Source organism: Nicotiana tomentosiformis, chromosome 3, assembly GCF_000390325.3.
Source record: "Nicotiana tomentosiformis chromosome 3, ASM39032v3, whole genome shotgun sequence".
Lineage (NCBI taxonomy): Eukaryota > Viridiplantae > Streptophyta > Magnoliopsida > Solanales > Solanaceae > Nicotiana > Nicotiana tomentosiformis.
Genome location: NC_090814.1, coordinates 148,063,775 through 148,133,802, shown reverse-complemented (window position 1 = coordinate 148,133,802; position 70,028 = coordinate 148,063,775). Strand labels below are relative to the sequence as shown.

At 36.5% G+C, this 70,028-nt stretch overlaps 6 protein-coding genes across 7 annotated transcripts; 4 read left to right on the top strand and 2 right to left on the bottom strand.

Moving 5' to 3' along the window:
• The first annotated feature begins 13,677 nt into the window (after positions 1-13,677).
• LOC104096075 (WD-40 repeat-containing protein MSI4-like) lies at positions 13,678-23,473 on the top strand. The gene is made up of 15 exons (XM_070197804.1): positions 13,678-13,945; positions 14,599-14,662; positions 14,965-15,051; positions 15,138-15,200; positions 16,102-16,167; positions 16,304-16,378; positions 16,458-16,533; positions 17,330-17,525; positions 17,923-18,004; positions 18,962-19,035; positions 19,235-19,346; positions 19,463-19,537; positions 20,949-21,028; positions 22,548-22,647; positions 23,158-23,473. Exons 1-15 carry the CDS (start codon positions 13,809-13,811, stop codon positions 23,248-23,250), a joined length of 1,380 nt encoding a protein of 459 aa, XP_070053905.1. The 5' UTR covers positions 13,678-13,808; the 3' UTR covers positions 23,251-23,473.
• A 1,280-nt stretch (positions 23,474-24,753) lies between these two features.
• LOC138907256 (transmembrane 9 superfamily member 7-like) lies at positions 24,754-29,136 on the top strand. Of its 2 annotated transcripts, none has more exons than XM_070197802.1 (8): positions 24,754-24,969; positions 26,176-26,340; positions 26,468-26,577; positions 26,779-26,887; positions 26,974-27,086; positions 27,226-27,376; positions 27,474-28,300; positions 29,033-29,136. In XM_070197802.1, exons 1-8 carry the CDS (start codon positions 24,856-24,858, stop codon positions 29,052-29,054), a joined length of 1,611 nt encoding a protein of 536 aa, XP_070053903.1. In that variant the 5' UTR covers positions 24,754-24,855; the 3' UTR covers positions 29,055-29,136. The 2 variants fall into 2 exon arrangements, with proteins under 2 accessions (XP_070053903.1, XP_070053902.1); XM_070197801.1 differs by having other exon boundaries at positions 28,933-29,136.
• LOC104113601 (WD-40 repeat-containing protein MSI4-like) lies at positions 29,128-38,792 on the top strand. Its single transcript, XM_070197803.1, has 15 exons — positions 29,128-29,264; positions 29,918-29,981; positions 30,284-30,370; positions 30,457-30,519; positions 31,421-31,486; positions 31,623-31,697; positions 31,777-31,852; positions 32,649-32,844; positions 33,242-33,323; positions 34,281-34,354; positions 34,554-34,665; positions 34,782-34,856; positions 36,268-36,347; positions 37,867-37,966; positions 38,477-38,792. Exons 1-15 carry the CDS (start codon positions 29,128-29,130, stop codon positions 38,567-38,569), a joined length of 1,380 nt encoding a protein of 459 aa, XP_070053904.1. The 3' UTR covers positions 38,570-38,792.
• A 1,281-nt stretch (positions 38,793-40,073) lies between these two features.
• LOC104113606 (transmembrane 9 superfamily member 7) lies at positions 40,074-44,213 on the top strand. The gene is made up of 7 exons (XM_009623821.4): positions 40,074-40,288; positions 41,495-41,659; positions 41,787-41,896; positions 42,098-42,206; positions 42,293-42,405; positions 42,545-42,695; positions 42,793-44,213. Exons 1-7 carry the CDS (start codon positions 40,175-40,177, stop codon positions 43,948-43,950), a joined length of 1,920 nt encoding a protein of 639 aa, XP_009622116.1. The 5' UTR covers positions 40,074-40,174; the 3' UTR covers positions 43,951-44,213.
• A 1,093-nt stretch (positions 44,214-45,306) lies between these two features.
• LOC104113614 (uncharacterized) lies at positions 45,307-49,913 on the bottom strand. The gene is made up of 7 exons (XM_009623837.4): positions 49,137-49,913; positions 46,718-46,770; positions 46,405-46,492; positions 46,205-46,303; positions 45,808-45,935; positions 45,505-45,584; positions 45,307-45,384 (listed from the first exon to the last, which is right to left on the bottom strand). The coding sequence occupies exons 1-6, from the start codon at positions 49,788-49,790 to the stop codon at positions 45,548-45,550; spliced, it is 1,059 nt and encodes a 352-aa protein (XP_009622132.1). The 5' UTR covers positions 49,791-49,913; the 3' UTR covers positions 45,307-45,384; positions 45,505-45,547.
• Positions 49,914-51,050: 1,137 nt separating this feature from the next.
• On the bottom strand, positions 51,051-57,388 carry LOC104113625 (beta-galactosidase). Its single transcript, XM_009623848.4, has 19 exons — positions 56,902-57,388; positions 56,619-56,714; positions 56,404-56,516; positions 56,238-56,304; positions 56,058-56,150; positions 55,801-55,944; positions 55,384-55,472; positions 55,175-55,280; positions 54,989-55,076; positions 54,241-54,359; positions 53,990-54,154; positions 53,731-53,903; positions 53,506-53,615; positions 53,156-53,265; positions 52,838-52,948; positions 52,644-52,754; positions 52,267-52,472; positions 51,831-52,167; positions 51,051-51,727 (listed from the first exon to the last, which is right to left on the bottom strand). Exons 1-19 carry the CDS (start codon positions 57,073-57,075, stop codon positions 51,617-51,619), a joined length of 2,523 nt encoding a protein of 840 aa, XP_009622143.1. The 5' UTR covers positions 57,076-57,388; the 3' UTR covers positions 51,051-51,616.
• Positions 57,389-70,028: the final 12,640 nt, after the last annotated feature.

Genomic DNA, 70,028 nt, shown 5'->3' with positions numbered 1-70,028 from the left:
AGGAAAAAAGTCATTAACTTTATTTGGGACCACATAATATGCCGATTCGGCATACCAACCGAGATCGTATGCGACAATGGGAAACAGTATGTCCGCAGCAAGGTAAATAAGTTTTTTTGAAGATCACAAGATTAAGAAAATACTATCAGTACCTTACCACCCGAGTGGAAACGGACAAGTAGAATCTACGAACAAGACCATTCTCCGAAACCTGAAAAAGAGGTTGATCGATGCCAAAGGGAAATGGAAGTAAATCATGCCTGAAGTCCTGTGGGGCCACCCTGTTCTAACTCGTCTATGGTGTAGAAGCCTTAAGACTGGTCGAAGTGGGAGAACCAAGCCTCAGGTTCTAATATGCAACCGAAGAGTCGAATGGCGAGGCCATGATCACGAGCCTTAACCGGGGACTATCGAGCCTAAGGGCTACCCCTACTCGGGGACTATTATCCGAAAAATGTTCCGTTGAACTAGGCTACTAAATCCCGATAGCACCAAACCTATTAGACGGTGCCCAAAAACAAAAGGCTACGGCCACCTAAAAAATGGCTCGAAGACGTCTGAAGCTTGTAATAAAAATAAAGGCCTTTATAAAAATTCAAAACCTTCTAAAAGGCTACCCTCGGCAAAAGAATTATCTAAAATCACTTAATCATCTTGAAAAAACTTCCGGTCGCACCGAGTTTTTAAAGCCTCGAGCAAACAAAGTTACATTGAAGTCAAGCTCATTTCGAACTTCTAAAAAAATGGACGCCCTATAACTACACTGGATTCTATGTTAAGGCATTAGGAACATTGCAAGAAAAGAAATTATTAAAAGATGCTAAAAAAGTAAAGGCTCATAATTGCCCGAAAGGGAAAATTTTATATATATTCCGGAATATACTTACAAAGGCCCAATAAAAACGGCCTCAAAATAAATAAAAATGTACATAAGATAAAAACCTAAAAAGTATTGAGGCGTCTACGCCTGATCTTCACCAGGGCCCGACTCTTCGCTAGAGTCGTTGGAGCTTTCGGATCCCTCCGCACCCTCGGAACCCTCAGAGCCTTCGGTACTTTCAGGCTCATAAAGCTTCTTCGCCCCGGCTTCAGTTTTTTTGGCTTCTTCGATTTTATCATGCATGTCAAAGCCTCGGGCGTGGATCTCTTCGAGGGTCTCTCTTCGGGACAACCGTTTTATGTATTCAGCCTTTGCCTTCAGGCAGACTTCAGCTGCCTCCACATCGACCTTGTATTGGGCCACCATTCCTTCGGCATTGACGGGGGTAGTAGCCAACTTGGACTTCACTGTCTCGTATTCTCTACTGAGGGTGTCCCTCTCTACGACATCCAAACTAATCTATGCTCGGAGATCATCATTTAGTTGGGACCATTTGTCAGCTTTCTCCTTCGCCACCCGGAGTTGGACCTCTACCGATGCCAGCTTCGCCTTGGCGATTTCCTTCTCCGAAGACAGCATGCCCATTTTGCTTTTCCACCCATCGACCATAGCTTGAACCTCGTTCATCTCGGCTCGAAGTTGGTCAATCAGGTCTATCTTCTGTTGGACCTGTGAGGTTGTGTTGTTAGTCACCACGACTAGCTCCTCGTTTTTAGCTTATAAGACCTTTACCTTTTCAACCAGGTCGGCATGTTCCCGCCTCAGGGTCGAAGCTTCCTTCTGAGCCCTGTCCAGTTCTACCTGAAGGTCCTTGATGGCCCCATCTTATTGCTCACTAAGAAGCTCGTACATGTCCTTCTTTCAAGCATGCTCCCTGAACTCGAACTCGAGCTGGTTATTCTCGGAGCGGTACTGGAGGAACCTCTCGTGGTGAAGAACCAAGGCATGCAAAACAACAAAAATAGTCAGAGACATCAAAATTTAAGTAGAATTTAAGAGGGAGTATTGATGCCTTACCCTAGTTCAACACCTGTTGCGCCTCATTGAAGAGACACGATGCGCCCACCTCATTCATCTTTGCATGATCCTTCACGGTCACTAGGCATCAGAGGTAGTTGGCTATGCCTACGGGAGCGGATATAACCCAAGCATCCTCTAGGACAGTAAGAATAACCGATCTTTTGGGACCAAGGTCTGCACTTGGAGAGGGAAACTGATTAACCAGTTTTGGGCTCGAACTCGACCCGCCAGCTTCTGAAGAAACGTCCTTACTCGGAATCACTAAGTCGCCCAACCCTGAAAAGTCTTCCAAAATAGACGTGTCCACGCCATCGAAGAAGGAATGGAGAGGATCATCCGCGACGTGAACTCCTTCACTTGAATTTTCCTTTCCTGGTTGGGCCTCTTTAAGCATGGACTCGGTGTATGAAGGTGTCTCAACAATGTCTATTACACTGGTCGCCTCTTCGGAATGAAGGCAGCTTCTTGGGAGGTCTTAGCCCCGGTCTCCATCTCGGCCTCCCGATTCAGAGGGAGATCGACCTCATGTCTCTCTTCCTTATCCGTCGCCTGCTCTCCGGCAGGGGTCGATCCGTGGGCAATAAAGATATCATCTTCTTCGGGCTCATCCCTGAGCCGGTAAAGCAAATCGGAGTTCGGGACCCGGTATTCTTCTTGGGCTTGCAGGTCCGAGTGGCCGACCTCTTTTTTTATCTCCACCTCGTACCCCTCCGAGCCCGAGGACTTTGTTTTCCTCTTCTTCTTTTCCTCCAATACGGCCCCAGGTTGTCCCATTGTAGAGGGATAAATGGATAGGGACTCATCTTTGCCCCCTTTCAACGGCCTAAGTTATGTGGTCTTAGGAAAACATGCAAAGGAACGAGAAAGGGTTAGCATTATGTATGTTCCAGGTGTAATATTAACCATTCTAAGAAAAGCCTTACCATATGAACGGGCCTCCCACCGGCCCTTCGAAAGCTTGCGCCACGAGCGCTCAAAATACGACATATGCTTGCAGATGCCTTCGATCCACTCCTTGAGTTATGGAACCACATTGGGAACCCGAGCAGCAATTGTACGATCACAAAAATCGACGGTGAGAAAGGGAACAAAGAAAACTCGACACTTAGGAATAAGGACACACACGAGATGCATTCCACTTCTTGGGGAATGGCAGAAACTCGGGAGGGATTAAATCTTCGGTCTTCACTCGAACGAAGCACCCCTGCCAACTTCGATCGATCTTCATCGATGCTTGAAAAAGGGGCTTTGCTGGCTCGGCGAGTGAGCTTTATTAGTCCTCCTCAGAAAATTCGGGGACTGTATATGCGGAGCAAGTGGTCGAGGGTGAACCGACAAGACTCAGTGTTATTCGAAAAGTAATGGAGGAGGATCACGATCCCCAAAGAGACGGGTGAATTTACCCAAGGCACACATCGTATCTCTTGCAAAAGTCCAAAACAACCGGGTTTAACAGGCTCAGTGTGAAGGGATAAGTATAAATACTTAAATACCCCTTCACATGAGTGGTGATGTCATCCTCAGGCCCGGGGACTACCACATCCTTACCTTCCCAGTTATAGTTCTCTCGGACAATAGGAAGGGTATCTTCGGTGACAGAGCATATATACCTCGATGCCCATTCACCTCGGTCGTGTTTGGACAAGGCCTTCTCGACTTTGAAGTCGTCTAAGGTCGAGCATCCCCCGAGAATGAAGCTCTTTATGGGGGTTTCTGGAGCCAATTCAGTGGCAACCACCTCAGGAGCAACCTCCTCGGGAGCAGACGTTTTGAGAACAACCACTTCAGGAGCGGCTTCCTCGGTACTTGTGGCGGGGTGAGAAGATGAAGAGGCAGTCTGTTGAGGAACTGATTTAGAAGTTTTAGCCATTACCATCTGAGAAAGTTATGAAAATTTATAGAAAAGGTAAGAAGGTTTGAAGGAACAAATTTGAAGGTTTAAGAGAAGAGTATGAAGATTTGAAGGTAGGATGAAGATATTGGTAAGAACATAAGAACAAATATGAAGATTTGAAGATAAAAGATGAAGATATGAAGGTTTGAAAGAGTTAGTAACAGCTAGAAAATCCGAAGGTGGAAGCTTAGATCGGAAAGTGGAAAAAGAGCAAAGGGTAGAAACTTTTGTAAGGGAAGTACGCGACGTTTCGCATTCAGGGGCAACCAGCCGATGGTTGACACGTGTCCGAAGCCAGAACGACATAACTAATGGGACGTTTCAGCTTATTTGTCATTTCGGTTGTAATGTACGAAGGAAGGAACTTGGGAACATCTATCGTTTCCTATCATTTCGGCAAACCTATCCTCTGAGAAACGAGAGGACTATGTGTATACGGGTAAAATTGGGGTAACCTACACCCTAATTTTTTGGTGGGTCAAACGAAGCAAAAGAGTGATTATATAGGGTCGGAATCAAAGCCGGGACGCCTCGTACTAAGGCACGAATGGAGTGGTCGCCACTGGGCTTGATAGGATATTACTTCTCTAATCCCGGAACGAGCTATGAGACCTCGAAAAATACGATAACGGTTACACACGACCAACAGAGGGTCGCGATATCCGCACCCATCGAATATCACAGCGCAAATCTCGGCCCGTATCGGCAGCGGATCAATGATTAACAAAAAAAGAAGATTTTTTACCTTCTTATAATTGTACTAGGGGTAAAACTCTCATACTATATAAATAGGGATAATTTTTATTTAATGAACACATTGTAACACGCATATCAAGGCAATAAAATTTATTTTCTCCATCTTCTAGCTATTGAAAAGTTTTTATTTTAATCATAGTTCTTCATAAGCATTCGGCTTTGAATCGAGGGTCCGGTCGAGGGCGAAATCATTGTTAAGCTAAAATTTGAGTCTGGATTCAAAGTCACAACTGGTTTGGTTATTTACCTCATCTTTTATTCGTTTATCTAACATTCTTGATTACTTGTGTTGAATCAATCCACATATCCTTAAAACCGCGTACAAATTTACTTGTTATCTATTTTAAGGCTAAACAATTGTAACATCAAAAATTTCACCAAACATAAGAAATAAATTTACAATTTTGTAAAAACTGCACCAAACTCTAAAAATAGACCAAATATTATATTAAAAAAAACTACACCGCCAAATATAAGTACATGTTAAATCATTTTTTCAAGTTCCTGTTGTATCTGTGTTTATTAAATGTTTTATAAAGACAGAAAATGCTCACTTTTAACAAATTTAATTAAATCTGTTTAAAGATATATCTAAGGAACAATTTTAAACCTACCCCAAAGGAATACTTTTTTCATTTTCTCCTTATGGATACGTCCCGCATGGATACCACGTCATTAAGAAATCAACTTTTTCAAAGTCATACCAAAACATTCCCTCAAATTTTTAAAGATTTGAGTTATAAGAGTATTATATTCCCTCAATGACTTGTTAATCGGTAGTTGTGAGTTGTGATCTCCCTTTGATTTTAAATGGTCCGATAGCGATTAACTCAATTAGTCCCTCAAATTTTCTTTCTCCTTATTGCCAATTTGTTACTCCACGACTTTTATACCCAGCCAGTTCATATTTGCCAAAAGCAAAATTGGATGCCAATTGTTCTCTTTATGAATCGAACTAACTAAGAGCCTGTTTGGTCAAGTTTTTGATAGGCCAAACGTCTTTTTACTGTTAGAAAAAGTATTTTTTTAGAAATTTGATGTGTTTGACTAAAATGGAAAAGTACTTTAGAGCAATAGCAGAAGTAATTTTTTTATTTTTGGAAAAAAACTACAAATTCTAGCTTCTTCCAAAAAATTGAAACTGAAGCAAAAGCAAAAAATTAAATGTTTTAAGACAAAAGTATTCTTAATATAAATTTATATTTTTCAAATTATCCTTCAATAATATTATTTTTTTCATTTCCTTTTTTGTTTCTACCATTCCTTCTTTTTTTTCTCTAATAGCATTTTATTCTTTTTCTCCTATTTTTCTTTGAAATAGTCTCTCTACTATAAATAAATCTATTCTTTTATATAGGATTAATGGAGCAGTTTTTAAATTTATATTGAATGATTATATTTTAATATATTTAAATCATCATATAAACAGTAAGTAATACCAGATACCTAATATTATTACTTTGGATAATTATTATATTAATAAAATATTTCATATATATATTTACTTTATATTTTATATTCCAATTAAATAAAAAGAAAAATTAATTGATTTTTTTATAATAAATATATATATTTATTTCTCTCTTTCATATAATATACTACTTGTAAACTAAATATGTATAGTCTTTTTCGTAATTTGATACCAAAAGTACTTTTTTTTTAAATTATCCAAACACAATTTGCTTATTAAAGTACTTTTCAAATGAACTGGCCAAACAAAAATTATAATTTTCCAAAAGTATTTTTTCTAAAATGTATTTTTGAGCAAAAGTCTTTTTCAAAATAAGTAATTTTTGGCAACTTGATCAAACATGCTCCAGGAAAAATATAAAAATCGTGACGTGCATGAGTGAAGCAGCGCAATTAGTTTAGATTGTTAACAGTTAGCTTGGTAACAACAATTACTAGAAGTACTCAGTTATTTAGTGGCTACATCTACTGAAATTAATTCTGTTAAGGCTGCTAGTACGTGTAATTTTTACTTCCACTAGCAACGAATGAGTACAACTTTGAATGCTTGTACTCCTTGACCATTTTTCTTTGTGACTTCGTGTAATGAACTTCTCAAACAATACACTTACAAATAGGAATTGTCAATTGATCTTTCATTAACGAAACTCAGTATATAGAATTAGAGAATAATGAGATAGACATTAACATAACAAGGATAGTAACAAAAAGAAAGTAGGGGGAGAGACACAGATATATAGAGAAATAGACGTGGGAGAGAGATAAGGTTTCTACAATATTCGGTCTACCTACATAATGCACGTACTTTGCTATTTAACTATTTTCCTCAACCAGGGTCCCAACTTAGACTAATAGTCTTTGGGAATGCCTTGTTGTTCTCTTGCTTCTAGACTGGCCCAATACTTGTATTCTCAGTTGGCCCAACACCTATCTCAAGCCTAGTTTCATTTTTTATCATAACATTACCCCCTCCTCAATAAGAACCTCGTCCTCAAGGTTCGAGTCAAGAACAGTGTCAGTAGTGTGCTCACCAACAATTGTCTCAATAACCAAGTTTTCTCTCTGGCCAAAAAAATATATGTCACACAATATAATTGTTGCATCAACAAGCATATAAACATTAATTAGGCATTGTCCTTCGTTGAGGCATCCGAAGAAAACACAAAAAATTTCCCAACACAATGACAGTAGGTGCAGCTATCTTAACTTCAATCCATGTTACCTCAAACCTTCCATGCATTACGTTCTCAAGTACGGTAGTAGAAGTTAATGCAAGTTCTAGGTTTATAAGACCAATTTGATACCACAACCATCTCAGTTGTAGTGTCCTTATGTCCACAATGTCCAGCAAAACTTTAGCATGTGGTCCTGGATCATAGGGGAAAAGGTCGATAATAGAGTACGTTACATAGGTACCAAATGGTATGTCTTTGTGTTCCTCATAACCGTTGCCATCAAAGATGTATGTGAATAAGCTTGAATGGAGTACTGCACATGCTATCAACGACTTGCAACCTTGTTTTGTTTGGCTCCTAGTGGACATAGTCAGCATTAGTAAATTGAGCACACTTATAACCTGCTCGGGATGCATCAGACGTTTCACGTTGAGTAATACATGATTTATCATATTGTTGGCGTAACCGTGGATGTTGTCTAAAGTAGTATCAAGACCATTAGATTCGCCCTTTGATGGCTTGCTTGATGTAATTACCATAACAATAATTTTAGTGTCATTCGGAGCAGTCATTGCACAGTAAACAGTGACCTCAAGTGCATCATTATTCTTAAGCATCCTGAAATCAAGCATTTTTTTTGCTTCACCTCCCGCATCGGCTGGCTGAAAAACCAAAAGTGTAGTCCCCTGCAATTCATCATATTGTTCCTGAAGAGCCGTCGCAGCATCGATAAGCATAGCAACATGGGTGTCATTTCCACAAGCATGCCTAAATGAGAATTATAGAGACTCTCCTAGTAGTTGGTATGATGTACAAAAAAGACTTTGAAAAATATCACTGCTTTCAACACCCGATTGAACTCGGCCTACACAGTCACGGTGATATAATCGTGCAACTAAACACCCGTTTCATTGCGCATTTCACTCAAAGAGTTTACGGGCATCTGATGCAACTAAAAGACTAATATGATGATATGTGCAACTTGAATCATTCGTAAATCCATGTCCAGGGTCGACACAATTGCAAGAATTCCTCAAGGTTGAAGTTGTGAACTTATCAGGCTTTAAGTCGCCTGAAGTAGTATAAAATACATAATATTTTATGACACTAAGGGATGTGGTAAGTAAATTAGAGCCAGGACCAAATTGAAACACTAATCTGAATTAAGCAGGTAGTAATAAGTTTAGCGTGATCATGTCCACTTAAATAATAAAATATACCTTTGTTGAGACGTTGGCCTGACTGTAAGCAGAAGGCACAATTGGCCGTGCTAGTGGATTATCAAATATGACGTGGTTATTATAATCATACTTGACTACGGAAACTGTTTGAAATATTTTGTCAAACACATGGGTTTCAGGTTTGGCTGAATGATTCTTCAGTGAATCATTTTTTATGTCAACCTTCCTATCGGGTATTTCAGCCAACACCTTGCAAGCATAGCTTTTTGAACTTTCCTCCTTGTCAATTTCAGTTTCCACCATCTCAATAAGTGCGTCAGAATTATCCGCAAGGCTGGAGCGTCCATTATCCAAATTAGAACCAATCTCTGTTGCTGATATCTCCTTTTATTCAAGCTTATTTTTTAAAGACACAACCACATTCTGATGTGCAGAAGCTTCGGTGATCGTCGTGGAAGAGGCAGATAACTTGTTCTCGATTTTTTGGCAAAAAACATCCTTGAACTATGGCTCAAATTTAAGGTACATCCTTGTGTTACTAAAGTAAACAAAAAATATCCCTTAACTAATCTAGAAGTTGCAACAACCATTCTTCCGTTAAGTTCTTGTCAATAACTAACAATATCAACTAAAACATATGTCAAGCACGTGACTTTTCCCAAAATTTTCCTATTCTATCCCTCCCTTTATATTCAACCTTCAACGAAGCAAGGCTTTGAAAAATTGAAGTATTTAATTTGTTCATTCTAAACTCCAACTCTTTCATAGTTTTACGTCATTAAAACTGAAATAGCTATTATTTTGACATAATTTGCCTTCCTAAACTCTAGTTACGTTTCATGAAAAAAGTAAAATTAAAGCCAAGTCCATAGTCTTTCTCTTCTTTTTTATTCCAACAGTGTTTTAATTGGTTAATGTAGTTGACTAGTGGGATTAGTTTAGTTTTTGTTCTCTACATATTCTTCATCTTGAAAGAGATTATTGTCTTTGCTGAGAAAATCTAGAAAATAACTATACAATAATTAGGATCTGCTAAGTCAGGGATGCCACTTACCTATTTTGGTAAAATGCTTTATGCATGTTCTGTGTGAATTTCAAGTCACATTATTCAGTGAACTAAATTTAGCATATATTAGTTCGTTTATGTAATATACTTCTGGTTGTATGATTTGACTCAAAAAAACATTCATCTTATCGTAATCTTTGAATTCTAAACATACCCATAAAGTTGAAGTACTGCAGAAAGTAATATAAAATTTACTGAGTTATTTTCATGATAAATCAGCACCAACATGTGGTGATTAAAAGCTCTGGGTATTGCTTTTGACTAGGAGATTGAGGGGGAAGTCACATGTTTTAATTTGGTTTAGGAGAATAACCTGCTTTAATATCTTCTTCGTCCGACACTGCTCTATATTATTTTTTACCAAGTTCAAAATGAAAGAAAGTTTAGTTTTGAAGTTTTAGTTTCATGAAGGTGGAAGATGGTCGGGCTGAGGGTAACAATTGGGAGATTGAGGGTTGAAGTCAGGTGTGTTGGTTTATGTTGTTAGTTTCTTGACGGAAACTAAACGGAAGAATGGTTGTTGCAACTTCTGAAATAGTTAAGGGATATTTTTTGTTCAATCTAGTAACATAAGGATGTATCTTAGGTTTGGTCCATAGTTGAGGGATGTTTTTAGCCAAAAACTCGCTTGTTCTCAATATTACCGAGAATTCTCAGCATACGATTGTTATTGTCCATAATCGCTATCATTAGTCCCTGGATGACGTCGAGGTGATAATTGATAATAGTAGAAGAGTAGAGAGCCATGGAGTCCAAATCAATGAAAGCACCAATATAATGAACTTCCCAAACAACACACTTACAAATAAGAATTGTGAATTGATCTTTCATTAATGGAAACTCAGTACATAAAATTAGAGAATAAAAAAATAGACATTAACATAACAAGGATAGTAACAGAAAGAGAGTATGGGGAGAGACAGAGCCACAGAGAGAAATAGATGTGGAGGAGAGAGACTAGAGAGAGAGGAAGTTTCTACAATATCCAGCCTTCCTACATAATGCACGTACTCTGCTATTGAACTAATTCCCTCAATCAGGGTCCCAAACATAGACTAATAGTCTTTGGGGATGCCTTGTTGTTCTCTTGCTTTCCCAGACTGGCCCAATACTTGCATTCTTAGTTGGTCCAACATCTATCTCAAGCCAACTTCATTTTCTATCATAACATTTCAATTTTACGGGGTTATCTTCCTTAATTTTCTGTAATTTTTATTTTTAAACTATAACCTTTTTTTAACTCAAATGAAATGCCACGCTGTCCTAATTAAATCAAAATTAATCAGATTTACCTTACGCATAAGTGTATGATTTATTTTTGCCCTTATACTATGTGTATAATTTATTTTTGCAATTATATTATGCTACATGTGTTAATTAAATCAGAATGGCTCATATTTACCCCTACACATAAGGGTATGATTCAATTTTGGCCTTATATTACGTGTAAATCTGATCCATTTTAATTGGTTTAATTAGGACAGATGACATATCATTCGGGCTATAAATACTAATAAAAAATTAATTAAAAATTAAAAATAAGATTCGTAAGACTAAAAAGACAATTTTGAGCCACTTTGATAACTACAGGGATATATCCGAACCAAGTTTTAACATAGGGTAAAGTCATTCCATTTCGTATTATTCATGAACACTTTGACTCTTGCCGTTGTTTGCTATGAGAGTTATTAGGATTACCTACGGTGTCAAATACTATTTATTGTGAGAGTCAAAGTAGATATTCATAGAGATTTGCCACAAAGGATTATTTCCATTTTCATCCCATTCTAGCTTAATCAAGCTATAACATGATAAGTTGATATTAAATCCACGTTCATATCGGACCACAACCATATGTATGAAACTCAAAGATTAAAGGGACTATAAGACATTGTCAAGAAAATCGAGTCTTAGTTACAATCATTTGTAACTGAGATGAACAAGGCATTCTATAAGAATGACGCATTGTTCAAATTATTCATTTCCAACTATCTAGTCATTTATAACAATTATGTACAATATTGAAATCGTTGAAAAACGTTTCGCTCGGTTGGCCTTCCTACTTGCGATGGGATGGATGTGACTTCCCTCAGTTTGTATGGGTGGCATAGCCCGTTGCATAAGTCCCCCCCTAAAAGTGTTGAATAGAGAGATAGGATATTCTAAAGATAGTTGTTGAGGAAGCATCTGATTTCTAACTACGAGTCCATTTTCAAGCTAACTGAATGCCTATCAGTTGTTAGTTTTATTCAAGAGAGTAGCAAGTGTTGGCTTTGAGCTCAGAGCTCCTTAAGCTTGCGTTCGCTTCGGGCTTGCGTTCAACCTTGGTTTCGGGGTTGTCTCCTAGGCCCAGCTAACAATAAACTACAACACTAGATCTCTATCGGATAATGCCCTAAAAGAAAGACTGGTGATTCGTCAATGCCAAGGTTGAGGCTCCTTTACAAGCTAAAGAGAAGAACAAGAGGAATCCTTGCTTCATAACATAGGAACACGAGCTACAAGAGCGAGTTACTAAACCATTCGAGATGTAGAAAATGGATCCTCGCTCTCGACACCCTCCCCCTTGGGCATAACACCTTGCGAACACCTCAGTACATATCACCAAACAAGATATGCTAGCATTGAAATCAGAAAAAAATATTGATTGATTGAAGCATGCTTCGATTAGCTTCTAGCTCAGAGAGAGGCTAATCATAAAAAATAAGTAAGAAAAGGCTGAAAGAGGACTGGGGAGCCTCTCGAAGTCTCTGATCTTACATATAGTTAGACTGCAATTCTTTCGCTTGTGAAGAAGCTTAGCTAGGCCAACATGATCACGAACGAAGACAGAGAATTGCGTAGATAGGAGGACGAAATGAACCACTTGTCCTGATCGTAACGATTGAAGAAAGATGTTTTGACTTTGTCTCCCGGGATCCATGTCCATTTAGAGCTTTTTTCCACGTTGACTTGCTTTGTCTTGCTTACCGGCTTGGAACTTTTCTCCAAAAAAAGGGACCGACTCTAAGGATGCATTTATTTAAGTAAGCAAACTAACATGAGGAAATATCACAGCTTGTATAGGAGCCGAAAGAGCTCAACTGTAATGTTCAATACGTTCACGAATAATATTACTAATTTCGTCAGCTCGAATGTGTATCTCCAAATATTTTGGAGATAAATACCAATTAGAAAGTCTGAGACGACCCAGAAAGCACTTGATCATATCATGATCTGATTTGTAAGCCTACTTGGGTCTTGTGTATTTACTTGTAAGAACAAAATTCTTTATTTTGTAATGGATAGTTGCAACTTCATAAAAAAGAATGTAATAGAAGTACCTCCATAGGGACTCCATCTCAACATCAATTCAAATTTGATGGCTATTTTACTTGAACATTTTCATTAACGCCTTCCGCTTGTAGACAAACAGAAAGCAGAAAGAGAGCCCGAGATGCTGATCCGCAGCGAGGCAGGCCCATCTCAAAAGGTTATGTCCATTTTGATATTCATGGTTCGGTTTGGATCAGTTTTCCCCTAAAAAGAAACTAAACCAAGTAAGTCAGTTTTTCAAATACTGGAACCAAACCAAACCAATTAAGCCGATTTTTTATTGATTCGATTTTTGTTGATTTTTTTGCTTTTTCGGTTATTTATCAGGTTTTTTCTTAAATATGAGACATACACTACCAAACACATATTCTGGCGGCTGCATTTTCAATGTAACATCTATCATTTACCAAGATATATTGATGATAATTGAATCAAATAGTGATGAGTAATTTAATTACTCAATTAAAATTGGATTATTTTAAACATGAAATAAATTCTTATACTTAGCAAAAGAAAAATACCAATCAAACTAGAATATAAAAGCAAAGAATTAGATTATTATAATAGCAAAGAACTATACTAAAAATACAAACGACTAATATGTACTATAAAATTTTAGAAACTTTATATAAAAAATTAAAAATACACATATATATATGTGTAATAATAAATTTAAATAGCTACTTCTATAGTTGGTTTGATTCGTTTTTTTTTTCCGATTATTTTTTGATAAAACCACAACCAAACCAAATTTGATTAGTTTTAAAAATTCAAAACCAAAATCAAATAAAACTAAGATGTATCAGTTTTTTTGGTCGGTTTGGTTTGATTTTGGTTTTCCTTTTTTTTTTTTTAGGAAAACCTATAATTTTTTCCCTCAATGACTCAAGTAGCGGAGCTATATATAAGTGGAATCCCCAAAAGGTATTCGACTGTTCCGCGTGTTGTACTTTCAGGCAAATAGGAAAAAAGCCTTAAAGCGCAGCAGCAGAGGCTTGAACAGTAAATAGGGAGCAGAGGCGGGAAAACGTGAGTAGAGCAAGACACAGAGATGAAGGAAGAGAGAGCGGCGAAAGGCGGAGAACAGCGGTCGGTGGACGAACGTTACACACAGTGGAAGTCACTGGTTCCTGTTCTCTACGATTGGCTTGCTAACCACAACCTCGTTTGGCCTTCCCTCTCCTGTCGGTTCGTATTTACGCACATTCCCACTCTTCTCTCTTTCTAGGGTTTCGTTACACCGTTTTTGTTAACCCGTACTCCCTTTTGTCTATGCATTATGCGTTTTGAACTGCCCATTGTTGGTTGACGCATTTGTTAATACTCTTGCTCTGTAGGTTTCTTAAAATTCTTTGCTCTGTGCAGGTGTGTGTGGGTTGGGGTAGGGGGTAGTGCTTCAGGAAGCTACTTCATGAATAATTCAATGTTTAAACTTTTCATGTAAGGCTGTAACCTAGAATTCCAAGTGAAAATCATTATTAAGGGTCTATAAATGACTTTACTAAATCATCTAAGTAGTCTTCTCTTAGTTCGAGGACAAGAGAGGATGTGGGTAGACGGAGAGGTGAAGTATACCTATGTTCTTGTGCAATGTTTGACGGTTGAAGTCTTCTCTTGGTTCATCTGTTGTTGGAATGCAGGTTGTCTGGCATATTTGATTGCTGATTCTTGCCGTTAGGTTTATATATTATTTCTCTCTTTGTTGATGTGTCCGTTTTGATCTCTCTTTAGAGATTCAATAGTTTTACTGAGATTGCAGCTTCTTCATGTAGATGGAATTGCTTCTTTGGTTGCTTATCTGTAGATACTAATAACTGAAAATTACCGCTTCTCTCTTTCAGGTGGGGTCCCCAGTTTGAGCAAGCAACTTACAAGAACCGCCAGCGCCTCTACCTTTCTGAGCAGGCAAGTTTATCATTTCACTTCATTTAATTAACTTGTCATTTATATGTTACATTTTAATGATGAAAATATGTTAGATTAGCCTTGATAAATATTCTTATAAATAAGGTTAGTAAGTAGCGAACAGGAAGCGTCAAGAATACTTATTTGTTCGGTTGTTGCTTTAGAATCCTTAGTTGGTGTGGTAGTTATTGTTATTATCCTTTCAGTTCAATCATCTCATTATTTTCTTACATCACTGCTAAATGTCATCTCTATTCTCATCATAATCTTTATTTGGATCCTATTCTTCCTCTTCCCCGCAGACTGATGGTAGCGTTCCAAATACGCTTGTCATAGCTAATTGTGAAGTTGTAAAACCTAGGGTTGCAGCAGCACAACACATATCTCAGGTGTTCTCCATGTGCATAGATACATGCCCTTCCTATTTCTTCCTCCACCTCTTCACTTTTTATGATCTTGGTTGTCTATCTTTCAGTTCAACGAAGAAGCACGTTCGCCTTTTGTAAAGAAGTACAAAACTATTATTCATCCGGGTGAGGTACATCTTTCTTTGGCCTATCTTATTATAAGATTCAAACATGAAATTTTCTCTTTCTGGTTTATTTCATTATTAGATTATACTGTTAAGATTTTGTGTTACACTAGAATACAGGCAGTGCACTTGAGGACTTCTGCTGTTCAGTTAGTATAATTTCCTGAATGGTTATTTTCCGCTGGTAGCTTGTCTCATCACTAATGCAGCTGAGTGTTTAATGCATTTTGTTTTGTCATCTAGAATTATTACCAAAATATTTGAAATTAGGTGCTTTATATGGAAATTTCTCACATGGTTTTATACTTAATTCCTGTTTTAGATTCTGGATTAATGTTGACTGTTAATTACTCACTCTTGCATAGATATCTTATGAGGAAAAATTGGTGAAACATATTGTAGCAAGCCAAAAAATAATTAAATTAGAAACATACAGCATAAACCAAACCAGGTGTTGTTTCCCAACACAGATAATCTGGCGTCATAAATTTTGAAGTGGACTTAGAAGAGTTTCAATTCAAAAGGATTATTAGTGCCTATAGGCCCCAAATTCTGGTTACATCATTTTAAACTTCTGATAGTACATTTTTCCCCCTCATTTAGAGGGAAAAATTATTTTCCATATAGAATGTTTCCAATGTATTTGTGCAACTTTTTTGTTCTTAGTGATTCTTTTGGTGTCAATGGAACTTTCTCAAGATAAAATGAATTGATCATTGTATCTTGCTGAATCCTTACAATTATACTACTTGTTCTCCTTTCTTATACTCACTATAAGAATGGTAAATACTTGACTCTTGTTGCTTAAGAACATCAATTACAGAAGCACTCATAACATGGAATTATGTACTTGAAATACTATAATCTGCTTTAACAAATCTGGTAGCATTCTATAATATGATTTCAGGTGAATCGAATAAGGGAACTGCCTCAGGATAGCAAGATTGTGGCCACACACACTGACAGTCCTGATGTAAGCATCTGCTTCTGCATATTTCATTTTCCTTTTGTAGCCCTATTCATACAAGTTGGTTTCCACCCTTATGGCTGCTGTTTCTTTTTAGTAACCTTTGAAAACTTTAAGTTGACCTTGGAAATTTTGGAATCAGGTTCTTATTTGGGATGTTGAGTCTCAGCCTAACCGTCATGCTACCTTGGGCGTAAATAATTCTCGACCGGACTTGGTGGGTTTTTTAACGACAGGTTCAGTTTTCCAACTTTGTATCTTATAAGTAGTAACTGATAGTCTATATCTACCTGCAGATATTGACTGGACATCAAGACAATGCTGAATTTGCGCTCGCTATGTGCCCTTCTGAGCCTTTCGTGCTCTCTGGAGGTTGACCGACCAGTCATTGAATGTTCTCTTCTTTCAAGGATTTTGTGATTGCTTCTATTCCAATTAGCAGCTCATGGTTAACTGCATGTTTATTAACGGATAATGTGCCGTTTTATAATTGGTAACCAGTTGGTGGTCTTCAGATATTTTCTATTCTTTTTAGCTTATTTCCTAAGTGACATGTTCTGGTCGTTGGTGGCAGATGGTGATAAAGCCACCGAGTCATATGGTTTTTGCAACTTATTCCTTAGATAGCAATTTTCAGCTACCAAGGTAGTCCACATTATTCGTTATGAAACAATTCCTTCTTTTTGACGCCTGAGTTGATTTAGTGGTGTATTCCTTCTGGCTAGGTAAAGTGAGACCAGTATAATGCACACTTTCAACCCCATAATTTCGTTTCAAAGAGTAACAATGTATGACACTACCTAGTTGGCACAAAATCTAATCAGGGTAGTTGTTGATAAGTTAGTTTGATGAAGAACATCATATTATGGTTTAAAGTTGAATTATAACTTTGTATGTTCTGAAAGATTTAAGAGTTTTATGGTATATTATTCTTTCTAGAAGTGTGTCGCATGAATTGTGTTGGAGGGACTATAATACTTTTCCTTAATGGAGATCTATAGTTAACTTAGGGGGAAACTTTTGGACCACATCAGAGTTCAGCCTCTTACTGTCATTGATGCCTGCAGTCAATTAATATTACCTCCTTTAGTTCTTACCTCAGATATTTTTTTAACTTTTCGAGCTTGTGTATTATAAAGCTCATGCACTCATGGGTTAATTGTTGCAGGGAAGGACAAATCGGTTGTTCTGTGGAGCATTCATGACCATGTGTCAACATTAGCAGCAGACCAGGGAGCTACAAAGTCTCCTGGATCTGGAGCAAGTAACTCGAAACCTTCTGCAGAAGGCCCTACTGTTCAAGCTCGAGGTATTTTCCAAGGACATGATGATACCGTAGAAGATGTTCAGTTTTGCCCTTCCAGGTAGCTCATGTTTATCACATCTCACATATTGTATAAGATGTTGAGTTTAGCCCTTCAGTGTTTCATTAGGTGTTGTGAGACTTGATGTTGTTTGGGGTTAACACTGTCAAAACGTTTGTGTAATGTGACCTTGATTGAAGATGAGATAATACTTGTTTGAGCTGTCATGTCACATATCAAACTTCTTTTCTTCTGTATTATGTCTTATGAGTTTCAAAGTTAAGCCGTTCTATTCCTTTTTCCTCTTTTTCCCCCTGGATGAAGTAGCTTTCTGACCACTTTTCAAATAAAAGATAAAGAGAAAAAAGAACAGGGAGGAAAGAAAAAAAAAGTTATTTGTTCACCTCTTATCCTGGCTTCACGTATCCTTACTGGATTCCTTTTTTTAAAAATAAAGTGCACAGGAGTTTTGCAGTGTTGGAGATGATTCCTGCCTAATACTGTGGGATGCAAGAACTGGTTCTTCTCCTGCTGTCAAGGTTGTAATCATTGTTTTTGCTCAAGCACTTAGTAACTTATCTTGTTTTCTACATTTTCTCTTTGTGGATAAGTGGAGAACTTCTCTTGATTTGTGCTTATATTAAAAAATGACTTCTCCTTATTTCTAGTGAAATCATACTAAAGATCTCTGGCCTCTGTGCTTGTGTGTGGGGAGGTCAGGAGGGGGTTTCTGTCATATTGCCTGTTCTTCATATTGTAGTTTGTTATATCAGATAGGTAGGCAGTAAATATTTTAGTTTGCAACACATATAAAATTGAAATATTAGAGGTGGGGAGACAATGAGCCAGATATGGTTGTACAGATAAGGCATTTGTGATTGACCTTCCGGTGTCTTTTCGTCAACTGGATCCTATCTATCTATGTTGAAATGCTTTAGTAATCTGTTGTCTTTGCAGTTATTTTTGGTTGCTTCTGGTCATTGTTCCTTCAATATTTTTTTGTGGCACATTATATGAGAAAAACTTGTTTTCTGAAACGTGTTCTTGAGTTTGGTTAAGCTTGAGTAGTAAATCTTGGCGAAATGTGGTAGCGAGTAGCAGTAGGATTTAGGAAAAATGGTGATGGATAATTGTTATAAGGTGGTGATAATTCTTAGATATTGGTAAGTGCAAGTGAGTTTGACTAGTTAGAGGTTGCTGTAGAAAATGACTTATGGCCTTAATGGATGTAACACATTTTTTCTTTGGCCCTATTTAAAGCTGATTAATCATTTCAAATAGGATTCCACCAAGTAAACCTCAGTTCTGTACGGCATTTATATTACTTATTATTATTAGTCTTTCCATTAACATATCTGTTCTTTATGCATTCCTTGAAATGTCTCCTTTCTTTTTCTAATCATTATTATTACTATAATCGTTACTATATTATTTCTGTTTCTTTGGTCATAGTCATGTCTCTGATTGGACTTTGGATCTGATAATTTTCCCTGCAGGTAGAGAAGGCTCATAACGCTGATCTTCATTGTGTTGATTGGAATCCTCACGATGTAAATTATATTTTGACTGGGTAATGATTGCAAATGTTCGTCCTGTTGAATTATGATGTTTAAGTAGGTTGATCCTGAGACAATACATTAATCTTTCTGCAATATTTATGTGGTGTCGATCCTTGTATTTCCCCTTTATGTGAATGTATGGTTCCATGATTCCATGAATTTTTTTCAATTTCTGTGGAAGCCTTAAGATTATAGCTATGCCTCCTTCAGGTCGGCAGACAACACTGTTCGCATGTTTGATCGACGAAACCTCACTTCTGGGGGAGTGGGATCGCCTATACATATCTTTGAGGGCCATACTGCTGCTGTGCTTTGTGTACAGGTCTGAGAGTAACTGACATGCTTGCTTGCTTTTGCTGTCCACCCTTATTTATGTTGATAAGGTAACCTATTTGCATGAGACCTGCACTGGCGTTTGATAAAAAATTTCTATTCCAGTGGTCCCCAGATAAATCATCAGTCTTTGGAAGTTCTGCAGAAGATGGTATCCTGAACATCTGGGATCATGAAAAGGTTAGAGATCCTTTCCTCTCTTGTGTTTCTTTTGGGTGTGTTGGGGGGTGGGGTGGGGGGGTCAAAGAGATGAAAAGGTGGGACTTTGCCGAAAGGCAGATAAATGTATCTTTTCCTCTATTTTTTTCTTCAAAATTTTGGCAGCTCAAAGAAATATCTTATGAGGGGAAAAGCTAAAGATTGTTAGTTCTTTTTGTGTTTCAATTTAATTGCTTATCTTCTTGTATTTTTTTCCTTTTCCTCATGAACCATATGCTAAGGAAGTTCTTCTAGTTAATGACACAGATCAAGTTGATTTTGTCTTTGAAAATCACTTCTGTGACTTGCATAAAGTAATAAAAATATATTATCCAATGATTCAAATAAGTAGAGATAGTATGCATAAAACCAAATAGGGTCTAAATTTGGCAATCAAGTTAGAAATGACTGCGATTTTTTGGGTACCATTTAAGCTCCTTTTTGTTTCCCTAGTAAGGCATCATTTCTACAAAGTAGTGGTTAGACTGACTGTGTTGTATGGGTAGAGTGCTGGCCAGTCAAGAACTCCCATGTCCAGAAGATGAAAGTAACTGAAATGAGGATGTTGAGAATTGAGATGGATGTGTGGGCATGCTAGGTAAGATAAAATTAGGAATGAAGCTATTCGGGACAAGGTGAGAGCGGCCCTCGTGGAGGATAAGATGGTTCGGGCATGTTAAAGGGAGAAGCACATATGTCCCAGTCAGGAGGTGTGAGAGGTTGGCCATGGAATAAGAGGAAGAGTATAGGTAGGCCAAATAAATCTTGGGGAGAAGTGATCAGGCGGGATATGGTGCAACTTGAGCTAACCGAGGACATGACCCTTGATATGAGGGTGGAGGTTGAGAATTAGGGTGAAAGGTTAGTAGGTAGTCGAGCGTTTCCCTTTGTGTTCCTTAGTTCAATAGTATTAGTGTTAGTATTGTATCATTTTATCCTTAGATTGCTATTATTACATATCCTGTATTGTTATTACTTGCTATCGGTACTTCTTTTATCTTTTCTTTTGCTATCTTGGTTTCAATTTTCTAAATATCTTGTATTGTTGTTATTTGCTATCAGTGCTTCTTTCATCTTTTCTCTATCGGAAACAACCTCTCTGCCCTTACATGGTAGGGGTAAGGCCGGATACATCCACCCTCCCCAGACCCCACTTGTGGGAATACACTGGGTTGTTGTAGTAAGGCATCATTATTTGTTAGGTTAACAATAGTAGTAAGCCTTTTCTTTTTGGAATTATCCATTGATTGACATTGTTAACAAGGTTATAGCTTATGATTTTCTTCATTCAGGTGGCAACATTGTTATGATTTAAGGATTTTGTTTCTATTTAACATTTAAAAGAAATTATACTTCATTGTTAGTAGTTTCAATGAAAATTATTTTCTCGCAGATTGGTAAGATGGAGGACTCTGCTGGTAGAAAAGCTTCAACATCTCCTCCTGGCTTATTTTTTCGTCACGCTGGACATAGGTATAAGTTTGCAGTTTGATTATTTTATATTAAATTTTGTTTGCATGGTTCTAGTTCTCTTTCCTTCTATGTCCATGAGAAATTGAACAAAAGGCTGCTGAATTAGCCTGTTTCTTGCGTGTACCAATTGAAGTATTTTGAGAAATTGAGATATCAGTATCAGGAAACAATATTCTGAATTTCTTCATTCGAAGTGAATTCTTAGCTTTTTTCTAGATTCTTTCTAGATTCAAAGACTAACCACAAAATCATAAAGAAACTTTTATAGTTATAAAATATTTATTTTTGAATTTTCCATTTTTTTTTCGAGTTCCTTAATAATGGGCTAAAAAAAGGAAGGGCGTTTTCGGGGAGAACCAAAGTGAAGTTCAGCTTCCATTCCCCAAACTGTTAAAAAACAAAAATCATCTTTTTGTTTTTTCTTTTTCATTAGCTCTCCACGGGAGTACAATTTAGATATATGCCAAGGTTTCAGACAAAAAGGAAATAATATTTCGATGTGAATGCCCTCTCCTGCTTGCTCTTGGCCTTGGTTGCTTAGAGACATTCCTTTAGTTCGTCTTAGAGAATGGAATTCCTAATTCCGTTTTCGTCTGCTTTTCTCGAGAATGTGAGACTGCTCACCTCAGTAATCGTGTTGTCCGCTCTTTTCATTGATTGTACAGCTTTCTCTAAACAAGGAATTTCTAGGGAGTCCTCCCATTCGGCTGAAGGAGCAATGGCTTTTGGTTTTGAACTCGCTATACCAATAGTTCTGTGGTATTTACAAATCTTTTTTGTCGATAACCTCAGACCAATCAATCGAATATTGATTAATACGTAATCGATCGAACACTACTTGAAAACGGCTCCTATTAATCAAGGAGATACCTCCCTGACCCTATTCAGTTGCCAAAGATGACCCCTTGTCTTGAGCTATGTATAGGTTTTTGTATCATAAAAACCTTTGTTTTCTATTATAAAGAGACTGAAATCCTCTTCTATTTCTCTGCTGTGTTTTACGTAATCACTATTTGTTGTTTCTACCTCTAGTTTATACTAAAAAAGAGCTTGTTGAATCTTGGGGATGTGCTTTTGTTGGCAAATCTCTTTAAGAGACATCTCCGTTACTCACCTCAAGCTTCACCGATTAGTATGATTCTCCAACATAGGCTTTTTCATATAAATTGTAGATCTCACCATGTCCACGTGAAATTGCACTAGGCCGATGGTGGCTGGTCACTAGACTGTTTTTTGTTTGCTGTTGATGTAGAAACCAGAGCGACAGTATAGCTTCTCTCTCTAACTATCCAACTCTGAAGGTAAATAATAAAAATCTAATGGTGGATATAATTAAGAGCAGAGTCAATTCTCCTTTCTCTCTTTCGTTAGGGAAGTTCAGAGGGTTATCACTTTTATTTATGCCTGCTTATTAAAAATGAAAGAAAATCACGTATATTTATGCCTTTGAAGTTAAGCAGAGAGCATCTGAATTTCACTTATGCCATGTATCGGGTTCTGACTTTGTGGATGAAAATAGGGATAAGGTGGTTGACTTCCACTGGAATGCAGCAGATCCATGGACCATTGTTAGTGTCTCAGATGATGGTGAAAGTACTGGCGGAGGCGGTACATTACAGGTAACAGCCAAACTTGTTTATTATAATCATACTGAATCGACCAACAGATACATTAAAAAATGCTCAGTATCTGATTAACCTAAAATCTGAACTACACTGTTCCAGTTTCACCTAGGCTTCAATAGTTCTATGCTGTGTTTATTAAATTGTAAATGATGATTGGTCGTACAGTAGGTTCAGCCAAGCTTGACTTAAGCCTGAATCCTGATAAGGTTGAATGGTGCCTGCTTTTCTCTGTGAAAAGTTGTTATGATTTTTGATAGTCTTTCGCCTAAAGGTCCTTCACGATCGCTACCAAAAGGCCATGATTTACCCAATGTTTATTTTGCCCTTTAATGCCAAGCCCTAAATATATCCAAGAACCGGCAGCTATGATTTACCCTATGTTTATTTTGCCTTTTAATGCAAAGCCCTAAATATATCCAAGACACATGAAAAAACATAATGTGCAATAGTGCATTATCATCTTTCGTTGACATTTTTTAAGTCTCATGGTTCAACCTTTTGCAGATATGGCGAATGATTGATCTCATTTACAGACCCGAAGATGAGGTTCTCAATGAACTAGAGAAGTTCAAGTCTCACCTGCTCACTTGTTCTTAGTATCTTCACGTAGGCGAAGGCGCTGCTGTTGCAACCATGTTAACGAAAAAAACTAACACCAACCTATGAATTTGCTGAGTCGCTCAAATGGCTAGGTTTTGTTAATTATGTATTGAATCCTTAATTATATCTGCTCATTGACTTAAAGATTATGACACACCTCCTTTGTATGGAAAGCTGAGTGACTTCTTCTGGTAATGTTGATAAGACACCCATTCCAAAACTGGAATACTCCACTCTGGTGTTTGGTTTTTGAGAAAAAGAATTTCCATGGTCTTTCTTTCTAAAGTTCCAATCCAAACGCTAAGAGAAGTGTGAAATTTCAATGGCTAAAAAGAAAGTTGAGAACTAATTACCGCGACTCAGAAATAAAGTTGAATCTATAATGTAAGTGTTATAACTTAATTCATCTCTCTAATCCTTTTGTTAGATTTTCCAAAAGAGAACATAAGCTTTGGTAATATCAACTTGTAAAATTGCGTGTTATTTCAGAGATTAAATTTTATGTTTCATACATCTTAAGTTTTTACTGAATAAATTCTTTTAACCATTACCATATTGTTTTTTTGAAGAGTGAGGGCAAGTTACCCGCACTTGATAAGACATTTCCATTTTACGTTCTAGTTATCAGCTTAACAAAATGTCTAAGATAGTTGATTAATCAGGCTAGCTTGGTTGGGTTGAAATTCAATGTACATGTTTCCTTGTTTTGGAAACTCGGGTTCGAAATTATCATCAATATCTTGCAGGATTGAATAATGCAAATGTTATATATTGGTTCTTGGTACTCAAAATTTCACATAAAAATAATAAATGACGCATCTTATTTATTCATTTTTTTCTGACTTTGAGGGTGTATTGGTAAACTAACACAATTGATTTTGGTCAAACAATTATAAGGGACAAACCCCTTGTAAAATAAGTTAATACTCTCCCAGCTTTGTCTCATATGACAATATCTGTTAGAATATATAGTTTAAGATGTTAATTTGACTTGTATATTTTATTTGTTTAAAATATTACAAATATGGTTGAAAAACGTTAGCTCAACAAAACATCATATATTAAAATTAAAATTTAAGATTTGAGTAGTTAAAATTGTTTTTGAATTACTGAGAATTATGATACTTTAGTTATATATACTAGTATACTACTCCATTCGTTCACTTTTACTTGTTCAATATTTTAAAAATAGATTTTCACTTTTACTTGTCACTTTTAGCATATCAAAAAAAGACGATTTCTTTTTTTCTGTTATACCCATGATATTAATTACTCATTTTAAATTATTTTCTCAAATTTATTAAAAATATGTATCAATTAATATGAGTATTATTGTAAATTATGTACTTTATTTATTATTTTTTAAGGAATGTTCAAAGGGTACACCGGATAAGTAAAAGTAAATGGAGTGAATAATAAAATAATCAATGGAAAAACATTCAGATATTCCAAAAAAGAAAGTGTAATAATTTGAAAAAGGAAATAAAAGGGGCGGAATTATGAACAGAACCTGGAAATAGGAAATCGTTTTTCGTTGCATAAAAGCTTCTAATTTGTTCCCAGTTCAGTCTTCTCTCTCATTTAGCGTAACGAGAACTGAAGATGGGTAGACGAAGATCGGTGCAGATCAGTTCCATCTTCATTTCTCTTGTGTTCCTCATCTCCTCTGCTAATTCCTTCTATCTCCCCGGTGTTGCTCCTCGCGATTTTCAAACTGTATGCTCTATCTATACCTTCCTTTTTCTTCTTTCTCTATCTCTCTTTCCTACAAAATAATTGAATCTTTTTAGCTGGATTCTAGTTTTTATGAACATATATTGTGTGATTTAGAACCTTTATAAATCTTGGAGGTTTAGTAATTTCTGTAGTATTACATCCTTGTTCAGTTGTTGTGACTGAGAAGGGCTTGGATCTGTTGATTTTGACCCAATGGTGAAGTTTTAGGAGATAATATACCCTGTTTGATTTGGGTTTTTTTCTTTTTTCTCTCTCGTGTAATGGGTATTGATCAATGATGGATGATCTCTTTTTGTTGATAGGCCAATCTCATTTCTGGTAATCAAAGTGCTTTGAGTGAATGCATATAAACGTGAATAGAAATGATTGATTCCTTATCTGTATTTTTCAGCTTAGTTAGCTTGTGTGAACTTAACAGAGAAATGTAGAGTGTATGTTAGCTCTGGAGTTCTTATTTTAAGAGAGGAAGAGGCTGTGAAGACCTTAATCTTAATCAAAAGATCATTCATAGTGTTGTTGCCTTTCCATGTGTCTAAGCCTTGGCAGACAAAGTTACCCGGTACCTCTGCTAGTGAGAAATAGCAGGTACCCGGTGGTGGAGACGGATGCAATGTATTGTTACCGGGTTCAACTGAACCCAATACTTTTGACGCGAAGCATAAAATTATGTGTAAAAATTCACTAAAATTACAATAAATTGTAGGTATAAACCCATAATTTTAAAAATATAATGGTTCAATACTAAGAACCTTAAAGGCTGAACTTATAGAGCTTAAATGTTGGATTCGCCTCTGTGCGGTAGAATAGTCATATGCACAAGCTGGCCTAGACCCCATCATCATAAAAAAGAAAAAGGTCATCCCTAGTGTTGCTTTCGCAGTTGAGCTACCTGACTCAAAAATTGAAGTTTTTTGACGAATTTCTAATGGTTTAAGCATAGAATATTATGAAATTGTATACAAGAAATTGTTGGGCTATCACTTTCTTAACACTTTGGACTGGCTGCTTGGAGTAGAATAACCAGAAAAGAAAATCAGCTGAAATGTACTGTTTTTGCTATGTTCTAGCGTTGGTTTTTGGGATTTCTTCTATTGTTTGAAAAATGAAATTGATCTGACAACTCTATGGATCCTGCTGCTACCTCTGTCATGTTTGATTGTTCTAACTAGCTTTCTTTTTCGACAGGGTGATCCCCTTAATATCAAAGTGAACAAGCTGTCATCTACGAAAACACAACTTCCCTATGATTACTACTTCTTGAAGTACTGCAGACCTACCAAGATTTTGAATAGTGCCGAGAATTTGGGGGAGGTTCTTCGAGGGGACCGCATAGAGAATTCAGTTTATACTGTAAGGAGATCTTCTCTTTCTGTCTAGTCTGATAACTGTCAAAGGATAAAAAAGAAAGAATTTTTTGTGTAATACGTGCTTATGTGTATACTTGCTGAGTATATCTGTATTTTTGAATTGTTTACAGTTCCAAATGAGACAAGAACAACCATGTCAGGTGGTTTGTAAGCAAAAGCTTGATGCTGAATCTGCAAAGAACTTCAAGGAAAAGATTGATGATGAATACAGAGTTAATATGTAAGATTAAATTGAATATACTCTTGTCCCCTAAGAATTTTGTTTGATCCTACCTTGCATGATTTTTGGGTCATGTTTTGCGCGTGTATTAAACCATAGAGCTAATATGTAAGACAACTTAGTCCTCCTGTACATGACTTCTTCCTCATATTTTTGCACCTGAATTAAGATTCAACACCGAATATTCATCTGATGCTGCAGGATTCTAGATAACCTTCCAGTTGCTGTTCTTAGACAAAGGCTGGATGGAATTCAATCTACCACTTACGAGCATGGTTTCCGTGTTGGGTTCAAGGGGAATTATGCTGGGGTTTGTGCAGTCTGTGAATTGCAATAGATTGATGGTTTAATCCTCACAAATTTAGTCTAACTGTTTTTGCATTCTCTTTCTGGTAGAGCAAAGAGGAGAAATATTTTATCAACAACCACTTGAGCTTCCGAGTCATGTACCACAAGGATCCTGAAACTGATACTGCGCGTATCGTTGGTTTTGAAGTGACGCCAAACAGGTTTCAGTGTTTTACACCAATGCCTTGTGTCTTTTTTTTTTTCGTTCTCTTGTGACTTGATTTTATTGAACCAATCATGAGTACAAGGAGTCTGTTTTCTTTATTTTTTCGTTCTGTTCTGACTTGATTTTATTGATAGCATCAATCATGAGTACAAGGAGTGGGATGACAAGAACCCTCAGGTGACAACGTGCAATGAGAATACAAAAGATTTAGTCCCAGGTAGCACTGTTCCCCAAGAAGTAGATGCAGATAAGGAGGTTGTATTCACCTATGCCGTTTCTTTCAAGGTATTCTCTTATTGAACATTTGTCCTTCCTATGCCAGGCTTGAGACAATTATTTTTTGTCTGTAGATATCTTAGTTACTATTATTATTCTTCCTTAGGAAAGCGAGGTAAAATGGGCTTCTCGTTGGGATACATACCTGCTCATGAATGATGATCAGATTCACTGGTTTTCCATCATAAATTCCCTGATGATTGTCCTATTCCTTTCTGGTATGGTTGCGATGATCATGATGAGAACTTTGTACAGAGATATTGCAAACTATAATCAATTGGAAACACAAGATGAGGCTCAGGAAGAAACAGGATGGAAACTTGTTCATGGGGATGTTTTCCGCGCTCCAATTAATTCTGGTTTATTGTGTGTTTATGTCGGAACTGGTGTCCAAATACTTGGAATGACACTTGTGACAATGATCTTTGCTCTGCTGGGTTTCTTATCACCCTCGAACCGCGGTGGGCTTATGACTGCTATGGTTCTACTATGGGTTTTCATGGGCTTGTTAGCTGGCTATTCTTCTGCCCGTTTCTACAAAATGTTTAAAGGAACAGAGTGGAAAAGGATTACTTTGAAAACTGCTTTCATGTTCCCTGGAATACTTTTTGCTGTCTTCTTCGTGCTGAATGCTCTCATCTGGGAAGAGCATTCTTCTGGAGCATTGCCATTTGGGACCATGTTGGCTCTAGTGTGTTTATGGTTTGGGATTTCGGTACCTTTAGTATTTGTCGGCAGTTACCTCGGTTACAAAAAACCAGCCATTGAAGACCCTGTTAAGACGAACAAAATCCCTAGGCAAGTACCAGAGCAAGCATGGTACATGAAACCAGCCTTTTCGATACTTATCGGGGGAATTCTTCCATTCGGAGCTGTTTTCATTGAGCTATTCTTCATCTTGACGTCCATATGGCTGAACCAGTTCTACTACAAGTAAGTCAGTTTTTCAAATACTGGAACCAAACCAAACCAATTAAGCCGATTTTTTATTGATTCGATTTTTGTTGATTTTTTTGCTTTTTCGGTTATTTATCAGGTTTTTTCTTAAATATGAGACATACACTACCAAACACATATTCTGGCGGCTGCATTTTCAATGTAACATCTATCATTTACCAAGATATATTGATGATAATTGAATCAAATAGTGATGAGTAATTTAATTACTCAATTAAAATTGGATTATTTTAAACATGAAATAAATTCTTATACTTAGCAAAAGAAAAATACCAATCAAACTAGAATATAAAAGCAAAGAATTAGATTATTATAATAGCAAAGAACTATACTAAAAATACAAACGACTAATATGTACTATAAAATTTTAGAAACTTTATATAAAAAATTAAAAATACACATATATATATGTGTAATAATAAATTTAAATAGCTACTTCTATAGTTGGTTTGATTCGTTTTTTTTTTCCGATTATTTTTTGATAAAACCACAACCAAACCAAATTTGATTAGTTTTAAAAATTCAAAACCAAAATCAAATAAAACTAAGATGTATCAGTTTTTTTGGTCGGTTTGGTTTGATTTTGGTTTTCCTTTTTTTTTTTTTAGGAAAACCTATAATTTTTTCCCTCAATGACTCAAGTAGCGGAGCTATATATAAGTGGAATCCCCAAAAGGTATTCGACTGTTCCGCGTGTTGTACTTTCAGGCAAATAGGAAAAAAGCCTTAAAGCGCAGCAGCAGAGGCTTGAACAGTAAATAGGGAGCAGAGGCGGGAAAACGTGAGTAGAGCAAGACACAGAGATGAAGGAAGAGAGAGCGGCGAAAGGCGGAGAACAGCGGTCGGTGGACGAACGTTACACACAGTGGAAGTCACTGGTTCCTGTTCTCTACGATTGGCTTGCTAACCACAACCTCGTTTGGCCTTCCCTCTCCTGTCGGTTCGTATTTACGCACATTCCCACTCTTCTCTCTTTCTAGGGTTTCGTTACACCGTTTTTGTTAACCCGTACTCCCTTTTGTCTATGCATTATGCGTTTTGAACTGCCCATTGTTGGTTGACGCATTTGTTAATACTCTTGCTCTGTAGGTTTCTTAAAATTCTTTGCTCTGTGCAGGTGTGTGTGGGTTGGGGTAGGGGGTAGTGCTTCAGGAAGCTACTTCATGAATAATTCAATGTTTAAACTTTTCATGTAAGGCTGTAACCTAGAATTCCAAGTGAAAATCATTATTAAGGGTCTATAAATGACTTTACTAAATCATCTAAGTAGTCTTCTCTTAGTTCGAGGACAAGAGAGGATGTGGGTAGACGGAGAGGTGAAGTATACCTATGTTCTTGTGCAATGTTTGACGGTTGAAGTCTTCTCTTGGTTCATCTGTTGTTGGAATGCAGGTTGTCTGGCATATTTGATTGCTGATTCTTGCCGTTAGGTTTATATATTATTTCTCTCTTTGTTGATGTGTCCGTTTTGATCTCTCTTTAGAGATTCAATAGTTTTACTGAGATTGCAGCTTCTTCATGTAGATGGAATTGCTTCTTTGGTTGCTTATCTGTAGATACTAATAACTGAAAATTACCGCTTCTCTCTTTCAGGTGGGGTCCCCAGTTTGAGCAAGCAACTTACAAGAACCGCCAGCGCCTCTACCTTTCTGAGCAGGCAAGTTTATCATTTCACTTCATTTAATTAACTTGTCATTTATATGTTACATTTTAATGATGAAAATATGTTAGATTAGCCTTGATAAATATTCTTATAAATAAGGTTAGTAAGTAGCGAACAGGAAGCGTCAAGAATACTTATTTGTTCGGTTGTTGCTTTAGAATCCTTAGTTGGTGTGGTAGTTATTGTTATTATCCTTTCAGTTCAATCATCTCATTATTTTCTTACATCACTGCTAAATGTCATCTCTATTCTCATCATAATCTTTATTTGGATCCTATTCTTCCTCTTCCCCGCAGACTGATGGTAGCGTTCCAAATACGCTTGTCATAGCTAATTGTGAAGTTGTAAAACCTAGGGTTGCAGCAGCACAACACATATCTCAGGTGTTCTCCATGTGCATAGATACATGCCCTTCCTATTTCTTCCTCCACCTCTTCACTTTTTATGATCTTGGTTGTCTATCTTTCAGTTCAACGAAGAAGCACGTTCGCCTTTTGTAAAGAAGTACAAAACTATTATTCATCCGGGTGAGGTACATCTTTCTTTGGCCTATCTTATTATAAGATTCAAACATGAAATTTTCTCTTTCTGGTTTATTTCATTATTAGATTATACTGTTAAGATTTTGTGTTACACTAGAATACAGGCAGTGCACTTGAGGACTTCTGCTGTTCAGTTAGTATAATTTCCTGAATGGTTATTTTCCGCTGGTAGCTTGTCTCATCACTAATGCAGCTGAGTGTTTAATGCATTTTGTTTTGTCATCTAGAATTATTACCAAAATATTTGAAATTAGGTGCTTTATATGGAAATTTCTCACATGGTTTTATACTTAATTCCTGTTTTAGATTCTGGATTAATGTTGACTGTTAATTACTCACTCTTGCATAGATATCTTATGAGGAAAAATTGGTGAAACATATTGTAGCAAGCCAAAAAATAATTAAATTAGAAACATACAGCATAAACCAAACCAGGTGTTGTTTCCCAACACAGATAATCTGGCGTCATAAATTTTGAAGTGGACTTAGAAGAGTTTCAATTCAAAAGGATTATTAGTGCCTATAGGCCCCAAATTCTGGTTACATCATTTTAAACTTCTGATAGTACATTTTTCCCCCTCATTTAGAGGGAAAAATTATTTTCCATATAGAATGTTTCCAATGTATTTGTGCAACTTTTTTGTTCTTAGTGATTCTTTTGGTGTCAATGGAACTTTCTCAAGATAAAATGAATTGATCATTGTATCTTGCTGAATCCTTACAATTATACTACTTGTTCTCCTTTCTTATACTCACTATAAGAATGGTAAATACTTGACTCTTGTTGCTTAAGAACATCAATTACAGAAGCACTCATAACATGGAATTATGTACTTGAAATACTATAATCTGCTTTAACAAATCTGGTAGCATTCTATAATATGATTTCAGGTGAATCGAATAAGGGAACTGCCTCAGGATAGCAAGATTGTGGCCACACACACTGACAGTCCTGATGTAAGCATCTGCTTCTGCATATTTCATTTTCCTTTTGTAGCCCTATTCATACAAGTTGGTTTCCACCCTTATGGCTGCTGTTTCTTTTTAGTAACCTTTGAAAACTTTAAGTTGACCTTGGAAATTTTGGAATCAGGTTCTTATTTGGGATGTTGAGTCTCAGCCTAACCGTCATGCTACCTTGGGCGTAAATAATTCTCGACCGGACTTGGTGGGTTTTTTAACGACAGGTTCAGTTTTCCAACTTTGTATCTTATAAGTAGTAACTGATAGTCTATATCTACCTGCAGATATTGACTGGACATCAAGACAATGCTGAATTTGCGCTCGCTATGTGCCCTTCTGAGCCTTTCGTGCTCTCTGGAGGTTGACCGACCAGTCATTGAATGTTCTCTTCTTTCAAGGATTTTGTGATTGCTTCTATTCCAATTAGCAGCTCATGGTTAACTGCATGTTTATTAACGGATAATGTGCCGTTTTATAATTGGTAACCAGTTGGTGGTCTTCAGATATTTTCTATTCTTTTTAGCTTATTTCCTAAGTGACATGTTCTGGTCGTTGGTGGCAGATGGTGATAAAGCCACCGAGTCATATGGTTTTTGCAACTTATTCCTTAGATAGCAATTTTCAGCTACCAAGGTAGTCCACATTATTCGTTATGAAACAATTCCTTCTTTTTGACGCCTGAGTTGATTTAGTGGTGTATTCCTTCTGGCTAGGTAAAGTGAGACCAGTATAATGCACACTTTCAACCCCATAATTTCGTTTCAAAGAGTAACAATGTATGACACTACCTAGTTGGCACAAAATCTAATCAGGGTAGTTGTTGATAAGTTAGTTTGATGAAGAACATCATATTATGGTTTAAAGTTGAATTATAACTTTGTATGTTCTGAAAGATTTAAGAGTTTTATGGTATATTATTCTTTCTAGAAGTGTGTCGCATGAATTGTGTTGGAGGGACTATAATACTTTTCCTTAATGGAGATCTATAGTTAACTTAGGGGGAAACTTTTGGACCACATCAGAGTTCAGCCTCTTACTGTCATTGATGCCTGCAGTCAATTAATATTACCTCCTTTAGTTCTTACCTCAGATATTTTTTTAACTTTTCGAGCTTGTGTATTATAAAGCTCATGCACTCATGGGTTAATTGTTGCAGGGAAGGACAAATCGGTTGTTCTGTGGAGCATTCATGACCATGTGTCAACATTAGCAGCAGACCAGGGAGCTACAAAGTCTCCTGGATCTGGAGCAAGTAACTCGAAACCTTCTGCAGAAGGCCCTACTGTTCAAGCTCGAGGTATTTTCCAAGGACATGATGATACCGTAGAAGATGTTCAGTTTTGCCCTTCCAGGTAGCTCATGTTTATCACATCTCACATATTGTATAAGATGTTGAGTTTAGCCCTTCAGTGTTTCATTAGGTGTTGTGAGACTTGATGTTGTTTGGGGTTAACACTGTCAAAACGTTTGTGTAATGTGACCTTGATTGAAGATGAGATAATACTTGTTTGAGCTGTCATGTCACATATCAAACTTCTTTTCTTCTGTATTATGTCTTATGAGTTTCAAAGTTAAGCCGTTCTATTCCTTTTTCCTCTTTTTCCCCCTGGATGAAGTAGCTTTCTGACCACTTTTCAAATAAAAGATAAAGAGAAAAAAGAACAGGGAGGAAAGAAAAAAAAAGTTATTTGTTCACCTCTTATCCTGGCTTCACGTATCCTTACTGGATTCCTTTTTTTAAAAATAAAGTGCACAGGAGTTTTGCAGTGTTGGAGATGATTCCTGCCTAATACTGTGGGATGCAAGAACTGGTTCTTCTCCTGCTGTCAAGGTTGTAATCATTGTTTTTGCTCAAGCACTTAGTAACTTATCTTGTTTTCTACATTTTCTCTTTGTGGATAAGTGGAGAACTTCTCTTGATTTGTGCTTATATTAAAAAATGACTTCTCCTTATTTCTAGTGAAATCATACTAAAGATCTCTGGCCTCTGTGCTTGTGTGTGGGGAGGTCAGGAGGGGGTTTCTGTCATATTGCCTGTTCTTCATATTGTAGTTTGTTATATCAGATAGGTAGGCAGTAAATATTTTAGTTTGCAACACATATAAAATTGAAATATTAGAGGTGGGGAGACAATGAGCCAGATATGGTTGTACAGATAAGGCATTTGTGATTGACCTTCCGGTGTCTTTTCGTCAACTGGATCCTATCTATCTATGTTGAAATGCTTTAGTAATCTGTTGTCTTTGCAGTTATTTTTGGTTGCTTCTGGTCATTGTTCCTTCAATATTTTTTTGTGGCACATTATATGAGAAAAACTTGTTTTCTGAAACGTGTTCTTGAGTTTGGTTAAGCTTGAGTAGTAAATCTTGGCGAAATGTGGTAGCGAGTAGCAGTAGGATTTAGGAAAAATGGTGATGGATAATTGTTATAAGGTGGTGATAATTCTTAGATATTGGTAAGTGCAAGTGAGTTTGACTAGTTAGAGGTTGCTGTAGAAAATGACTTATGGCCTTAATGGATGTAACACATTTTTTCTTTGGCCCTATTTAAAGCTGATTAATCATTTCAAATAGGATTCCACCAAGTAAACCTCAGTTCTGTACGGCATTTATATTACTTATTATTATTAGTCTTTCCATTAACATATCTGTTCTTTATGCATTCCTTGAAATGTCTCCTTTCTTTTTCTAATCATTATTATTACTATAATCGTTACTATATTATTTCTGTTTCTTTGGTCATAGTCATGTCTCTGATTGGACTTTGGATCTGATAATTTTCCCTGCAGGTAGAGAAGGCTCATAACGCTGATCTTCATTGTGTTGATTGGAATCCTCACGATGTAAATTATATTTTGACTGGGTAATGATTGCAAATGTTCGTCCTGTTGAATTATGATGTTTAAGTAGGTTGATCCTGAGACAATACATTAATCTTTCTGCAATATTTATGTGGTGTCGATCCTTGTATTTCCCCTTTATGTGAATGTATGGTTCCATGATTCCATGAATTTTTTTCAATTTCTGTGGAAGCCTTAAGATTATAGCTATGCCTCCTTCAGGTCGGCAGACAACACTGTTCGCATGTTTGATCGACGAAACCTCACTTCTGGGGGAGTGGGATCGCCTATACATATCTTTGAGGGCCATACTGCTGCTGTGCTTTGTGTACAGGTCTGAGAGTAACTGACATGCTTGCTTGCTTTTGCTGTCCACCCTTATTTATGTTGATAAGGTAACCTATTTGCATGAGACCTGCACTGGCGTTTGATAAAAAATTTCTATTCCAGTGGTCCCCAGATAAATCATCAGTCTTTGGAAGTTCTGCAGAAGATGGTATCCTGAACATCTGGGATCATGAAAAGGTTAGAGATCCTTTCCTCTCTTGTGTTTCTTTTGGGTGTGTTGGGGGGTGGGGTGGGGGGGTCAAAGAGATGAAAAGGTGGGACTTTGCCGAAAGGCAGATAAATGTATCTTTTCCTCTATTTTTTTCTTCAAAATTTTGGCAGCTCAAAGAAATATCTTATGAGGGGAAAAGCTAAATATTGTTAGTTCTTTTTGTGTTTCAATTTAATTGCTTATCTTCTTGTATTTTTTTCCTTTTCCTCATGAACCATATGCTAAGGAAGTTCTTCTAGTTAATGACACAGATCAAGTTGATTTTGTCTTTGAAAATCACTTCTGTGACTTGCATAAAGTAATAAAAATATATTATCCAATGATTCAAATAAGTAGAGATAGTATGCATAAAACCAAATAGGGTCTAAATTTGGCAATCAAGTTAGAAATGACTGCGATTTTTTGGGTACCATTTAAGCTCCTTTTTGTTTCCCTAGTAAGGCATCATTTCTACAAAGTAGTGGTTAGACTGACTGTGTTGTATGGGTAGAGTGCTGGCCAGTCAAGAACTCCCATGTCCAGAAGATGAAAGTAACTGAAATGAGGATGTTGAGAATTGAGATGGATGTGTGGGCATGCTAGGTAAGATAAAATTAGGAATGAAGCTATTCGGGACAAGGTGAGAGCGGCCCTCGTGGAGGATAAGATGGTTCGGGCATGTTAAAGGGAGAAGCACATATGTCCCAGTCAGGAGGTGTGAGAGGTTGGCCATGGAATAAGAGGAAGAGTATAGGTAGGCCAAATAAATCTTGGGGAGAAGTGATCAGGCGGGATATGGTGCAACTTGAGCTAACCGAGGACATGACCCTTGATATGAGGGTGGAGGTTGAGAATTAGGGTGAAAGGTTAGTAGGTAGTCGAGCGTTTCCCTTTGTGTTCCTTAGTTCAATAGTATTAGTGTTAGTATTGTATCATTTTATCCTTAGATTGCTATTATTACATATCCTGTATTGTTATTACTTGCTATCGGTACTTCTTTTATCTTTTCTTTTGCTATCTTGGTTTCAATTTTCTAAATATCTTGTATTGTTGTTATTTGCTATCAGTGCTTCTTTCATCTTTTCTCTATCGGAAACAACCTCTCTGCCCTTACATGGTAGGGGTAAGGCCGGATACATCCACCCTCCCCAGACCCCACTTGTGGGAATACACTGGGTTGTTGTAGTAAGGCATCATTATTTGTTAGGTTAACAATAGTAGTAAGCCTTTTCTTTTTGGAATTATCCATTGATTGACATTGTTAACAAGGTTATAGCTTATGATTTTCTTCATTCAGGTGGCAACATTGTTATGATTTAAGGATTTTGTTTCTATTTAACATTTAAAAGAAATTATACTTCATTGTTAGTAGTTTCAATGAAAATTATTTTCTCGCAGATTGGTAAGATGGAGGACTCTGCTGGTAGAAAAGCTTCAACATCTCCTCCTGGCTTATTTTTTCGTCACGCTGGACATAGGTATAAGTTTGCAGTTTGATTATTTTATATTAAATTTTGTTTGCATGGTTCTAGTTCTCTTTCCTTCTATGTCCATGAGAAATTGAACAAAAGGCTGCTGAATTAGCCTGTTTCTTGCGTGTACCAATTGAAGTATTTTGAGAAATTGAGATATCAGTATCAGGAAACAATATTCTGAATTTCTTCATTCGAAGTGAATTCTTAGCTTTTTTCTAGATTCTTTCTAGATTCAAAGACTAACCACAAAATCATAAAGAAACTTTTATAGTTATAAAATATTTATTTTTGAATTTTCCATTTTTTTTTCGAGTTCCTTAATAATGGGCTAAAAAAAGGAAGGGCGTTTTCGGGGAGAACCAAAGTGAAGTTCAGCTTCCATTCCCCAAACTGTTAAAAAACAAAAATCATCTTTTTGTTTTTTCTTTTTCATTAGCTCTCCACGGGAGTACAATTTAGATATATGCCAAGGTTTCAGACAAAAAGGAAATAATATTTCGATGTGAATGCCCTCTCCTGCTTGCTCTTGGCCTTGGTTGCTTAGAGACATTCCTTTAGTTCGTCTTAGAGAATGGAATTCCTAATTCCGTTTTCGTCTGCTTTTCTCGAGAATGTGAGACTGCTCACCTCAGTAATCGTGTTGTCCGCTCTTTTCATTGATTGTACAGCTTTCTCTAAACAAGGAATTTCTAGGGAGTCCTCCCATTCGGCTGAAGGAGCAATGGCTTTTGGTTTTGAACTCGCTATACCAATAGTTCTGTGGTATTTACAAATCTTTTTTGTCGATAACCTCAGACCAATCAATCGAATATTGATTAATACGTAATCGATCGAACACTACTTGAAAACGGCTCCTATTAATCAAGGAGATACCTCCCTGACCCTATTCAGTTGCCAAAGATGACCCCTTGTCTTGAGCTATGTATAGGTTTTTGTATCATAAAAACCTTTGTTTTCTATTATAAAGAGACTGAAATCCTCTTCTATTTCTCTGCTGTGTTTTACGTAATCACTATTTGTTGTTTCTACCTCTAGTTTATACTAAAAAAGAGCTTGTTGAATCTTGGGGATGTGCTTTTGTTGGCAAATCTCTTTAAGAGACATCTCCGTTACTCACCTCAAGCTTCACCGATTAGTATGATTCTCCAACATAGGCTTTTTCATATAAATTGTAGATCTCACCATGTCCACGTGAAATTGCACTAGGCCGATGGTGGCTGGTCACTAGACTGTTTTTTGTTTGCTGTTGATGTAGAAACCAGAGCGACAGTATAGCTTCTCTCTCTAACTATCCAACTCTGAAGGTAAATAATAAAAATCTAATGGTGGATATAATTAAGAGCAGAGTCAATTCTCCTTTCTCTCTTTCGTTAGGGAAGTTCAGAGGGTTATCACTTTTATTTATGCCTGCTTATTAAAAATGAAAGAAAATCACGTATATTTATGCCTTTGAAGTTAAGCAGAGAGCATCTGAATTTCACTTATGCCATGTATCGGGTTCTGACTTTGTGGATGAAAATAGGGATAAGGTGGTTGACTTCCACTGGAATGCAGCAGATCCATGGACCATTGTTAGTGTCTCAGATGATGGTGAAAGTACTGGCGGAGGCGGTACATTACAGGTAACAGCCAAACTTGTTTATTATAATCATACTGAATCGACCAACAGATACATTAAAAAATGCTCAGTATCTGATTAACCTAAAATCTGAACTACACTGTTCCAGTTTCACCTAGGCTTCAATAGTTCTATGCTGTGTTTATTAAATTGTAAATGATGATTGGTCGTACAGTAGGTTCAGCCAAGCTTGACTTAAGCCTGAATCCTGATAAGGTTGAATGGTGCCTGCTTTTCTCTGTGAAAAGTTGTTATGATTTTTGATAGTCTTTCGCCTAAAGGTCCTTCACGATCGCTACCAAAAGGCCATGATTTACCCAATGTTTATTTTGCCCTTTAATGCCAAGCCCTAAATATATCCAAGAACCGGCAGCTATGATTTACCCTATGTTTATTTTGCCTTTTAATGCAAAGCCCTAAATATATCCAAGACACATGAAAAAACATAATGTGCAATAGTGCATTATCATCTTTCGTTGACATTTTTTAAGTCTCATGGTTCAACCTTTTGCAGATATGGCGAATGATTGATCTCATTTACAGACCCGAAGATGAGGTTCTCAATGAACTAGAGAAGTTCAAGTCTCACCTGCTCACTTGTTCTTAGTATCTTCACGTAGGCGAAGGCGCTGCTGTTGCAACCATGTTAACGAAAAAAACTAACACCAACCTATGAATTTGCTGAGTCGCTCAAATGGCTAGGTTTTGTTAATTATGTATTGAATCCTTAATTATATCTGCTCATTGACTTAAAGATTATGACACACCTCCTTTGTATGGAAAGCTGAGTGACTTCTTCTGGTAATGTTGATAAGACACCCATTCCAAAACTGGAATACTCCACTCTGGTGTTTGGTTTTTGAGAAAAAGAATTTCCATGGTCTTTCTTTCTAAAGTTCCAATCCAAACGCTAAGAGAAGTGTGAAATTTCAATGGCTAAAAAGAAAGTTGAGAACTAATTACCGCGACTCAGAAATAAAGTTGAATCTATAATGTAAGTGTTATAACTTAATTCATCTCTCTAATCCTTTTGTTAGATTTTCCAAAAGAGAACATAAGCTTTGGTAATATCAACTTGTAAAATTGCGTGTTATTTCAGAGATTAAATTTTATGTTTCATACATCTTAAGTTTTTACTGAATAAATTCTTTTAACCATTACCATATTGTTTTTTTGAAGAGTGAGGGCAAGTTACCCGCACTTGATAAGACATTTCCATTTTACGTTCTAGTTATCAGCTTAACAAAATGTCTAAGATAGTTGATTAATCAGGCTAGCTTGGTTGGGTTGAAATTCAATGTACATGTTTCCTTGTTTTGGAAACTCGGGTTCGAAATTATCATCAATATCTTGCAGGATTGAATAATGCAAATGTTATATATTGGTTCTTGGTACTCAAAATTTCACATAAAAATAATAAATGACGCATCTTATTTATTCATTTTTTTCTGACTTTGAGGGTGTATTGGTAAACTAACACAATTGATTTTGGTCAAACAATTATAAGGGACAAACCCCTTGTAAAATAAGTTAATACTCTCCCAGCTTTGTCTCATATGACAATATCTGTTAGAATATATAGTTTAAGATGTTAATTTGACTTGTATATTTTATTTGTTTAAAATATTACAAATATGGTTGAAAAACGTTAGCTCAACAAAACATCATATATTAAAATTAAAATTTAAGATTTGAGTAGTTAAAATTGTTTTTGAATTACTGAGAATTATGATACTTTAGTTATATATACTAGTATACTACTCCATTCGTTCACTTTTACTTGTTCAATATTTTAAAAATAGATTTTCACTTTTACTTGTCACTTTTAGCATATCAAAAAAAGACGATTTCTTTTTTTCTGTTATACCCATGATATTAATTACTCATTTTAAATTATTTTCTCAAATTTATTAAAAATATGTATCAATTAATATGAGTATTATTGTAAATTATGTACTTTATTTATTATTTTTTAAGGAATGTTCAAAGGGTACACCGGATAAGTAAAAGTAAATGGAGTGAATAATAAAATAATCAATGGAAAAACATTCAGATATTCCAAAAAAGAAAGTGTAATAATTTGAAAAAGGAAATAAAAGGGGCGGAATTATGAACAGAACCTGGAAATAGGAAATCGTTTTTCGTTGCATAAAAGCTTCTAATTTGTTCCCAGTTCAGTCTTCTCTCTCATTTAGCGTAACGAGAACTGAAGATGGGTAGACGAAGATCGGTGCAGATCAGTTCCATCTTCATTTCTCTTGTGTTCCTCATCTCCTCTGCTAATTCCTTCTATCTCCCCGGTGTTGCTCCTCGCGATTTTCAAACTGTATGCTCTATCTATACCTTCCTTTTTCTTCTTTCTCTATCTCTCTTTCCTACAAAATAATTGAATCTTTTTAGCTGGATTCTAGTTTTTATGAACATATATTGTGTGATTTAGAACCTTTATAAATCTTGGAGGTTTAGTAATTTCTGTAGTATTACATCCTTGTTCAGTTGTTGTGACTGAGAAGGGCTTGGATCTGTTGATTTTGACCCAATGGTGAAGTTTTAGGAGATAATATACCCTGTTTGATTTGGGTTTTTTTCTTTTTTCTCTCTCGTGTAATGGGTATTGATCAATGATGGATGATCTCTTTTTGTTGATAGGCCAATCTCATTTCTGGTAATCAAAGTGCTTTGAGTGAATGCATATAAACGTGAATAGAAATGATTGATTCCTTATCTGTATTTTTCAGCTTAGTTAGCTTGTGTGAACTTAACAGAGAAATGTAGAGTGTATGTTAGCTCTGGAGTTCTTATTTTAAGAGAGGAAGAGGCTGTGAAGACCTTAATCTTAATCAAAAGATCATTCATAGTGTTGTTGCCTTTCCATGTGTCTAAGCCTTGGCAGACAAAGTTACCCGGTACCTCTGCTAGTGAGAAATAGCAGGTACCCGGTGGTGGAGACGGATGCAATGTATTGTTACCGGGTTCAACTGAACCCAATACTTTTGACGCGAAGCATAAAATTATGTGTAAAAATTCACTAAAATTACAATAAATTGTAGGTATAAACCCATAATTTTAAAAATATAATGGTTCAATACTAAGAACCTTAAAGGCTGAACTTATAGAGCTTAAATGTTGGATTCGCCTCTGTGCGGTAGAATAGTCATATGCACAAGCTGGCCTAGACCCCATCATCATAAAAAAGAAAAAGGTCATCCCTAGTGTTGCTTTCGCAGTTGAGCTACCTGACTCAAAAATTGAAGTTTTTTGACGAATTTCTAATGGTTTAAGCATAGAATATTATGAAATTGTATACAAGAAATTGTTGGGCTATCACTTTCTTAACACTTTGGACTGGCTGCTTGGAGTAGAATAACCAGAAAAGAAAATCAGCTGAAATGTACTGTTTTTGCTATGTTCTAGCGTTGGTTTTTGGGATTTCTTCTATTGTTTGAAAAATGAAATTGATCTGACAACTCTATGGATCCTGCTGCTACCTCTGTCATGTTTGATTGTTCTAACTAGCTTTCTTTTTCGACAGGGTGATCCCCTTAATATCAAAGTGAACAAGCTGTCATCTACGAAAACACAACTTCCCTATGATTACTACTTCTTGAAGTACTGCAGACCTACCAAGATTTTGAATAGTGCCGAGAATTTGGGGGAGGTTCTTCGAGGGGACCGCATAGAGAATTCAGTTTATACTGTAAGGAGATCTTCTCTTTCTGTCTAGTCTGATAACTGTCAAAGGATAAAAAAGAAAGAATTTTTTGTGTAATACGTGCTTATGTGTATACTTGCTGAGTATATCTGTATTTTTGAATTGTTTACAGTTCCAAATGAGACAAGAACAACCATGTCAGGTGGTTTGTAAGCAAAAGCTTGATGCTGAATCTGCAAAGAACTTCAAGGAAAAGATTGATGATGAATACAGAGTTAATATGTAAGATTAAATTGAATATACTCTTGTCCCCTAAGAATTTTGTTTGATCCTACCTTGCATGATTTTTGGGTCATGTTTTGCGCGTGTATTAAACCATAGAGCTAATATGTAAGACAACTTAGTCCTCCTGTACATGACTTCTTCCTCATATTTTTGCACCTGAATTAAGATTCAACACCGAATATTCATCTGATGCTGCAGGATTCTAGATAACCTTCCAGTTGCTGTTCTTAGACAAAGGCTGGATGGAATTCAATCTACCACTTACGAGCATGGTTTCCGTGTTGGGTTCAAGGGGAATTATGCTGGGGTTTGTGCAGTCTGTGAATTGCAATAGATTGATGGTTTAATCCTCACAAATTTAGTCTAACTGTTTTTGCATTCTCTTTCTGGTAGAGCAAAGAGGAGAAATATTTTATCAACAACCACTTGAGCTTCCGAGTCATGTACCACAAGGATCCTGAAACTGATACTGCGCGTATCGTTGGTTTTGAAGTGACGCCAAACAGGTTTCAGTGTTTTACACCAATGCCTTGTGTCTTTTTTTTTTTCGTTCTCTTGTGACTTGATTTTATTGAACCAATCATGAGTACAAGGAGTCTGTTTTCTTTATTTTTTCGTTCTGTTCTGACTTGATTTTATTGATAGCATCAATCATGAGTACAAGGAGTGGGATGACAAGAACCCTCAGGTGACAACGTGCAATGAGAATACAAAAGATTTAGTCCCAGGTAGCACTGTTCCCCAAGAAGTAGATGCAGATAAGGAGGTTGTATTCACCTATGCCGTTTCTTTCAAGGTATTCTCTTATTGAACATTTGTCCTTCCTATGCCAGGCTTGAGACAATTATTTTTTGTCTGTAGATATCTTAGTTACTATTATTATTCTTCCTTAGGAAAGCGAGGTAAAATGGGCTTCTCGTTGGGATACATACCTGCTCATGAATGATGATCAGATTCACTGGTTTTCCATCATAAATTCCCTGATGATTGTCCTATTCCTTTCTGGTATGGTTGCGATGATCATGATGAGAACTTTGTACAGAGATATTGCAAACTATAATCAATTGGAAACACAAGATGAGGCTCAGGAAGAAACAGGATGGAAACTTGTTCATGGGGATGTTTTCCGCGCTCCAATTAATTCTGGTTTATTGTGTGTTTATGTCGGAACTGGTGTCCAAATACTTGGAATGACACTTGTGACAATGATCTTTGCTCTGCTGGGTTTCTTATCACCCTCGAACCGCGGTGGGCTTATGACTGCTATGGTTCTACTATGGGTTTTCATGGGCTTGTTAGCTGGCTATTCTTCTGCCCGTTTCTACAAAATGTTTAAAGGAACAGAGTGGAAAAGGATTACTTTGAAAACTGCTTTCATGTTCCCTGGAATACTTTTTGCTGTCTTCTTCGTGCTGAATGCTCTCATCTGGGAAGAGCATTCTTCTGGAGCATTGCCATTTGGGACCATGTTGGCTCTAGTGTGTTTATGGTTTGGGATTTCGGTACCTTTAGTATTTGTCGGCAGTTACCTCGGTTACAAAAAACCAGCCATTGAAGACCCTGTTAAGACGAACAAAATCCCTAGGCAAGTACCAGAGCAAGCATGGTACATGAAACCAGCCTTTTCGATACTTATCGGGGGAATTCTTCCATTCGGAGCTGTTTTCATTGAGCTATTCTTCATCTTGACGTCCATATGGCTGAACCAGTTCTACTACATCTTTGGCTTTCTCTTTATAGTTTTCCTCATCTTGATAATCACATGTGCAGAAATAACTGTTGTGCTCTGCTACTTCCAGTTGTGCAGCGAAGACTATAACTGGTGGTGGAGAGCTTATCTTACAGCTGGATCCTCCGCTTTATACTTGTTTCTCTACTCCGTTTTCTATTTCTTCACCAAGTTGGAGATCACAAAGCTGGTGTCAGGCATATTGTATTTTGGTTATATGTTGATTGCATCGTATGCCTTCTTTGTGTTAACAGGAACAATTGGCTTCTATGCTTGCTTCTGGTTTGTTCGGAAGATCTACTCCTCAGTGAAGATTGATTGATCGACAGAAAGAACTCATAGTTTGTTATTAGAAGATTGACTGATGATGCTGAGATTAGGAAAAAAGCAGTAAAGATTCTGGCTTATAGCACAGTGGCCAAAGAGTGAGTTTTCGGCCTGATATGACAGTTCAGTCTTCTGGTATTAGCTTAGAGTGTGGCTTGTAACTTTCATACCATCGTTATATTTCTATATTTTTAATTGTACTTTTTAGAAATGCATCTGGTTGGTCCTAGTAAAAGAAGTTTTGGCAATTTCAATATCTATGATGGTGTATATATGAATTTGTGCGTGGCTGCTTCCCTTTGAAGCATAGAGATATATACCATAGCACTTTCTAATTTAGACAACTTGCTGTCCTCAGCATTATTACAGACATCAAGTAAAATTGCCTACAAGCCATGCAGTTATATGTGATGTTATTTACTGCGTCTATTTCCTGTTCAAAGAAAGGTGTCATCTTCCCTAACAGAATGCAAAGATGACACTCTTTTAGGCATTATAGGGTTCAAGATTTTTGTTATGTTCAAAGAAAAGTGAAATGGCATATTCTTATCTTAGGTAATCAAGCTTTTATAGAAGTAGCATATGCTCATTCCTAAAGATTTCCCCATAAAAACAGATATGCCTTTATTAAATTAGTCTTTTGACATGATAGAGAAACTAATGTGAGTCAAGACGCTATGATCTGCGATGTAAAATTCTGGGACACATTCAAAGTTGGATAAACTAAAAAACTTAATTAATTATACCAGTCATCTCTTTGAAATATAATTGAATTACTCAATACTACTAAACGTGTTCTCTCTACTTCCTCAGTTGTTGAGTCAATTTGTTCAAAGTGCGTTGGGTAAAAACTAACTAAAATTATGATTTGCTATCGGAAAAAGTAAAGCATTTAGTTGGTAAGATGACAAAACAAGTTTGAATTTTAATTCTCATGCGAGAGATGTCGATCTCGATCCAAACCTTTGTATATGTTTATAGGAGAATTTCATGGTATAACATGTTTGGTTTCAAGAAAACTATTTTTTACTTTCTTGGGCAGGATTAGTGGTGGTTTAAAATCCTACTCATAGTTCACTGAAATGCAACTGGTACCTAAATGACTAGGACATATACACCACTTATTTGCATATATCTAATAAATACATAAAACATCCTTTACACCTACTCTTATCACTCAACCGCAGTTAATTAATACTATATATTTCCATCACTTAATTATGATCAACTAATATAGTTTAATATAAACACGTTAGTAAAAATTGTTTTCCATGACTAGGTGTTCAGTCCCATTGAATTCATAGCCCAACCATAGGAACAGGAGTGCAAAATGGAAGGAAAAGAACAAAGATGCAGCTATAACTGTTGTTAGCATATAGACTTTTCAAAAGCCAAAGCACTGTATATGCAGGGAGCATTGAATGTATACCTAGAAAAAACAAAAAATTGTTAATGGCTATTATTCAGTCCAAAATCAACCCAAGAAGCACAGGCACCTAATAAAAAATTTCCTGTACTAGGCATGATTTTGATATCAAGATGTACATACTGCCATTAGTGTATTCACCAAAACTAAAGCTAAAAATAAATCCTCAGCCGGCGTATGCTTTCGTTCTCCCATTCCTCTGCCTGCAAGTCAAAATGATATATCTAGTTAGCAATCTCAAGCAGTGTGGATACAACATATGGTTTACACGGAGCATAGATATATAAGCGTGGAAAATCACTTATTTTTTTAAAAATAGTAAATTAAATGGATGCACATGTAAGAACCTAAATGTTAAACCCATCAAATTTAAATCTTGGATCCTTGTGGTCTCAAGAACATGGATGAAGAGGAGGTGGCACTGACCAGAAAGCGTCTTTCTTTTCTTGTGCTAATAACTCTTCAAAAGAAATATCAGGCAACTCAGCATCTGTGGTTTCGACTAGTTTATTGGATTTTGCTTTCATTTCCATGTCTGCACCAATTTCAAGCATCTTCAAGAAAAAAGAAAAAAAGAGGTTAACAGAAAGCAATAGAGTACTGGAGTCAATTATAGTAGCCTCAAGGAATCAACTTTTCAAGAAGAGATTTTAACACGACATAAGGGAAAAAAGAAAAAAGAAAATAGCGAGAGAATGAGACAAAATCTAGAAGAATTGATGATTCTCCATCCTTCCTGAAGCGTTGAGATCAAAAGTTTATCCATTTTATGGATGGAATGTTCATGTTGAATTTGCAACGTGATAGCTCAGTACTATTGTACCTTTTTGTATGCTGGCGAGAGCTTCAGCTGTTGTTGCAGCCAATTATATACAAAAGCATCCTCTTCCAGTCGCTTCTGTTCTGATTCTAGCTTGTATATCTTGAAAGTCATAAACCTTAGTTAATATTTTTTAATTCGGGATGAGTGAGAAACAGTTTTTCAACTCAAGCAAAAATTGATGAAAGGGAGATGCCCACTACCTGCTGCCGTAGTCTAACAAAGGAAGATCTGTCAGCCTTAAAGAGTAAGGCCTTTGTTATTGTGAATCTTCGTTGAATGATCTCTGACCTGTTCAGGAATAACAAATTTAGTTACTAATAGAGATGATACTCTCTCTGATCTCTGATCTTCGTTGAAAAGGCCATTTGGGAACTGAAAGGCACTTTTGGAAAAGATATTTCAAATTCATAACTTATAAGAGGGGATGAATCAAGCTATTGATCTTGGTAATACTCATTTAAATATTCAACATACTTGTACTTATCGCAAAAAGAAAATAAATATTCAACATACTTGTGTTGTAGCTCACTCCTTGCTTCAACCAAACAATTAACAAATTGACCAACCTGCATCATTAAGGCATAACATGATACAAGATTTAGGATTCTAAAAGATCTGAACGAGAAAAGCCAATCCAAACATTTAAAACGAAAGAATGAAAATTGTAACATGCATCGGAGAATTGCATTCACTTAGTCAAGCTGGCGTATATTCCATTATGTCTGCTTAGTGAAATAAAAATTTTAACTTTGCATTTGAATATTGATAGAAGTAGGAGAGCAATGGTGAATAAGGTTATGTCCTTCATACATATATATAGAGGACTATATGATCACATGCAACCAAGGATCCTTGACTAAAGTTTATTCTTCCAAATCAGTTAATTAACTACATAATGTATCTTCTGTTTCATTGATCATTTTCAAAACATAATTTTCCTCCAAATGGTGATAAGTCGTCGGATCCACACACATTGTACATGCTGATAGTTGACAGAAAACATGGCGAAACAAAGTGTTCTCACTGAGCACTAACTCAGTAGTTAGTTGACACATTTTCTGCATATCCTAACACTTCACTCAAATCAGCAACAAACTCACAAACTTCAGTGAAAAGCTAATACTCGACAAAGTATCGAGATCATTTTAAGTCAATTTCTTAAATCCTACATAAAGTGGATACTCGCTCAATGCACATACACCTGTAAAAAAATTTGAGTAATTTTTTTAATTGACAATCATTACCAAGGGGTTATTGAAAGATTACAAAAAAGTGTGGAGTAGACCCCTCCTATAGGTTAAAGGAGTCTAACAAGATCGTAGACCCCTCCTATAGGTTAAAGGAGTCTAACAAGATCGTAGACCCCTCCTATAGGTTAAAGGAGTCTAACAAGATCGTAGACCCCTCCTATAGGTTAAAGGAGTCTAACAAGATCATTCTACGTGCTATATCAGTTACAATGCTTCGTCTACTCCAGAAGCATGGATTTTGGAGAACTTTACAAAAAATAAGGTGTTTCTTTTCCCACATATCAGATCAGTTCTTGTTCCTTTCTAACAAATTGTCCAGATAATACATAGTGGAGCTGTCCTCCAGCTTTGACTCTGGGGATCTTATTATCTGTTCTTTTTACCTGCTAGATGTTGATTAGTCCTTTCAAGTCTTCTTGAATCAACCACTTGACTACAAAATTTTTATTTTTATTTTTGATAACTAACTCCAAAAGTATTCATAAACATTGACTAAATATTCCAACTTCTTCTGCAATGTGATAGAAGATGGTTAATTGACTCAGTACACCTAAACAACATCTTTCACCTACTTTCTCAAATTAATATATTCCTTCCAACTAATCCTGTTATACGTGTCTACGTGAAACCAAACTGATCAGCCTCAAGAGACTATAAAATCTTTAGTTTTTTTTATTTTTGATGATGGCGGTGCCTGGACCAGTGTGCACCTCGATTATTCCACCGGGTACCTACTACCTCCACCAGCACAAGTACTAGGTAACGCGGCCCACCAAGGACTAAAAAGAATCTTTACTACCATGGAAAATGTTTAATTCTGTCTTAAGTACAAGAAAATAAAATGGTTAAAAACGCGAGCAATCTATTATCTACTTGCCAACAGCTTTTTCTTTGAAATCGGAGACTGTTCCAATTTCCTACTGAGATAGGCAAGCGGTCAGAAGCAGGAAGCATATGAAAGAGCAGTAAGAGCAAGATTAAAGTGTCCTCTTGGATAAGAAGACCTAAAATACCAGTCAAGGGCTAAAAAGGCGAGCAATCTATTATCTACTTGCTGGCAAAAAATCATTCTACTAACTCCACAATGTATGGCAAGTTTTAGCCTTATTGAAAGTTAAAATTAAGCTGCTTGGTCTTCAACCATAAAGAAAAACATATTCGCGTTAAAGTTTGAAATGCAGATATCCTCCAGGATGGAGATCTCCAACATCTCAAAAAGGACGCGGATATAGAACAAAAGGGAGGTCAAATTGCTGAACAATCAAAATCTCAATACAAACATCACACAGGAGCTATCTAAGTCTCCAAAATTTATAAAAATGGTACCTTTAGTCATGCATACGAAGCACAACATCCCAATTTAACAAACACCACATAAAGAAGCAATCTTTACTAAAACACAAAGATGCCATATACTACACAAAATTAATAACAAAAAAGAGATATGAATATAGAACAAAAGACACGTCAAATTGCTCAACAATCATAATATCAATACAAACATCACACAGGAGCTATCTAAGTCTTCAAAATTTATAAAAATGGCACCTTTAGTCATACATACAAAGGACAATATCCCAATTCAACAAAACCAAATCAAGAAGCAACCTTTACTAAATTTCAAATATGGCACACACTATACAGCATTAATAAATAAAAAGAGAAATGAAAAGAAATAAAACCTGAGCCAGAGTCAGTCCATTAGACTCGTGAGACTTAACAAGCTCATCGTAATGCTGCTTAATTTTTCTCTGAGTTGCACTACTCGACTTCGTAAAAGGGTATAAAAATACCAACTCCTCTTTCTCCTTAACAACCCCAGAATCTTTCTTCGTCTTCACCTCCTCTTCACTATTCGAATCGGGTCTCTTCTTCTTGACCCGTTTCTTTTTCTTCGTTCTCTCCTTATCATCCTTATCCGCATCAAGACCAGATTTATCAATCTTATTCGGGCTATCATCATTACCCAATTCATTGGAAAACAGTTTGGCCCATTTAGGTGAACTGGAAGGTAAGATCTCAAGAAGAATTGAATGGGTCAAATGGGTCGGGTCAGATTGATGGGTAACTTCATCTTCTTTAGATTCCTGTAAAGATAAGTTTTTTTGAACTAATTTAAGCTGTTGATGGGTTTCATTAATTCTTTTCTTAGTGAGTTTAGAGTAAAGAAAAAAAACGAGAATAGTAAGTGAACAAAAAGAGAAAGTGAAGAAAAACAAGAGAAAAGGAGATAACAGAGATTTAAAATGCTGTTGTTGATTATGACTGTGACAGCAGAGAGGAGAATTTTTTGGGAAAGAAGAAGAGATGAACAGAAAATTAGGAGTGGCCGCCATAGGAAGAAGGCGTCATTAACAGAAGAAAAAAACACAGTCACACAGTAGAACACCACCTGGAGTGAGTTTTTTGGATATAGAAGAGAGGCTTATAATAATATACGTAACCAGTTACTTCTAAAACACTGACTCCATCTTTTTAGTGAATCTATCTATATATCTATCTTGTTTTTGTTTTGTATTTAGCACTTTTACATATTCTATTCTAACTGCTTTACTTACTTATATCTTTTTTAAAGGTATTATTTGTAATTCTGTGACTACTTGACAATTCCACAAAATTTAATTTAAAAAAAAGGTTTTTCCTGCAGCCTTTTTCCCCCTTATTCTGCAGCTTTTGTTTTTTAGGTCTAAGGTCCTTTTAAGTAATCCAAGGTCTTTTTTAACAGGAGAGGTATTTTGGGATCTAGGTTTTAGGTTTTTTTTCTTTCTTTTTTCTATTTTTTGGGTTAAATTCTCAAAAATGTTTTGTTAACATAATTGAAAAGCAAAAGGCTGAACTTAGAATGCACTTTTTGACATAACGTTTATTGTTAAAAGGTTAATGGACTTCTGAGTTGTGATTTTACTCAACAGATTTTCTTAAGCTTCAAAATACTTAATCATAAGTGAGAGATTGCAAAATTAATATTTTTAAACTTCAATAGGAAGATTTTCTTTCAGAGAAGAAAGTAACCGTAAGCCCTCTTTGACCAAAACGTTCTCATATTCTTTTTTTTAGAATTCCTCAATAGATCACATAATTTTTTTTTATTTTTAAAATACGAAGTCAATGTTGTGTAGATTGCTATAACTGTCAAATTTGAAATTTGTAGGGTGAATTCAATGCCCAGTTGATGTCAATATGACATATGCTAACATTTAGAATCCTAGGAGTATTTATTTCTCCTACATCTTCTTCGTGACAATTGAGAAAGGGCCAAATTAGCATATTAATGTAACTTGCTCCCAACAATTAATTGATCTTTAAGAAAAGATTAGCTTTCAAGAAGTTAAAGCTTTTTTCTAAATTATCCGGTGTTTACATTAAACAAATAAATGCAAGACACGTTTTTCATTAAAAAAATTTTTTAACTTAACCATGGTCAAGTGATATATATTTTCATTTTAATTTTAGCTGCTTAGGTTAAATTGCTTAATTTGATATAGACACCAAAGAGCAACAGCAGGTCACGTGTTTTAATTTATTAATTTGTTTACATGTCAGCAAAAGAATGCAAGACAAGAAAGGTAAAGCAGTGAGCAAAATGCTGAGAACAATTGAACAAGATTTAGTAAACATCTATTCAAGAGACCTTGATGTTATTTTACATCATAATAGTAGTAGCATTTTGCAGCTACAAAGCGATGAAAGATTGCTTTTTTACATAGATAATAAAATGCTGAAATTCCTGAAACCATAAGACTTGCAAATTCTAACAATAGCAATATTTGCACATGGACTAATCAAGAATCAGTCTCGATGTGCCAGCTTGCGCGCACCTTGACTATTCCACCGGAATCTGCTGCCTCCAACCAGCACAGTCTAGACGTGCACTCGAACCAATGCCTATACACTTGTTTTACAGTTGCAGACAAACACCAACATATATGTACAGAATCTTGGGCCAACCATCTATGCAATTCATATGAGCTTCAAATGAAAAGGTGTGTTGCATATCTGTACAACTTCACCCCCATCAAAGCCAAATTCTTGGACTTGTATTGGCTCTTCAAAAATCTTTTCAAAAAGTGAATAACCTAAATTTCAAAAAGTTAATATTGCTATCATAGTACTTGAGAAAAATACTTGAGCCCCAATTTTATTTGTTTAATCCTCAGTTTCATCAACTGCAAACAACCTCAACTGAGAGTTTCTTCATAACATGTGGACATGGATCACCTCCAAAGATCTCTGGTGTCACAGGTACTGAGCACGAATTTTGCCCAATGCAATACTGGAAATAAGAGGAGAGTAGTTCAATTAGGTCTCTACAAAAGCTAACTACTCAAGAAATGAAAAGAAACAGTCTTCTAATATAGAGTAAGATTTGAAAATACCCTTTCAAAAGCATCATATGAGTGAAAAGCATGGCAGCTTCCTTCGCGGAAACTTCCACAGACCCCCTGTGGTGTTCCAAAACTTGCAAATTTGATTGAAGAAATCTTCTGACCAGAAGCGCACGAGAGGTGAGCTTTAGGCCTGAGTGGTCTGTCGACTTTACCAGATGCTTGCATTTGCCAATTAACCAACTGTGGTTGCCATTCATTTATATCTGCACAAACACTTGCTACTTCTCTTTTTACCAAAGAGATTCCATGAGGCTCTCCTCCCCATTCCTCAAATAAAACTAATAAATTTCCAGTAGGATACAGCCAAGACCGGGGAACATGATACCTGAATTATAATTCATAGTTAAGTTAGAGCTTCTTGTTACATCTGAGGAAACTTCTTGTTACATCTGAGGAAAATGCCACAAGGTTTGCCATTACTTACCATCGTTGTGAAGCCTCTCCGCAGTTACTTAGGCACTTTTTCTCATCAAACCAGCCTGCATAGTTACAGGCACCACAGTTGCCAGATGCTTTATATCCAGGCCAGTAGCGTCCAATGCTTTGACCATTTATCCATACTTGGCCTTTGCCCATGGTATTCAAGTCTAAAGCCAAAGGATCGTTTCCAGCTGGAGCATTGAAAGTAGTCTGTATACATAACACAGAGTCAATGGAAAGTTTACATACTCTTTTCAAGGCCAATAAATTTGAAAGGAAGAGTCAATTATTCTTATCTTGCAAAGGAATGGCTTTTAATGTGCAAATATACAATGAAGTTGGTATATAGGAAGATTGAAGTACGAGGTATGAGGTACGCACCTTGTACCATGTGAGCGGCTGTCTTTGAGCCACAAAAGAGCCCTCGACCCACTCAACTGACGAGCTACCACTAAGTGAATGAAGGCTCAAGGCTTCTCCTTTCAGACCAACCTGGTTAAGAAAAATGTGAGAGTTTAGATAAACATGCAATGAAGCATCCAAGTTATGTTTTAGAACATCTTATAAAGACAAACCTTGTAAGACCATTTCTGCCATGTTAAATCTCTTTTCCCCTCATTAAGACCACTAAGCGAAACTGGACCAAGTACACCAGCATTCCATGTCTCAAAATGTGGGCCGATATTCTGCATTTTGAGCACATGTAGAAGGAAGCCAAGTGAGCACATACTAAAATTAGCAGTCAAAATCAGTTTATATGTGTGCACTCTGTAGAGAAATGGAACAGGGGCACGTGTTCGACTTATATGCATATAAATAGAGAGAGAGAGAGAGAGAGAGAGAGAGAGAGAGAGAGAGAGAGAGAGAGAGAGAGAGAGAGAGAGAGGACAAACCGGAAGACCAACAGCAATGCTCAGCAAAGAAATCTTGTTAACTCCTGCTCTCAGATTTACAGCTTTACTGAAAGTTAGTTTTGGTTTTTCTAAACTTCCATATGCAGTTCCTGCAAGAAATTGGAGAGGAGAGATGTTAAATGACAAAAGCCACTATGTGCCACGGTGATGGGGGCTTTAGTTTCTTATTATTATGCAAACTGTTTAATTCATTATATGTTCTTGAACAGACCAAATAGCCCTCAGCTTTTTGAATTTTTGTACAAGAGAAACTCTACAGCAAAGATATAAACTGAAATAATGATTCAAAGTTGTAAATCACGTCAAATACAAATCGTCATGCCACATACCTGCTAATTGACCATTCACAAAAACATGCAATGCATGGCCAGCTGACATGATTGTAAGCCAGGGCCATTTTCCACTTCTCAAAAATCCTTCTCTTGAATCAATCTTGACACTGGGAACACAGACAAACAATCATAAACATGTGCCGGAGCCAACATAATTCCAGTGTACCTAAGTTTTTCAATTTAATATGTGAAGAGGCTGACAGAAGCTACATAAGCACTTACTCGGTTGAATACCACAAATAATCAGACACATCTCTTGTGGTATTTATCTGCTCCAATAACCCAACAACCGTAAAACTACTGTCTTCATAAGATGCTGTCTCTTCATTGAATGAATGCCAAGAAAATCCTCTGCTGACTGGTGTCATCTTCATCTGAGCGCTTTGAGCACCAATCTTCACATTGAAAAAATAGTGCTGTCACTATGTTGTTTCTGGTGGTAGATTAAAGGCAATCTCATTTTCATATTCTTTCTTCTTACCCTTGCTGTATTAAATACAGTGTTCTTGCAGTCGGGAAGAATGCTGATTGACCATGGTGGCAAGTTATAATGCCTGTTTGCAAATGCAACTGTAGCAAAAGAGTGTTGGTTGTAGTTTGCAAGGAATGCAGCACAACCGCCAGACTTAGACCTAAAAACATGGGCCTGTAAAGAAACAAAGAAACTCCAGTTACTTTCACTGCAAACTTTGTAATGGTGACTGGTTGAAGAATAATTAATTTAAATCTCACCTCCTGCTGGTGTCCAAGGGGCGTCACAGTTGGATCTCCAGAAACTAAAGCTGGCTCACAAAGCTTTATTGCTCTATGCAGATCTTTCAGGTGACCCCATTTAGGTTGTCGTAATAAACCTAAAGACCAAATGGAAAATTTTAAATAGGGCTAAACAATGCATTTCTTCAGCTTCACTTTTAGTCTCTCTTGAGCTTTCTTCCTAGTTCCAAATCATGGACTCGATCGTCAACAAGTCTTAACGGTAAGAATTTAGACTTAACAGCTATTGACTAACCAAAAAGCATGATGAAAGTTGGACGAGGAATACATCAAGCAATCACATTTCATGGGATCGCTGAAATCAGCTAACCATCAAAAGTTATCAAACTTGTATTTCGGGAGAAACTGAAATCCGTAGTTTTCACTTCGGATGCAGCTGGCATGAACCTAGTATGCCATCATGTATTCATGGGAAAATTGAAAGGGACCCTAACGCATGATGTTTACTGAAAAAGAAGATCGATGGCGACCCTTGCACGTGCTGTTAAATTAATACTAAGTAGTATGCTCACAAAGTTTGGAATTAGAACTCTAGAAATATAAAAAATGAAAACAAAGACAAACAAACAAGGAGTTGACCAAGAAAATTCTGCTTTGGCGCTTCTCACAATTCAAATTCAAGTGGTTATACAACAAAACAAAAATTCATTTTTAACCTTCTCCTAACGTGAAGAATCTGAACCAGATTTCAAGCAAAAGTGCATACCATATTCATCAAGAGGTGCATCATAGTCATAACTTGTAGCAATAAATGGGCCACCAGCGGTCCTGCCAAAGTTTGTTCCACCATGATACTGCACCAAAAAAAGGGTAAAGGAAATCATAAACAACATAATTTTCTTGGCAGGTCAGAATAAAAATTCTCTTTGAAAATAAGAGACGATAACCATACCATGTAATAATTGATGAAGGAACCTCCCTTCTGTATAAATCTTGCAACGGCAAATGCCAAGTCCTCTGCAGGACGGTAAGGAACTGGATCTCCAAATCCAGTAAACCTGCAAAACATTTGAACACAAAATTTAATCCCACCATGTCCAGTAGCAGACATAAGATACAAATTAGTATATTTTAATACTTTGGAAAGATATATGTACTCACCATGCAGTCCAGGCTTCAGTCCATATCTTTGGTTTATAAGCCTTATTTGGAGAAAAATAGTCACAGTAGAAACCATTGCAAGCATTAATCTGAACATGGGAAAAAGCTATATTAAAGTACGAAACTAAAGAAAAAGAATAAGGAAAAAGATTAAAAAAAATGTATCACCTAGATATTTTAACAATATTACCAAACTAGAGAATTCATATACAAATATCTCAATGTACTGAGCAAGATTAAACAAATTAAGACTATTATTAACAACTCTGCCTCAATCCCAAGCATGTTGGAGTCGACTCCTCACATAACATTTCGCTCCATTTAATCCATCTCGGACTAAGATTATACAAAATAAAAAATGAAAATAGAAAGAAACATGATAATGATACGAGAAAAATACTGAATTGTAACACTTACAATAGGATCAGGAGCATCGTCTTGTTTGCACATGATCCATGGGACACCAGTGTTAAGACCTACCGCCATTTTGGCAGCCCACTGTGTGTAAGCTTTACCAGGTGCTCCCAATTCCCACTCCATAGGTCCATATTCATTCTCAATCTGGTAAAAAAATAAAATAATAAAATAATAATAAATATATTTTCATCAATTTCCCCTTAAGTTTTACTGAAATGATAGGAAACAGAAAACGAGTATGAAAACTCTTGAACAACCTGAGACATAATTATTGGACCTCCTTGAGTTTCATACAAACGTTCTGCTTTCATCATATTAACAATCTTAGTAGTGAACTTTTGCATTGCAACCTAAGATAAAAAAGGGGTGCAGAAAAAAATTAGAAACCAATCACATCAAAGGAAGAAATTTTCATAAGGAAATTTGTTTTGTCTAACCTTGAAAGGACCATTATCTGTTCTGAAACTGATACCAGGAACATACTTTAACCAAACAGGAAAACCCCTGAAATTGAAACAGAGTAAAGTGAGCAAGAATTTGACATAATGCCTAAGATTGGTATCATTCTTTTTATATGATAAAACAACAATTTTTGAGCAATACCCAAAATTCCATTCGGCACAAGCATAAGGTCCAATCCTGAGATGGACATAAAGTCCTGCTTGATGTACCAGCTTAATAAACTTCACTAAATCATATCTCCCTTCAAAATAGTACTGGAAATCCAAACAAAAAAAAAATCAATCAAATATCCAAGTGATGGAAATTGGAAAACATAATTATTATTTTTTTTAAAAAAGGATTTTAGTTCAACTTACTTTTCCTTGTTGAGGCTCATGTCCATTCCAGAAAACATAAGTCTGAATCACATCAATTCCTCCTTCTTTAGCCTTTTGAATAATACCTGGCCACATCTGTGTAACCCCAAAATGAAAAGGAGCAAAAAGAATAACCTTTAGAAAAAATCCATTTTGCCAAGGAAAAAAGGACTCAGCTTTTAATATTTAACACACCCATTTAGCAACCAAAAAAAAAACCTTTTTTCAAGAAAACATGGGACATAATATATTAAGCCTGTAAGTACATTTCACATGAAAATACCTCAGGTGTGCTTCTTGGGTAATGAACAGAACCAGAAATAAGGATTCTTCTTTGTCCCTTCACAATAATAGCTTTGTGGTCATATGAAACAGAAGCTGTTCCACAAAAAACCCATGAACCCAATAACATTAACATCATCAGCAACATGTTCAACATTATTAACCTCGAACCCATGTTAATTTTCTTTGTCAAGCTTGTGCCTTTACAAGGCAAAATGAGCTATTTTTTCTTGTTTCTTGTTTGCACTTTATTCTATACTTGTTTCTTCAACCATTTAGATTGAGAGAGTGGAGAAGGGAGGGAAAAGCTGTTTTTGTTATATGAAAATGAATATTCTTCTTTTTGCCTCTTTTTTGGTTTTAATACCTCTTTTTCCCCTTCTTGTACAAAGAACAAAGAAGATAGAGAAAAATGCTGAATATAGAAACAGTAGCTGAGAGTGAGTAATTAGTGTGAATAAATGAGGACTTTGGACTTGCATAAATATTGCTACTTTGCAGCTGCTTTTAAACACCCAGAGTATGGATTGTTTGAAAGTGAGTGTGGGGTCCTTTCTCGAGCTTTGGTCCCACAAAATGGGACCCATTTTGCACTTATTTACACTTACGCTGAGCATCATCCAACAAATTAATTTTCCTCTGATTTTCAGTTTTCACGAAAAGAGACATTTTAATTATTGCGGTGATTAAAAAGTCTGGCTGTAGCTAACAAGTGAATTATATTTCAAATTTTTATAATTTTATAATCTAAATAAGCCATAAATTATCTTATTAAAGATAAAATATAAATTTAAATATTTATAATATTTCTAAATATAAAAAATATTATTTTTAAACATACAAAATAAAAATAAACATCATATAAATTGAGACAAAGGGAATAATTTTAACAGATTTTTCCAAGCTGATGAACAAAGATTCTTTACGGTCGGTTCCGGTTTTTTGGGCAAGAGCGCTATGTTTGTTTCTCGTGGGTGAATTCTTAAGCGACTAAGCGCGCGTGAAGAGTATCGCGAGTATTGTCGCATATAATTGGTCGGTGAATTACACGGTGTTGGCGAGAGCGTATTGTAGAAGCTCTCTTGGTAATTACGTTCGTAATTATAACTAATTTTTTGTTGGATCACTTTTTGACTCTGTATTTTTGGCCTGCGCAGCCTCACGGGTTAGGTTTAGCGTAGCCCTAACTAACTCTTCAAATTTCAAAGTATTTCTAGTTTTCTACAATCCTTTTTCTCATTTTTCTTTTCAGATATTCCGATGAAAGAAAAAAAATTAAAAAAAAATTTGTTTCCTCACTTTAATAACCAAAATACCCAAATGATTACACAGTAGTACCAATTTTACTTTTTTGGTGGAATTCTGTTAGTGGAATTCGGAAAAGAAAAATCACGTAGCCAATATATATCCGTTATACATACAAAATTTGGTATTGCTTATAATTAGGTGTTTAGTTGTTTCGTTAAAACTAATTATCATTCTTTTCTGGAAAAATGATCCCAATGAGGAATTAGTTATAAATCCTATATCCATCTCAGAATATTTTTTGGTTATAATACGATAGAGTTGTTATTTGATCAAACTTGTTTAATTAGTCGTAGTCCAAGTTTAACGATAAGAAGATGAAATTGTGTCAAAGTGAGATAGTGTATTCATCTCTAATCTAATTCTACATTCTTTAAAGCAAACATGATTAAGCTTAATCCAATATCCAAAGAACAAAATTAGGAAACATTCGAGTACGTGTAATGTTCTTACTTAGTTGTTTTTAGGAGTAGTGATCAGTAGTAAATTGAACAACCAACTGACAGTACCTTTTTACCTACGGAAGAAACTCAATCTCAATAAATTTCACATCTTAATCTAGCAAAATGGATGATTTTGACTTGAATTATACTCTTCTCCGCCTAAATATCATATGTATGTTTATGAGCGAGTTTGAATATACGGCATGCGCCTAATTCACACATCACACATTGCACTATTTGTATTGATAAAAATAAATATTACACGTGGAATTAAATATGTGGCTGATATGGCAAGGCACGTGGATCACTAAAAAAACGATAGCTGGAGAGATGCATTAAAAGAGACACGAGTCATAACAGATACGAGCAAATCACCCACGAGGTGAAAGGATATGGTCGCTCGAGTCTAAATAGTTAAGGAAGAGGCACCGGCGGAATGAATCAAGACAGTAAAGAGGGAAGATTCATGAATCGTCAATTAATGAGCGTGAATGATAACAAACATTACGGAATCTTCATGAACAGTTACGATTACCAATTATAACGTCTCATTAATATCTTTAATGCTCATAACGATTCGGTCATAAAAGTGAAAAGACGTTGTACTTATAGACTCCTATATAAGGGAAGGAGATGTCACTTGTACAGACACGTTCTGATTATTATTGAAATATAATTACTTTCTTGTGCTTTCGATTGATTACTTTGTCATTTCTTATTCTAATTTCTTTCTTATTTCTAAGAGAATATTGAATTTCTTGATTATCAATAACCCGAGTACTTCTAAAAATAGGCTTTGACTGAGAATCTAATTCTTTGGTTAAACACTATTACCAATTAGAACAAAGATTCGATTGATGGCTTGACTCGAATTATACTGTATACAGTAAAATCTGTTTAAAGATTATAGTAGTATATATTTATTGTCGTAAAATAAGTAGTAAGCGCAATGATAAATTTTTATACCCCGTTAACTTAAAATTCAAGTTTTTCCTCTCTCTTTTTTGGGATAATGTTTGTTGTATGTGACACTATTATATATTGTTGTTACAAAGGAAAATACAAAGTATAGGATCGTTTATGCATGTCGAATGTTGGCGTGTGAAGGTAATCAAAGGAAAATGCGAAATCTTTCACTTTCAGTAATCAAAAAAAAGAAAGAATATGGTTAGAATACGTAGTTTACTTGCCGGGAAGAGAAAGGAAAAGGGAAAACCCTAAGGAGGAAATTAGTTTTGCTTTCTGTTTTCTGTTAAGAGAGTTAGTTCCCTATAAACAAATAAAGCAATAGGTTACATGCACTTCTCCGCTGCTCACATTCACCGTCATGCATCATTGCACACACCAAACAACATTCCATTTTTTCTTTTAAATATATACATTTTCTGTTTGTTTCCTTCTTTTTAAATGTTATCTATACTAATAGATTATATATATAAAATGGTTTGAACAAAAGCTATTGAATTTTGATCGTAACATATCTGATTAAACAACAAGGTCAACATGCACCACTAGCTCGTTGTTCTGTTTCTCCCTTCACTAGTACCATTTGGTGTTCGTGCTACATTAATAAATACATTACATCTATAATTCGTTTGCATAGACATTGTCATCTTACCATGATTTAAGCTAAATAAAAACAATATCAGAAATATAAAGATTTTAAACTCGTATAAAACAGTCATGATTTAAAAATGAATATAATGTTATATCCATGACACAACAATAGGAATTTCGTCAGTATCAAACATAACCTATAGTACAAATTATTTTTTAAATTTTACAATATTATCTGCAGAAAACTTTCTTAAATATTAATTACTGACTTGAATATATAATCAAAGCCAACCAACCTCCCCGCCATGAACCTTCTTTCATTTGTGAAATGCCGCTCCTCATCGCAATTGGAAGAATAATAGAAGTGATGATGTTGATCAAATGATGCTAGAAACTGCTCGAATAGTGAAAAATAATAGGTGAAATGATTATTATTAACTTAGATGGATCGTGCGAAGCTAACGATTTTGTGATATTATGATACTAATCATAGAGTCCAATTAATCATGATATATATCACTGTAATGCACAGAGAGGAAGTGATTTGTTTATTGAAAATTGATGCTGGGATTTTAATATTCTGAAATTGAGCTATTTGAATGGGTCGTGCGATTTTTTTAGTTTTGTTATTCAGTAATTCAAAATGTTTGGTCACATTTTTCTTTATTTATTTCTCTTTATCCGTTGCAAGCAGTGATGAACGATGAGATTGAAGTCAACTTATTAGTTGATATGAGAATTATATATACTTATTTTATATAACGATTATGCAGTGTCGAAACTAGGAATTTCTCCGATGGTGTTCAAATTTAAAAGAATGAAAAATATTTCCGACAAAGGGTGTTCAATATGTGTTATATATATCTAAAACGTAATATTTTACCTATGTACACAATGCAATTTTTACCTATGTGACACCACTCATCGCGCACCATTCATAGAATTATAGTTCCAGTCCAAACTAATATTTGAGATTTCGGAACATACATATATATATATATATATATATATATATATATATGTATGATTTCATTTTTTTTCTGTTTTGTCTCCCTTCTTTAAGTTCTTTGCATTATAGAACATCCAACTCAACAAGACTACCAAAAGTAAACATAATTAGGTATTGAATAATGAGAAAAGAAAAAGAAAAAACGTAATAGCGAAGCAAGTAATGTGCAAGACTAGCTGCAGCATGCTGGTGAGTGGGACTGCTCCTAGGCCCATCCAGCTAATTAAGTTGAAATTAGACTAAGATTTAATCATCAACATTAACTAATACACCTATATTATTTTTCTATATCTCACCGTCGCTTAATAAATAATTTACCTAGGCATTGGAAAAACTAGAAAGGTAAAGTACACAAATAAAAAAAGAAATTTAGCCTTGAGAACGACCATCGTAAGTTAATTCTCTATCTTCGTGAAATTACGAGTGTTTACCCGAAAAACGGATATAGTTGAATTTATACGTAGTTCTAAAGAAACGTGATATAAATTGATATAATCGGAAAAAAATGTGTAAATGAATATCGAAATTAGTTATAAAAGAAATGAATGCAAACCGAATGGACTAGTTAGCTTAAACCTTCAAGTTTTATTACCTCCCAATTGAGTGAAGAACGATTGGTAGAAAAAAATAATATGACTAAATATCAAAAGCCAAAGAAGATAATATTTTCTCTCTTTTCGGTATATCTTAGAATGAATCTGTGAATGAAATCAATCTGCCCATTACAAATGGTAACCACTCTTAATATAGTGGGGGAATCCTATTTTGGATATAATTAAAAATACATAGTGGGGATCCCATAGATTAATTAATTAGCTTTTCCTTGATTCAAGCCGAGTTTCTCTCCCAAAATGCGGCTATAACGGTTTTTTGTTTCTTGGCTCGATCTCGATCTTGGCCGATCTCAACCTTGACCGGTCTCTGGGTCTCGAGCTCGACCTTGATTCAATCTCGATCTTGACCGGTCTCGGTATTGATCGGTCTGTGGGTCTCGAACTCGATCTTTACTCTATCGATATTGACCAGTCTCTGGGGCTCGAGCTCGATAACCTAACTTCGTATCATGGATCGATATTACAATGATGAACCTTGGACCATCATATTCCAATCTCGATTACTCATACGAAGGGCATACTCGGTTTTGACCATAAATAGATAATCCCTCCGTTTCTCGGAAAGAAGATGACGAGAAACAATATGAATTTCCGAACTTCGACTTAGTGGATAGTGATGTCAGCGACGAGCCCGATTGTGACGTATGTGACAAACGTCCCGTCGATCCAGTTACCAAGGCATTAAATGTGCGTCAGTCGATGGTCGGTCACTACCAGTTTTGAATCGTCGTTGTAAAACCTATAAATAACTCCTTTCTTCATCATTCCAAACTTTTACTTCCAAATCTTTTTCATTCCTATTTTCATAGTTTTTTGCCTTCTCCAAAGCTCCTTATTTCTAGGTTTTCAAATTTCTTTGCTTGTTCTTCTTAAAACACCAAATACTTCAATCTCCATTCTCCTTTGTTAACAAAAACTAAATGGCAAAAATATCTAAAACTGTTCTGCAGAAAGAGGATGTTTCCTCATCTCGGCTGGACAACGAGAAACCAGTGGTGGAGCCACGCGTTGAAGAACTTATTCCCGGGGTATGTGTCATTGATTCCGACATTAAGGTCGAGAAATCCTCATCGGTTATTAGTCGATGCGAGCCGGTATCGAGATATATATGCTCGATACCCAAAAGTATTCTTGATCTGGTGAAGAAAGATTGCAATTGAAAAAATAAAGAGGTTGTGATACCGGCACCGGAGGAAGCGATCACCACCCACGTGGAAGGGTACCTGAGTGTTTACACTTATCCTTTCATGCTGGGTCCCCTCGATCCGGTCGTTGATTTTTGCAAGAAATACCAAGTGACCCTCGGCCAAATTCACCCTTCTTTTTGGAGGATCGTGATACTGCTCCTTGTGAGCAAAATCGACAGGCTTCCCTTCACCCTCGACCACCTCGTAAGATTATATAGCCCCTGACTCTATCGAGATGGGCTGATAAAGCTTCAACGCCGGGCCACCAAGGCGTTCACCTCGATATAGATGAAGACAAAGATCGGGGCTGGATGAGCCAGTTTATTCGGGTGAAGACCTCGGACCTAATCCCAGCTGAGAGTATGCCATTTCCTGAGAAATGGAATATGAAACATAAGTACGATCCCGTTTTTAGTTTTTGTTGTTTTTACTTCTTCATATTTTCTTATCAGTGTTTTTCTCAATGCAGTCATTGCTTGGATGCTCGGTGCGGTTCCCCACCTCGAGAACTGGGTCAGGAGCCTGGTTTTGACGTCAACATACGTCGAGCGCAAGTGGCGCGATTTGTCAAAGGGACGGTGAGAGGCTCGTACTCATGGTAAGCCTTCTTCTTGGCTTACTGATTTTCCTATCGTTCTTACATTTTTCCTCAAGTATGAGTTTATTTACTTTCTCCTTTTGTAGGTCTCGGAAAGGATACGGCTATGAGACCCTTGTCCGGTGATGAAGAAGCTTTGTCGCCTATCTCGAAACCGGCAATGGTGATTAAGAGAAAAAGGGCCTCGGACTCTGAGGTTCAAAAATCCAAGAAAGGAGCGTCCCGTAAACCCAAGGGGAACATAATCCCACTGACTAAGGAGTCATTCCAAAGACTAGGGGATGAAGAAGTAGAAGAAAAAGAAGAAGGTGGTTCTGGGCTGGTGGCCCGTGCACGAGTTGGAACTGATATTCAGAAAACTTTGGGACCAGTGGGAGGTGATACTGCTCTGTCTAGGCTCGATGAGGTCGAAAAGGAGACTCCGGCCCAAATTCCCGGGCCGAGGAGAATCGAAGATGCTTTATCTCGGGGCGAAGGGACCATTGAGGAGGCGGTGCATGCCGATGTAGAAACCGGGCTTGAGGCTCATCAAGACGGAGGCGGCGGCCCAAAAAACCTACTTGGGGTAATAGAGATCGGGGATTCCCCCTCATTTCCTTCATTTTCCTAGTCGATGATACGTGATTCTCAGGCCGTAGAGACTTGTCACGGGGAGGGGGCCCATGGAGAGGAAGATCCTTTGTGTGGTTATTTTGTTGGGGGTAGAAGATGTCACTGGTCTTTGTTAAGTTTCATTCTTGTATTTTTCTTTCATTGTATAATTCCTTCTTTCTATTTTTGTAGGCCTTTGTGCTTCATCACGGGTTGTTTCTCCGATCCTGAGGGGAGCTGAGCCGGTACGAAACCAAAATCTGAAGGCTTATTGAGGTGATAGATGACCTCAAGCTTCTTAGTGCGCAGAGAGAAGGAGAAGCAAAAAGACTTCGGGTTGAGCTAGAAGCAACTCAGAAAGAACAAGACGATTTCTCCGAGCAGGTAAAAAGAATCTTTGAAGTTAATGACACTGACTCGGGCATGATGGCTAACAGTTCGGTCCCACAGGTCCAGCAAAAGCTCGATGTGATCAGGCAGCTTCGTGTTGAAGCGGACGCAGTGAAAGCTGAGGCCGAGGAGTGAAAAAAGAACATGGACCGCCTTGCCTCAGAAAAAGAGGATGCCCGAGCTCAACTGGCCTCGGCTGAGACCTGACTCCGAAGCTTGAAAGAGAATGCCTTGGTGCAAGCCAAGAAAATGGAGGAGTTCCAGTCTCGGTTGGGCTCAGAAACTTCTGATCGAGAGAGACTGGCCAAAGAACTTGCAGCGGCCAAATCGGAGGTCGAAATAGCCACAGCTAATGTTGATGCAATGGTGGTCGTCTACCGGTCCGATGTTGAAGATGCTCAGGTTCGAGCAAAGGAGGTTGTCGAAGCTGCTCATGCTCGAGCAAATTGGGTTGCCGAGCATGCTAAATGCCAGTCTCAGAGGGAGACTCTCGAGGAGATCTATGATCGTGGCTTCGATCTTACAGCCGAGATCGAGAATGCTAAGAAGCTTGAAGCCGAAGCCAGAGTGTTGGCCTTTCCTGATGATAATAATACCGGGACTATGAGCGGATCTGGAAGCGAAGGAGGCCTCGAGGGCGAAGATGCTGCTCCCGGAGAGGACTAAGTCCTTTAGTATTTTTTGTGTTTCTTTTAAGACCGTTTCGGTCTTTTGTAGAGAAACTTGATCGGGCCGTGCTGCCCTTGCAAATAATTTTTGGCACACACACACATATATATATATATATATATATATATATAAAACTTTCTTCCTTTCCATCTTATAAAGTTATGAAGTTATATTCTAAGATCCGAAGTTTAAACAATTTGATTGGAACTGAATTAGTATATGCCACACCCCTTTTTTTCCCCCCAAAAGATATATGCGTTTTATGGATTGTTGTGAGTTAAAGAGTTTTTCCAATTAAAGTGACAAACTTGAATATGGATTATTTTATTTACAGAGTCGCCACTTGGAATTGAGTTTTTGGGTATTCCAAGTCACCTTTTATTTGAATCCCTAGTCAAAGGAAGGTTTGACTATATTATTATTGGTCTGCGAAAATAAAGTCCGGTAAGAAATTTTGTTGATCGGGGAGAAGGTGTAAGGCATTCCCCGAGTCCTGTGGTTCTAGCAAGGTCGCTTTTTTGACTATATTTGACTTATATTATTTTTGAATAACCTGTTTTTTATTGGTTGTCATGTTTTACCGATGTCCGCTTTTATTGCTTGATTATTAGGATTACTAAAGAATGACTTGGAGAATATTACGTTATCATGACCACGCTACGCAAGCGAATGCGTGATCGAAAAATAAAATTAATTAATTTATCAGAATCGCGCCTCGCAAGCGAATCCGGAATCATGACAATCAAATAATTATAGTACTTTTGAGAAATTACTACATTTGTGATTAAGAAAATTAGTTTTGAAAATTATTAAATGTCACTATCGCGCTACGCAAGCGAATCCGCGATTAGAACAAGAGATTAATTAAATTAGGAAATAATTAAGCTATTGAGATTATAGAATTAATTCACTAAATATTAAACATCACACTACGCAAGTGCGTCCGTGAATAAAAAAAAATGAAAGTGCGCCTACTAGTTGCCTAGCGATATTGTTAATTATTTTTCCTAAACTAATTTTGAGATTATTGTAAAGTCATGAGGTATGAAATTTATCGTGGAGGAAGTATATCACTTAGATATTATTGCAGTTGACAGGATTATCAACTTTACAAGTAATTAACGGACTAAAATTAAGGGAATCGTGGAGTTAGACCAGCTCTTTTACCTAATCTCACACATGCTTTCTTTTCCAAAAATTCAAATCAAACTCACAGCAAATAATAGTTCAAAAACAAAACCCAATTCTTGTTATCATCACTTTATCAACTAAAACTCCCATGGCCCATTTCAATTACCTTTATACTTCAGTTGCCTTAAAATTAATATAATTATAGTACCACTCTAAACATGAATAATCAATTCCAAAGTAATACTAGAAAATAACGTGCATTATTACCCTGGTTAAACATAAGCAAGCATTTACATACATTAATAATATTGAAAAGCAAAAATAACATAATTCAAAAGCCATATATCATTCCTTACATGTATAATTTAGATACCAAAATATATCTTTACATTTCACCTACCAAACAAGAGAGAAGATCCAAATCATAAACATTTAAACCATTCCTAAATAAATATGAAAAATATTCAATAAATTAAAATCTAAAGATGCCAATATTTCTAACCAAAGACCAAATCGACACATACAAGATTATGATTACGACAACAATTTATTCAAGCATAACTCAAGTTAATAAAAGCTAAGGTATGAATTTTCTTTTCTTTTTTTAAAAAACAAAACTTCAGATTTAAGAGTAAAAAGATGGACCTTAGTGAAGTGAGAGTGACTCCTAATGCTCAGACAGACCACGGACGAGACCCCAGCCGAAATTCCGGTAATCTCAACTCGACCCAGAAACTTTAGCTATTTATTGGTAGTGCTTTGGAGGTGAGAAGCTAGGTTTCAATGGTATTTTGTGCCATTTTTTAGATGGGTTTTAATGGAGAAAACTGTTGGAATTTAGGCTCGATCTCTTTGTGTTTTTGGAGGAGAAAGAAGCTGATTTTCAGGAGGTTTTCCAGCTGGGTTTGGGGTTGTTTTGGCTGATTTTCACGCTGGTTTGACGTGATTTTGGTGGTGTTTTAAGGTGGAAAAGAGTTGATTCTTAGCTGAGCTCTCAACTGGTTTTCGGCCTGAGGGAGGCCGTTTTTTCCGAAAAAGATAAGCAGCAGCTGCTGCATTTTTTGGCTCTTTTAATGGCCGAAAATTGCTGCCCGTTTTTTGAGCTTTTCTTGGCTGAAAATTGGATCGGAAGTGGCCAGCTTTTCATGAGCTTTAAAGACTGATTTTTGAGAGTGCAAGATGATTCCTTCCTCCTCTTTTCACACCCCTTTTCCCTCGTTGTCCCCCTCTTTCCTCCTCCTTTTTTTTGACTTTTTGTTAGGTGCTCACAGCATGCCCTTCTTTGCTTGCAAACATGAAGAGTTTTCAGGCAAAGAAAAGATGAGCGATATGACTAATTTTTTGCCATACCATTATTCAAAAGGGAAGAGATAAGAGAAAAGAGTGCAACCGAGTCTTGGTTTTAGATAGCCTACATATCTCGGGTTATAATTGAATCAGGTCTCGTGTAGTTCAAGGAGAGTGATGGAATGATGAGTTGGAGAGTCGAGTGAGGTTCCGTCGAGGCTCCGGTCTGTGGTCCTGTTATTACATCAAAATCAAAAGAAGCTAAACAAGCCTATCAGCTATGAGTTACTAGATTCCTATTTATAAGTCTTCTAAAACTTGATCTTGAATCTTGACGGGTTTTTCACGCAGACTCTGATCTAAACCTTGATGCTTGCTAGCTGCATGTGCCAGTTCATTCTTCTACGGCTTCTTCTGATGAAGACGGGAAATGTAATGCTCGTGACTTCGGTCATGTCTTGAGCAGTTCACTTCTTTTCATCTGCTTCTGCATTCTGGATTCACTTCTTTGTCTTTTTTTTCTTTATTCTGGATTAAGAATTCTTCTTTTGGTCATCTCGAACCTTGTGCCTCGAGGTAAAACCTGTTCAGACACCAAAACAAACAAATGAACGAAATTTTTCTCCCCTAGTTTTCACTAGAAAAATTTTGTGAGTTATTGTAACAAAATTCTAAACTACTTATTTATTAAAAGCACTAAAGTGTCGAGAATGGTGTACCATGGGAAAACATGAAGATGATTGTTTTTTTGGAATGGTGTACCCTTCTTGTCAAAATGATGTCTCAACTTAGGATTGGTATACCTTATGTTGGAGAAATGCGACTAAGGAATGGTGTACCATATATTAATATAGATGTCAGGGAGTGGTGTACCCTATATTTAAGCTCAAATCAACTAGGGAGTGGTGTACCCTGCATTTAAGCTCACATCAATTAGAGAGTGGAGACCCTATATTGGAAAATATAGGTAGGGATTGGTGTACGCTATACTGGTAAGGAGACTAGGGAGTGGTGACCCTAAGTCAGAAAATACAACTAGGGATTGGTGTACCCTGATACTGGTAAGGAAATGTAACCACGGGTTGGTACCCTGTATTAAGGAAAAGAAAATGTATCTAGGGGTTGGTGCCCTGTATTACTAGGAAGGAATGCAACCACGGGTTGGTACCCTGTATTACTGAAAAAGTAACCAGGGGTTGGTGCCCTGTATTACTGAAAAGGAAATATAATCAGGGGTTGGTGCCTTGTATTACCGAACAGGAATGTAACCAGGGGTTGGTGCTTATTGAAAAGAAAATATAACCAAGGATTGGCACCTTGTATTACTGAAAATGAAATGTAACCAGGGATTGGTTCCCTGTATTACTGAAAAATGCTGAATCCCCCTAGGAGAAAAGGTTTTACCTGGGTTAAGCTACGTAAAACAACTTGAACGAAGAGTACTTCTACCCGGAAATATGAGCTGGATCCCCCTAGGAGAAAAGGTTATACCTCGGTTAAACTACATAAAACAAGTCTGGGTGAAGATTACCTTTACCCGAAAATATGAGCTAGATCCCCTTAGCCGAAAAGGTTCTACCTGGGTTAAGCTACGAAACAACCTGAGCGAAGAGTACTTCTACCCGGAACTATGAGTTGGATCCCCCTCGGCGAAAAGGTTCTACCTAAGTTAGGCTACGTAAAAAAACATGAGCGAAGAGTACTTCTACCTGGAAACTATGAGCTAGATCCTCCTAGGCAAAAAGGTTCTACCTGGGTTAAGCTACGAAAAACAGCTTGGGCGAAGAGTACTTCTACCCGGAACTATGAGCTGAATCCCCCCAGGCGAAAAGGTTCTACCCGGGTTAAGCTACAAAAATAATCTATAATAGTGATGCATGTTGAAAATAAAAAAAAAATAGAGATTTTGCGAAACTCACCTTTGGTGACATTCGTTCTTTAGGAATCGCCATTCTGCACTGCTTTGTTCCTGCTACAAACAAAGAAATATTGTGAGTTTTAAGAAGTGGTAGTCGGTTTGTGGCCTTTATGTCTTTGGCAGCTTGGCTTTGTGCCCATCTTCTTTTGATGATGATTTCAACCTGCCACTAGATGTTTCGTGAATACCACTTGCATTTCTGGCCTTGGAGAGCCTTTGCCTTTTCAAACTTTTACATGATTGGTCGCGTGGGACTTAACCTTTTCAACTTTATTTTTGCCTTTGTGACATTTCACTTTCGACTTCTTTCCTCCAAAACTTTCAATTTCAGAGCATTGGGGAACCTTTGGCTTTTCAAACTTTGCCAAAACAGTTATCCACTTGGGACTTAACCTATTCAACTTCATTTTTCCGTGTAGGCACTTTCAA

Bases quoted from the DNA above. Each gene is read 5' to 3' on its own strand.
- LOC104096075 (XM_070197804.1), top strand. From the start codon at position 13,809: ATGAAGGAAGAGAGAGCGGCGAAAGGCGGAGAACAGCGGTCGGTGGAC. The intron at 13,946-14,598 runs GTTCGTATTTAC...TCTCTCTTTCAG, and splicing joins TGGCCTTCCCTCTCCTGTCG to GTGGGGTCCCCAGTTTGAGC. The intron at 22,648-23,157 runs GTAACAGCCAAA...AACCTTTTGCAG, and splicing joins GCGGAGGCGGTACATTACAG to ATATGGCGAATGATTGATCT.
- LOC138907256 (XM_070197801.1), top strand. From the start codon at position 24,856: ATGGGTAGACGAAGATCGGTGCAGATCAGTTCCATCTTCATTTCTCTT. The intron at 24,970-26,175 runs GTATGCTCTATC...CTTTTTCGACAG, and splicing joins CTCCTCGCGATTTTCAAACT to GGTGATCCCCTTAATATCAA. The intron at 26,341-26,467 runs GTAAGGAGATCT...AATTGTTTACAG, and splicing joins TAGAGAATTCAGTTTATACT to TTCCAAATGAGACAAGAACA.
- LOC104113601 (XM_070197803.1), top strand. From the start codon at position 29,128: ATGAAGGAAGAGAGAGCGGCGAAAGGCGGAGAACAGCGGTCGGTGGAC. The intron at 31,487-31,622 runs GTAAGCATCTGC...TTTTGGAATCAG, and splicing joins CACACACTGACAGTCCTGAT to GTTCTTATTTGGGATGTTGA. The intron at 31,698-31,776 runs GTGGGTTTTTTA...ATCTACCTGCAG, and splicing joins ATAATTCTCGACCGGACTTG to ATATTGACTGGACATCAAGA.
- LOC104113606 (XM_009623821.4), top strand. From the start codon at position 40,175: ATGGGTAGACGAAGATCGGTGCAGATCAGTTCCATCTTCATTTCTCTT. The intron at 41,897-42,097 runs GTAAGATTAAAT...CTGATGCTGCAG, and splicing joins GATGAATACAGAGTTAATAT to GATTCTAGATAACCTTCCAG. The intron at 42,207-42,292 runs GTTTGTGCAGTC...TCTTTCTGGTAG, and splicing joins TCAAGGGGAATTATGCTGGG to AGCAAAGAGGAGAAATATTT.
- LOC104113614 (XM_009623837.4), bottom strand. From the start codon at position 49,790: ATGGCGGCCACTCCTAATTTTCTGTTCATCTCTTCTTCTTTCCCAAAA. The intron at 46,771-49,136 runs GTTTTATTTCTT...TTAATGATGCAG, and splicing joins ATGGACTGACTCTGGCTCAG to GTTGGTCAATTTGTTAATTG. The intron at 46,304-46,404 runs GTAGTGGGCATC...ATGACTTTCAAG, and splicing joins TTGTTAGACTACGGCAGCAG to ATATACAAGCTAGAATCAGA.
- LOC104113625 (XM_009623848.4), bottom strand. From the start codon at position 57,075: ATGGGTTCGAGGTTAATAATGTTGAACATGTTGCTGATGATGTTAATG. The intron at 53,616-53,730 runs GTAAGTGCTTAT...CTGTGTTCCCAG, and splicing joins TATTTGTGGTATTCAACCGA to TGTCAAGATTGATTCAAGAG. The intron at 52,168-52,266 runs GTAAGTAATGGC...ATTATAATTCAG, and splicing joins GGAGAGGCTTCACAACGATG to GTATCATGTTCCCCGGTCTT.